At 45.7% G+C, this 71,541-nt stretch overlaps 3 protein-coding genes and 1 long non-coding RNA gene across 5 annotated transcripts; 1 reads left to right on the forward strand and 3 right to left on the reverse strand.

The window, feature by feature from the left end:
• Nucleotides 1-12,723: 12,723 nt before the first annotated feature.
• LOC123160100 (uncharacterized) lies at nt 12,724-15,802 on the reverse strand. The gene is made up of 3 exons (XM_044577920.1): nt 14,985-15,802; nt 14,397-14,500; nt 12,724-12,968 (listed from the first exon to the last, which is right to left on the reverse strand). The coding sequence occupies exons 1-3, from the start codon at nt 15,537-15,539 to the stop codon at nt 12,887-12,889; spliced, it is 741 nt and encodes a 246-aa protein (XP_044433855.1). The 5' UTR covers nt 15,540-15,802; the 3' UTR covers nt 12,724-12,886.
• A 5,200-nt stretch (nt 15,803-21,002) lies between these two features.
• Nucleotides 21,003-26,684, forward strand: LOC123161180 (uncharacterized). The gene is made up of 2 exons (XR_006480577.1): nt 21,003-21,158; nt 25,932-26,684. It is a non-coding gene; the product is annotated as an uncharacterized lncRNA (long non-coding RNA).
• Nucleotides 23,112-24,518, reverse strand: LOC123161179 (xyloglucan endotransglucosylase/hydrolase protein 24). Its single transcript, XM_044579028.1, has 3 exons — nt 24,131-24,518; nt 23,849-24,048; nt 23,112-23,650 (listed from the first exon to the last, which is right to left on the reverse strand). The coding sequence occupies exons 1-3, from the start codon at nt 24,410-24,412 to the stop codon at nt 23,278-23,280; spliced, it is 855 nt and encodes a 284-aa protein (XP_044434963.1). The 5' UTR covers nt 24,413-24,518; the 3' UTR covers nt 23,112-23,277.
• A 558-nt stretch (nt 26,685-27,242) lies between the features above and the next one.
• On the reverse strand, nt 27,243-33,642 carry LOC123161178 (disease resistance protein Pik-2). 2 transcript variants are annotated; one of them, XM_044579027.1, is made up of 4 exons: nt 33,313-33,642; nt 32,111-33,214; nt 30,528-31,148; nt 27,243-29,236 (listed from the first exon to the last, which is right to left on the reverse strand). In XM_044579027.1, the coding sequence occupies exons 2-4, from the start codon at nt 33,194-33,196 to the stop codon at nt 27,431-27,433; spliced, it is 3,513 nt and encodes a 1,170-aa protein (XP_044434962.1). In that variant the 5' UTR covers nt 33,197-33,214; nt 33,313-33,642; the 3' UTR covers nt 27,243-27,430. The 2 variants fall into 2 exon arrangements, with proteins under 2 accessions (XP_044434962.1, XP_044434961.1); XM_044579026.1 differs by having other exon boundaries at nt 32,111-33,224.
• Between the last annotated feature and the right edge of the window lie 37,899 nt (nt 33,643-71,541).

Genomic DNA, 71,541 nt, shown 5'->3' on the forward strand with positions numbered 1-71,541 from the left:
TCGCTCTATAAATACCCAAATATTCCAGAAACCCTAGGGGAGATGACAAAATATTGCTCCAGCCACCGCAGAGTCCAGATCCAATCTAGACACCGCCATGGAGGGGTTCACCACTTCCATTGGTGCCTCTCCTATGATGCGTGAGTAGTTATTTGTAGACCTATGGGTCCGTAGTTAGTAGCTAGATGGCTTCCTCTCTCTCTCTCTCTCTTTATTATCAATACAATGGTCTCTTGGAGATCCATATGATGTAAGTTTTTTGGCGGTGTGTTTGTTGGGATCCTAGGAACTTTGAGTTTATGATCAGATCTATGTTTTTATCCATGAAAGTTATTTGAGTCTTTTTTTATCCCTTATATGCATGATTGCTTATAGCCTCGTATTTCTTCTCTGATATTTGGGTTTTGTTTGGCCAACTTGATCTATTTATCTTGCAATGGGAAGAGGTGCTTTGTACTGGGTTCGATCTTAGGGTGCTTGATCCCAGTGACAGAAGGGGAACCGACACGTTTGTATCGTTGCTACTAAGGATAACAAGATGAGATATATATCTCCGCAATAGATAAACAGATCTCGTCTTAATCATGTCATTGTTCTTATTGCATTACTCCGTTTTTCCATGAACTTAATACACTAGATGGATGATGGATGGCGGTCGATGTGTGGAGTAATAGTAGTAGATGCAGGCAGGAGTCGGTCTACTAATCTTGGACGTGATGCCTATATAATGATCATTGCATGGATATCGTCATGATTATTTGCAGTTCTATCAATTGCCCAATAGTAATTGTTTTCCCACCGTTTGCTATTTTTCTCGAGAGAAGCCACTAGTGAAACCTACGGCCACCGGGTCTCTTTCCATCATATTTGCCTTTGCGATCTATTTTCTCTTGCATTTATTTTCAGATCTATTAAACCAAAAATACAAAAATACCTTACTGCAATTTATTTATTCTGCGATCTATTTATCCTATCTACCACTTTTACCTCACATTATTTTCCTATCTTGAGGCGCCGTACCCGAAAGGGATTGACAACCCCTTTAACACGTCGGGTTGCGGGTATTTGTTATTTGTGTGCAAGTGTTGTTTATGTGGTGTGAGGTGGTTCTCCTACTGGTTCAATAACCTTGGTCTCATCACTAAGGGAAATACCTACCGTCGCTATGCTGCATCATCCCTTCCTCTTTGGGGAAATACCGACGTAGTTCTAGCAGACATCAAAAGGAATTTATGTCGCTGTTGCCGGGGAGGATCTTCAACATCAACCAGGTTCCTAATCACAAATCTTCATCTCCTCGCAATTTACATTATTTGCCATTTGCCTCTCGTTTTCCTCTCCCCCACTTCAAAAAAAATTGTCGTTTTATTCGCCCTCTTTTTCGTTCGTCGTTTTCTCGTCAGATCTGTTTTTCGTGTGCCATCTTGTTTATCACTTTTCGTCATTATGATTTTCCTTCTTCTATTGCGTGCACCCCCGAGAATGAGGTTCTCAATTTCAAACAAAGGGGAGGAGAAAATTTAAAAGATGCTTGGTATAGGATTTGCAATGCTCATAATAGATCTATCTGCAAGCAATCTACCGTTGTTCTTCTTCGTTGTTTTTATGTGGGCATCACCACTTGGTATAGATTCTTCCTTGATACGATTACCAGTGGGAATTTCTTGATGTGTCCTTCTCTTGATGCTTTTAATGCTTTGGGAAATTTAGTGGTTTCACCACCACTCGTGATCAACGAAACAATATTGACTCTCGAGCATGTTGAAAACTTGGATAGAAAAATGCAAAGTTATGCTATTAAAGTTGGGTCAAAAGTGGGAGACGTTTTTAAGTTGTTAAAAGAAAAAGGAACTATAATTCATGAAAAAATTGAAGAGAGCCTGTCTAGAATTGATAAACTAGAAGAAATTTTTTCTAATCTAGGTATGGCTTTTGCTTCCTCTAAAACTCCCGTGAAAATTAGCAAGACTACTCAAGTCACTAAAAACAAAGGATCAACTTCTATTAATGATAAAGGAGATCTTAAGATGATTAGTATCCATCCCAACTTTATTGAAGTCATAAGAGACGCTTTTTGCGAAAATAAGTTTCTCAATCTCAGGCCTAGAAGTTTTGCCGCTGATAATTTATATGCAAAATTCTTGAAAAATCGTAAGTGCTCGATCAAATAATTGGACAAAGATGACAAAACTTAGATCCTACGCGTTATGCCTAGCTAGGGGCGTAAAATGATAGTGCTTGTTGGGAGGCAACCCAATGAATATATTTTATTTTTGCTTTTCGCTTTCTGTTCTTGTGTGTTAGCACAATTATGCTACAGTTATGATTGTATTTTTTGTGTTTAATTAGTGTTTGTGCCAAGCAAGACCTTTGGGAAGACTTGGGTGAAAGTTGATTTGATCTTGCTGAAAAACAGAAAGTTTTGCACTCATGAGATTATTTGTAAGTTTTAACAGTAGAGTGCTTTTAAGTTGATTCTTTTTGCATAGGATTAATAGACAAATTCCTCACGTCCACAAATTTATTTCATAATTTTTGGAGTTACAGAAATATTCAAAATATTCAGATTGCTACAGACTGTTCTGTTTTTGACAGATTCTGTTTTCTTTGCATTGTGTGCTTGTTTTGATGATTCTATGGTTTTCTTTGATGAGTTTTTGCCACAGAAAAATTGGAATACAGTAGATATGATGAAAAAACAAAATAGGAATAGATTTGCTACAGTACTTATAGTAGTGGTTTGGTTTCTTATACTAACGGGTCTCACGAAGGTTTTGTTTGAGTTTTGTGTGATTGAAGTTTTCAAGTTTTGGGTTATCTTACGATGGATAAAGGAATAAGGATAAGCAAAAGGCTAAGCTTGGGAATTCCCAAGGCACCCCAAGATAATATTCAAAGAAGTAGCAAGCAACTAAGCTTGGGGATGCCCCAGAGTGGCATCCCCTCTTTCTTCTAACGACCATCGGTATTTTACTTGAAACTATATTTTTATCCGTCACATGATATGAGTTTTGCTTGGAGCTTCTTGAATGGTATGAGTCTTTGATTGTTTTGCTTTGTGTTTTAAGTGTTGAATCCTTGTTGGACACACCCTTTTTGAGAGAGCCAAAAATTATGCTATGCTTGCTCCTATGCTTACTTAAAAAAATTTAGAGCCATGGATTTGCTATAGTACTTCACTTATATCTTTTTGGGCACGGTGTGCTTTGTTAATTTTGAAGAAATGCTCTCATGCTTCACTTAGATTTGTTTGGGAGTTAGTAAAAGTTTGAAGAAATAATCTCTTGCTTCACTTAGATCATTTTGAGAGAAAGAAAAAATTATGCTCATGATCTTCACTTATATTTGTTTGAGCTTATCAAAAGCAACATATGAAAATAGTCCCAAAGTGATAGATATCCAAGGAGGATATAACAATAACTTTCATGAAGATCATTGGACAAAATAAACTTGATTCTTAGTAATGGTTTTGAGATATGAAGATATGATATGTGAGTCATGTTGATGAGTAATTGTGCTTTAGTAAGAATATTGATGTTAAGGTTTGTGATTCCCTATGCAAGCACATAAGTCAGTTAGGCAATGAAATTTATATCCTACTTATGGTGCATTATTCGGTGTTACTTATGCTTAATGCTTGGGTACGAGATTTTTCGCTTTTTAGTTGGTCGCTTCTCAATCTTTTTGCTAGCCCTCATTTTGCACTAAGTATGATCACTACTTGTGCATCCAAAACCCTTTAAACCAGTTTTGCCATATGAGTCCACTATACCTACCTATATGCGGTATTTCCATGTCGTTCTAAGAAAATTTGCATGTGCCATCTCTAATGTTCAAAATAAATTTCTCTTTTGTGTGCTCTACTACTCGCGAGGCGGTAAAGGGTGGCCAATATTTTCCTTGCTAGATGTCTTATTCTCAAGATGAGTGTTTATTCACTTGTCATTGCACAAGAGTACGGTAAAGGTACTAGGGATGCCCAGTCCCGAAATGAATAGTGAATTTACTTTATGTTGTCAAATAATAAATTCCTTGGAAAGTGTTGGTATGGAGGGCACCCATGGATACGGTTAGCCATAGAAAGTGAAAGTTATGGTGGGAAAAGGAATAAACTTTATTTTCTGTTTGGGAACCGCCTATGATGTATCTAGCATGGAAAGTGTTGGGATGCTCCAAGTCGTTTTTGTTGGTAGGAAAAGTATGCCTCTCAAAAATAATTTTTATCTCTCAATTTAAGCTTTGAGCTCTGGCACCTCTACAAATCACTACTTCCCTCCGCGAAGGGCCTATCTTTTACTTATGCAATTTTTATTTTTGAAGTTGAGTCTCCATCTTCTCTTATAAAGCACCAACTAAGGGGCACTATGATCGTATTTGAGCATTGGGTGTAGCTAATATTGGACTGTGTTTCGTGAATGGGTCCATGATTGAGCATGATGGGCTAGGGATAACTTGCTTTAGTGTTGATATTTTGAAAGACATGGTTGCTTGTTGGTATGCTTGAGTATTAGAGTCTTCATGTCAAAACTAGACTATTGCTTTGAATCATATAAAAGTCCATATGTCCATGCTATAAAGAAAAGAAATGTAATGAACATGTTAGGCAGCATTCCACATCAAAAATTCTGTTTTGATCATTTAGCTACTCGAGGACGAGCAGGAATTAAGCTTGGGGATGCTGACACGTCTCCAATGTACCTATAATTTTTAATTGTTCCATGTTGTTATATTATCATTCTTGGATGTTTTACAATCATTTTATAGTCATTTTATATCATTATTTGGTACTAACCTATTGACATAGTGCCCAGTGCCAATTGCTATTTTCTGCATGTTTTTTACATCGTAGGAAATCAATATCAAACGGAGTCCAAACGCAACGAAACTCCTGGAGGATGTTTTTTGGGCAGAAGAAAGCTAGTGGGCCAAGGAAGCACCTAGGGGCTACTCGAGGGGAGCAGCACCCACCAGGGCACGCCAGGAGGCCCAAGCGTGCCCTCGTGGGTTGTGCCCACCTCGGGTGCCCCCTGAACCGCCTCTCTTAGCTCTATAAATACCCAAATATTCTAGAAACCCTAGGGGAGACGACAAAATATTGATCCAGCCGCCGCAGAGTCCAGAACCACTAGATCCAATCTAGACACCGTCATGGAGGGGTTCACCACTTCCATTGGGGCCTCTCCTATGATGCGTGAGTAGTTCTTCGTAGACCTACAGGTTCGTAGTTAGTAGCTAGATGCCCTCTCTCTCTTGATTATCAATACAATGGTCTCTTGAAGATCCATATGATGTAGGTCTTTTGGCGGTGTGTTTGTTGGGATCCGATGAACTTTGAGTTTATGATCAGATCTATGTTTTTATCCATGAAAGTTTATTTGAGTATTTTTTTAATCTCTTATATGCATGATTTCTTATAGCCTTGTATTTCTTCTCCGATATTTGGGTTTTGTTTGTCCAACTTGATCTATTTATCTTGCAGTGGGAAGAGGTGCTTTGTAGTGGATTTGATCTTATGGTGCTTGATCCCAGTGACAGAAGGGGAACCGACACGTATGTATCATTGCTACTAAGGATAAAAATATGAGATCTATATCTCCGCAATAGATAAACGGATCTCGTCTACATCATGTCATTGTTCTTATTGCATTACTCCGTCTTTCCATGAACTTAATACACTAGATGCATACTGGATAGCGGTCGATGTGTGGAGTAATAGTAGTAGATGCAGGCAGGAGTCGGTCTACTAATTTTGGACGTGATGCCTATATAATGATCATTGCCTGGATATCATCATGATTATTTGAAGTTCTATCAATTGTCCAACAGTAATTGTTTTCCCACTGTTTGCTATTTTTCTCGAGAGAAGCCACTAGTGAAACCTACGGCCCCGGGTCTCTTTTCATCATATTTTCCTTTTGCGGTCTATTTTCTCTTGCATTTATTTTCAAATCTATTAAACCAAAAATACAAAAATACCTTGCCGCAATTTATTTGTTCCGCGATCTATTTATCCTATCTACCACTTTTACCTCACGTTAGTTGCCTATCTTGAGGCGTTGTACCCGAAAGGGATTGACAACTCTTTTAACACGTCGGGTTGCGAGTATTTGTTATTGTGCAGATGCTATTTACGTGGTGTGAGGAGGTTCTCCTACTGGTTCGATAACCTTGGTCTCATCACTGAGGGAAATACCTACTGTCGCTATACTGCATCATCCCTTCCTCTTTGGGGAAATACCGACGTAGTTCTAGCAGACATCACTCATCTACTACCTCGACGTCTTGCTATATTAAGAAGGCGAGGGACATCACCGAGCTGAACGCGTGCAGAACACGGAGGTGTCGTGCATTCGGTACTTGATCGGTTGAAGAGCGAAGAAGTTCGACTACATTAACCGCGTTGTGAAACGCTTCCGCTTACGTTCTACGAGGGTACATAGACACACCCTCCCCCTCGTTGCTATGCATCTCCATGGATAGAACATTGCATGTGCATAGAATTTTTGTTATTTTCCATGAAACGATTCCCAACAGCTCTATCCCGGCACGGCGGCACGGACATCGCTGCATCTAGTGCCTGCGACCGCGCCACCTGCCATTTGTATAGATGTCGATGAGGTGATAGCTCGCACGTCTGCGCCCGTTATCATCATTGAGGAGAAGTAGAACACGGAGGCCGTCACCCCTTAGGTCCTAGGAAGGCAACCGCCGGTGACCCGACCGGTTCTCCTTTATCTCAGACCATTCTGAGCACCCGCCTGAGCTCCATGGAAGCATCCTTCCCCTCCGGCTGAAGCACCCTCTTTGCCGCTCCAATGAACAGGGCAGCCGGACATAGGGAAGATACGAGGGAAGAATATGCCTCCGGGGCTCCCGACAGTCCTGTTAGCGCGCTGCTAGACATGGGAAAGACAAAGGGATCTGCCACGGTCGGTCGTAAACTAGTGTAGTGTATCCGTGTCGTCAGAGTGGAGCTCAGTGCGACCGTACATGCACATAAATTTAGTCTTTAGTTGAAAATATGTCCAAATGTAACCTTTTTGTTCGGTTTGTATGAAATCCGTCATGTTTGTATGGAATCTGCCTTGTTTGCATGAATTTTATCCGGTTTATTAAAAAGAGTTTGAAATATATGCGGCTATGGTTGAATGGCGTCCTCTTGCATCCATGTCCGCGGATGAATACGGAAGAAAATTTACGGGTTACCGTTGGAGATGCCTTACTCATCGTGTCAAACTCAGGGCCTTTCCGCCACAACTGATATCGATGTACTGGTTGTCGAGATCAGCTGATTCGGAGATCGCTGGACACATTCATCGAAACTGAAAAGCCATCATTTAATAACACGAGAAAGAGTACAAAAGGGCCACGGCCTCTTTGAGTCGTAGGATTTTGAAAACGTAGGAAAAGTATAGGATTGAAGTGGCATGCACACTTGAATCCTATAGGATTAGCAATGAGGGTTTGAAGGGAAAACAAAGAAATTGTAAAAAAAGATTGGAGTGAATGTTAGATTTTCTATGAAATGTAGTATAAAAGATTCCATGAGAAAAATTCTTATGAGATTCAATCCTATGAATCAAAGGACCAACATAGGAAAAAATTCTAACTATTTAAATCCTCTAAAAATCCTATAAAATTACTTTGAATCAAAGGAGCCCTCACTATTCGTCGGTCCAATTCCTTCCCGGATAGCCGAGGGCATGTTCGGTATCAACACACCATAGGTTAGGTCTCAAGCGTGGTGGGCATGGAGCTCGGGCGTGAGGTGCCGCAAGGGTCTCCGACGAGGCGTGCAGCCAGCAACGGGTCTGAGGCGACGTGCAGCGGGCGCGACAGATCTGGTCCCTGCGGGTGCTCGGCGTGCGTGATGCTCGCCGGTGCCCCTGATGTTTGGTAGTGGCTCGGAACCGTGTTGGTTTCTGGCCTCGGGCACCGCTCATCTGTTCCTTCCCGGCATGGTGCTCAGCATGGAATGGTGGCTCGCTGCGTCCAGCGGTCATGGGTCCGGTCGGCCGCTGATGGTTCTGGTGCCTGCTGATGGAGTTTGGCTGCTGATGGAGATGCAGCGAGGGAAGGTGGGCTGCCGGATTGGCTGTCGACCGGAGGATTACGAGGGCTGGGTGAAAACCCGTCTCTGGCCATGGCCGGAGCCTGTGACGGTGGCGTCTGTGGACGCCGTAACCTTCTTGAAGGCGTCGACAGGATGCTCTCTCTTCCTCTACGAGGGACAACTCCGGGGGGAACCCCAGACCTGGAGGGTCGGTCGTTGGTGGCGTGTTGGCGTTGTTTCCCTCTCGAGGGCATCGATTTTGGAGTTCAATCCGGTCAGAGGGACCAGCTGGTGTGTTGGGAGGTTGGTGGTATGCATTGGTGTAGCGTTGAGGCTTCTGTGGCAACCACGATCGGGCAAGTGAAGTCGGAGACATTGCAGTGGTAGTCGGCTCTTCTTCGGCATGTTCCTAGGATTACCTCGGTTTGGTTGTTGTGGTGAAGTCGGAGCTGCGGCGACGGGCCCCTGTGGCAACGATGACATGCAGCACGTGGTCCGTTCGGTGGTCTTCCACGACGCCAGTCTTGCATAGTTTTCCTTTGGATCTTTGCTTCAGAGTCGAAGCTGTGTAGCCCTCGATGCGCGTGGTTGAGTTCTGGCATGGATCTTCATGTTTTCCTACTCAGCCTCTGCGGTGAGTGTTGGTTCGTCCACGGAGAAGTCAGAGTCGCTTGCTTGAGAATTAGGGATGGCGATGACGCCTGTTTGGGGGAGAAGTGATGACGATGACGCTTGTGTGCTAGCTTGACAAGGCACTCTTTGTAAAGGTGTGCATGAGATATCTTGGTGTGCCGCTCAGCGGTTTGTGACGGTTTTCGTCCGGTTTTTTGTTGATTAACTGGGCAATTCTTTTCTGCTTAATTAATGGATGAAACAAATATTTTGCCTCCGTTTCGAAAAAAAATATTCTCGACATAGATTTTTTGACCGAATAACGCACAAATGATCCGTCGGCCGGCGAACACGACGTTTCTACTGCACGTCGAGGTTCTAGCCTTGTACTTCTAGGAAAGTACGTATAACCCGAGAAGATAGATGCTTCCGGGCCTCTCCGGTATTCCGGCGGCCCGTGCAAGTTCATTGTATAGTCCTGCGGTTCGACGGTGAATTCTTGCCTTCTCGTGAGTGAACACCAAATAATCCCCATCATTAGCGTAGCTAGCTAGCCGCCGGCGATCGATTTGAACCATGCGAGTTGCCCATGTGATGTGTACGCATGGCGATCGGATCGGGTCGTCTCAGGGCGACCGGCGACGTGGTGGTGATGGTACACGGCAGTCGATCAACGGCGGAAGACGGCCGGTAGTGCGAACAGCCATATATAGTACTCCCTCCGTTCCTAGATGTAGGGTGTACAATTTTTGACAGGGATATTAGAGAACGCACATGAAAGGATAATTTCACAAGTTTTGGGCGAGGTTACACCTGACTAATTAACATGAGAAAATAGAGGAGATTGCCTAATAAATGGAAATGTAATTATATCCCTAAAAAAATTATCCAAACGAGTGGTGCAACGCAATACACCTTATATTTCAGGTTTTTTCTCAAAAACCTATACACCTTATATCAAGGAACGGAGGGAATACGTACTTACTCGGTCAATCAATTAACAAGACATCCGCTAGCCCATTACATGTGCAGACGGATCGGCAATGGATCGATCAACGGCGGGAGACGGCCATAGTACGCGCTCTCGGTCAATCGATTAACAAACATCTGCTAAATTGGCCGATCCATCGATCGTGTGCAGACGGACCGAGAGGCGCGCGCCGCCTAGGGTTTGCGTTGTGCACGCGTAAACAATTCTTGGACAGCCTGACCTTGCACTTGCTTGACTGCCAGCAGGTTTTCATTCAGAGTAATGCCATAGGGACACCACAGGGGAAGGGGATTGTTGGACCCACCCGGTGATCGACTTTCCAATCGCGGACCGGCCAGTCGTCGGAACAGGTAATGAGAATCTCTCGTCGGCGCTCCGACCGGCGCATTTATCAGGATGCTGACATGACAGATGGTTCAGCATCTCGGTAGGGACGTAGCAAAACAGATGAGGAACCGACAGGAAGAGGCGTTATCCGGACCGAAACGCAGATAATAATACTCCTACTACCGTATGTGTGGACAGAGTGGCATAACCACGGTTGGCAGCATTGGATTGTGCTCAATGGACACGGTTCGGAATTGGGAGCCATGGGAATGCTGTGTCAACCTCGTCTGTGTGTACATAACTACGGACCTCTTCGATTCGCAGGATTTTGAATACGAGGAATAGAAAAAGTATAGGATTGAAGTGTCATGTCCACTTGAATCCTATAAAATTAGTAAAGAGCTTCACGGGAAAAGCTAAAGAATTGTAAAAAGAGATTAGAATAGACGTTAGAGTTCCCATAAAATGTAGTACAAAAAATTCCATTAGAAAAATTCAATCCTATGAATCAAAGGACAAACGTATGAAAAATTTCAAAGGATTTTAATCCTTCAAAAATCCTATAAAATTTCCTTGAATCAAAGGAGCCCTACATATACTGTGATGTAACCACGATAGATAGAAGGCACCCTCTTGCGAATGTTTGCTAGTCCATCACAACCAACTCTGCCCACGAAACAACTGTTCTTCGGTACAATGACTTCCTTCCAATAAGCTTGTTGTGCTATACAACTCATGTGCTTCTTTTTTTTTGGCCTCCACCCAGGCATACATGACAAAACTGAACAATTCAGATCCAACATCACGCACATTATCACTCTTAGGCCAACTCCACCGCGCAACCCCAAACGGACGTCCGTTTTGTCTGAATTCTGTCCGTTTGGGTAGGGCAATGGGGTCATGTCCGGGCCTTCCCTGAGATGCGGTGGTCATGCGCCCAGCGCGCGGCCGCATCTGTTTGCCCCATCCCGTCCGCCAGGGCCTAAAATGCCCATATTTTCATATGAAAACAAGTTTGCACGTCTAAATATTAATTGTTTGAAAATTAAAATAGTTTTACAACCCAATCGAAATTGTCTCTAATAAAGATAGTTTTACAACCAAATTGAAATTGTCTTGAATGAACATAAAACGAATACATCTATCGGTTGCCAATATGCTCCCACACGTGCTCAACCAAGTCATTTTGAAGAGCCTTATGAGTGTGCCAATCACGCAACTCACGATGGAACTGAACAAACTGATCAAACGTGGCCGGTTCTTGGTGCAGGGGCTCAACATTGTCACCTTGAAAATCAAATCCTTGGTCGAAGATACTGTCATCACGCTCGTCCTTGACGACCATGTTGTGCATAATCACACAAACAGTCATCACCTCCCAAAGCTTCCTTTCATCCCATGACAGTGCAGGGTATCGAACGATGCCCCATCGGGATTGAAGCACACCAAAAGCACGTTCCACATCCTTTCTAGCACTCTCTTGCATTTGGGCAAATCTCTTTCTCTTCTCACCTTGGGGCTTCGAGATTGTCTTCACAAAAGTTGACCACTGAGGATATATACCATCAGCTAGATAGTATCCTTTGTTGTACTGGTGGTCGTTGATCTCAAAGTTAACAGGTGGGGAGCGGCCTTCTGCAAGCCTTAGGAAGACTGGAGAATGTTGCAGCACGTTGATATCATTGTGAGAACCTGTCATGCCGAACAACGAATGCCATATCCAAAGATCCTGCGATGCCACCGCTTCTAATATGACAGTGCACTCGCTGACATGCCCCTTGTACTGGCCCTGCCTAGCAAATGGATAGTTCTTCCACTCCCGGTGCATACAATCTATGCTGCCAAGCATGCCTGGAAAGCCTCTAGCTGCGTTGGTCGTCAACAATCTCTCTGTATCAGCGGCAGTTGGCTACCTCAAGTACTCTGGGCCAAACACCTCGATCACAGCCTGGTAGAACTTGTACATTGACATCAGACATGTTGTCTCGCTCATACGCACGTACTCATCCACCAGATCGCCTAGAATTCCATACGCAAGCATGCGGACGGCCGCGGTGCATTTCTGGTAAGAGGAGAACCCAAGCTTGCCAAGGGCACCCATCTTGCACTCGAAGTATGGGTCATGAGCAACCACTCCCTCTCGGATATGATTGAGCACATGCCTTGCCATTCGAAAATGGTGACGGAATTTATCCGGCTTGAAGAGCAGTTTCACTATAAGAAATATGTCAACTTGTGACCACCACTATTGGTCACTGAAAGGTCATCGTTTTTCATTTGTGACCTTTTTGTGACCAAAAACAGAAGGTCAAAAGCTGGCAGTCGTAAACTGACTATAGCGACTTTTCTTCTGGAATGGTCGTAGATGTTTATGACCAAAATATGTCCACTGTGGTGTTTTGGTCACTAGCAACCTCCCCAGGTCACGTAGGCATCCAGCGTGGCAAGCTGATGTGGCACAAGATTCAGTCCGGTCCAATTCGGTTCTCTACATGGGCCTAGCCCAACAATTCGGCCTTTTTACTATATATTTTCTCTAGCTACATGGGCCTGGCCCAACAATTTGGCCTTTTTATTTTCTAGGCATAGCCTTTTGCGGTCCATTTCATTTTTATTTTCAAGGGTTTTTTGTGGTCCAATTTTTAGATGGGTCCCAATTGTCAGATTTTTCCTAGCAGTGGAGCCACATCGCTTTTTATCAAAGAACTCATCAGCTTTCCATTTCTCACATTTCTCACAGTACACAAATGACAAATATTTCAAATGAAACAGAACTAGGTACAAAGTATATTTCTCACATTTCTTACAGTTTTACAACTTCACTAGATTCTGCTCCAGAATGTGCTGACTACTACAGAATACAATATAACTAGGTACAAAGTACAACCAAAACACAAGGCAGATTATCCAGATAACCACCATGCTTCATCGTCTTCTCTTCCAAACAAGTGGAATGAGACCTCTCTTCTCCTAGGCGTGCTCCTCCTACAACAGCAGCAACAGCAGGTCAAGAACAACAATAGAGTCATATGAGCTGCTTCTGCTCCTGTTAAACAGAATAACAACAAATCGAGTTAATAAACAAGCTTGAAGCACTATGGGAAACAAAAGCATAAAAACAAACTAATGTCTCAGGTATAATCATAGGATAAATCTGTGTTGAAGCACTGTGTTTAGATGTATTTTAATTAATTTCAAATGTGTAATGTAAGTGTTGTGGATCAGTGTATAAGAACATCAGTTTGTAAATAACAGGAACAACTTGGTATTACACACAGAGCACTATACAGATTTTAGCTTTTCTATCCAAGTACAGATAGCAAAACATACTAAATTAATTGAGACACTCATAAATACTTGCCGAGAGACTAAGATGAAACGTGCATATATATACTACTGTAAATTAATTGAGACGCTCATGCCAACATGTTCAGATCGAAATGCACTAACAAGTAGTACCTGCGAAACTAACAAGCTGGTTGGTGCTCAATCACAGGCACATCAAATGTACAGTTGGTACCTGTGAAACAACCACATACATTGCCCCCAAAATGAAACATACTAGTAATTACTAGGCGATGCAGATTGCAAATCAAAAAGGAAATCCAACCCCTCTTTGAAGACAATTATTTATAGTGGTAAGTAAGAATCAGGGTGTTTGGCTCATGTGTAAATATATTGCACAACAAAACAATTCAGTTTTTGATTAATAACCAGTTTTCAGAGCCTTTGGCTGATGTAGGCGATGCTCAAGAAGTAAGTAGTACTTGGGTATTCTGCCTGCCTACTAAACAGTAAAGGAGGAGGAACATAGCTATCAAAGTCCCCACCAGGTGCAAACAAAAGACCAACCCGAATGACAGCTATGGTGGAAACTCCAAACACTCTACCAATAAATGTTACTACTAGTGTCTTTCCAATAATTAAGAGACCTAATATCAAAGAGACTGTTGGGAAGTTTGACAGAAACAGCTTTGGGTCAATAGACATTCCAACCTGGAAAGAAACAAACCAGGGTAAGCATTAAGATTTAAGAAGGTATCAAATATGGTCGGAACTTATAAAAGGAATTAGAAATGTTCTAAAGTAATTCAAGCATTGATGTTCAAGAAACAAAATTCTTCCAACATATGTGCATTGATGTTCGGAGGCATAGCAAGCAGAAACTATTGAGCACTAGATCTACATCAGGAATTGAAATTCTTCCAACTCTGAACAGCAATGCGATGCAGGAGAATAAAATTAACGTATAAATAATTAGTGAAACCCAGAAAATAATCATGAATCTTACTATGCAGAGTGACATTATTCTACATCAGGTACATAAAGTTCAGGTAGTTAAGGCTCACTGCTATCGTGTTAATTTCCTCACAGCAAAATTACCAAAATACATGAAAAACAAAGAAATAGAACCTTGAGCTGGACAGGGTGGAGTTTGCCAGCACAGCAAGAGTATGAAGATCCAGACAGCTTATGGAAGAGTAGACATCCACAGTTTCAACCTCATGGAACAGATCCTGCAGGAAAAATAAAATATAGAGCTTATTTTTGGTAATTCAGACTAACTTGTAATCGAAACCGTTGTCACTGAAAATCAATCCCAACTCTAAGGAGACACCCTATAAAGTACAGTAAACCACTAGTAGGCAGGAATTCCAGTTTAACCCTGCACTACTAGTCTACTACCGCCTGCAAACACAGCCCCAAATATGATCAGTCTCCTTCCCCACTTTCTGTAAGTAGCTAATTCTACAAAAAAAATAGGCACGAATGGGATAATAACAAACTGTCCGTACTAGACTAGCTACCAGTGTGTGGCTTGGTTCGATCCAATCCCCTCTGTTCATGCTAATTTGGTTCTGCAGTGTCACTGTGTACAGGGATTGGGGAGCTTTTGTGGCTGTGTACATGTGCTGCATCAGTACTACACAGGCAATCTGCAATCAACAACGCCGCGGTAGTAGAATGAAGTTGTGGCTATGAAGTAGAGGGATTATTGACCTTCTGGAGCTCGAACTTCTCGTTCTCGAACTCGTCGTCGGGGGAGGCCTGGCTCTGCAGCTTCTCGGCAGTGTGCTCTGCGCCATCTCCGCCTTCCTCTCCCTCCGCGCCCCCTCCTCTGACGGATCCTCCCACCCGTCGCCTAGGCGGCGAACCTGGCCGGCGCGTGGTTGCGGGAGAGACGGTGTGCGTGGTGGGGTCGAGCGCGGCGCCCAGAAGTGCAGCACCGACGGCCTCGAAAGCCGAGCGGAGGTCGAGCACGGCGAAGAGAGCTGGCCGGGAGCGCGCGGCCACCCGCCAGGAGCGGCAGCACGCCATGGCACCGCGCCACAGGTCCTCCAGGCCCAGCCGTGAGAACGCCTTCGCCAGGCACACCGGCGTCAGATCCGCCCACTCCCTCTGCTCCTCCTCCTCCCCCGGCGTCGCCTCGCCGGCCTCGCGTCCGGTCGCCATCTCGCCTCCGCTCGCTTTTCTCTTCGGGTTAGTGGGCTGGTTGGTTCGGTTGGGTGGTGAGGGAAGGGGAGGGGTGAGAGGAGGGGGCGTGGGGGAGGGCATGAACGACGGCGAGCTCCGCCGGAGGGAGGTGGCGGTGGCGGTGATGGATCTAGAAGGGAGGCGGCGATGGATTGGGTTGCGGGGCTCGCGGTGAGGTGAGACGAGGGAGAGATGGTGAGGGAAGGGAGCGACGAGGTCGGCTGCGGTGGGTGAGGAGGACGGCGAGGTCGGCGGTGAGTGAGGATGGCGGCGAGGTCGGCGGTGGATCGGGAGGCGGTGGGGTGAGATTGGATCGGGAGGTGGCGGCGGCGGCGAGCAGATGGGGGGAGAAGGGTGCGATGGGGGAAGGGGTGTGATGTGAGCTAGGGTTTGTGCTGCGGTGGGGTGGATGGACGGATGGATGTGGGATGGTGAGATGGATGGATGGATGGATGAGTGCCATGTCATCGATCCGTGGGAATGGTTCTGATTTGGTTCGGAAAATCAATGATTTAAAAGAGTTTCCAAGTGCAAAAACTAGAGGGATTTTGTGAAGTAGCTATCAAAAATATTTTGCAAAATGGTACCCCACATAAATTTTCACTAGAATTAGACCATATTTTATGGATAAGGACCAATTTGTACGCATTTTTCATCTTTCTAGCTATTTTTAATCATTTTTCGAGTGCCCCAAATGATGTTTTTTTATGAAGAACCTACCAAATAATTATTGCAAAATTGCACCAAAACATTTTTTTAAAATACTAGGTCATATTTAATGCATAATTGACCAAATGGTTGGGTGTAAAAAGTTTTGATCCACCTCTGGTGAAAAAGACAAATTTCCGCCGATTCAGTTAGAAGCGGGTTAAATCTGAACTGCAGCTACCTCATAGTTTGCTCTTTATTTTTTCAAAAAATAATTTCTAGGTACATAAGTATCTATTTAATCAGAGAAATACCAAAAAAAATTTATAAGATTCAACCACTAGCTAGGAACGGACATTCCCGTCGTTTTGACCGCATTTTGAAATGGGCATAAAAAATTAAAAAAAATTAAAAAATTGGAAAACCTTCGCATTGTGTCATTATATATGACCAAGTTTCCAGGAAAAATAATAAACTTGTAATACAGAAATTATTTTAAAAAAATGTTCTCAGAAATGAGCTATCATGCGTGAAGATTCATGACTTTCAAGCCAAATGATCAATCTTATGGCCACATTTATGGCATAGTTTTTTCAAATGATCTCATATTGTCAACAAGGGTGCATATTACAATTCCAAACAATGTTGCCTAAGGGAGTTTTCACTTTCATTGCACACAAGAGCCATTTTTCATTTTCCGAGTGCCCCAAATGAGGTTTTTTTTAAGGACCTACCAAATAATTGTTTCAAATTTGGACCTAATTAATTTTATAAAATACTAGGCCATATTTAATGCACAATTGACCAAATGGTTGGGTGTAAAAAGTTTTGATCCACCTCTGGTGAAAAAGACAAATTCCCGCTGATTTAGTTGGAAGCGGGTTAAATTTGAACTGCAGCTGCCTCATAGTTTGCTATTTATTTTTTCCAAAAATCATTTCTAGATACATAAGTATCTATTTAATCAGAGAAATATCAAAAGTTTTCCAAGATTCAACCACTAGCTCAGAACGGTCAAGCCCGCCGTTTGACCGCATTTTGAAACGGGCGCAAAAAATTCAAAAAAATCAAAAAATTGGAAAACCTTCGCATTGTGTCATTATATATGACCAAGTTTTCAGGAAAAATAATAAACTTGTAATACGGTAATTATTTTAAAAAAGTGTTCTCAGAAATGAGCTATCATGCGTGAAGATTCATGGCTTTCAAGCCAAATGATCAATCTTATGGCCACATTCATGGCATAGTTTTTTCAAATGATCTCATATTGTGCACAAGGCTGCATATTGGAATTCCAAACAATGTTGCCTAAGGGAGTTTTCACTTTCATTGCACACAAGAGCCATTTTCCATTTTCCGAGTGCCCCAAATGAGGTTTTTTTGTTAAGGACCTACCAAATAATTGTTGCAAATTTGGACCTAATCAATTTTATAAAATATTAGGACATATTTAATGCACAATTGACAAAATGGTTGGGTGTCAAAAGTTTTGATCCACCTCTGATGAAAAAGACAAATTCCCGTCGATTCAGCTGGAAGCGGGTCAAATTTGAACTGCAGCTGCCTCATAGTTTGCTCTTTATTTTTTCTAAAAATCATTTATAGGTAAATAAGTATCTATTTAATGAGAAATACATGGTTTGATGGCGAGACATCGAGGTATCGACGGTGGCCGAGGGCCCCAACTCTAAAGCGCGTAAGCTCGCATGCTCGCCACGTGGTCACCGCGTGACCGTGGCATTGCCATGTGTTCTGTGCGGCCTAGGCATGTCTACTGGGTTGGGCACTCCCTAGGTAGGTGCTAGGAAGAAAATCACAACATAAGATCCTCACGAGGAGACCGATCGATGCTCAAACATGAATAAGCAGCCAAGTGTTTGGTTTGCGGTACGGGAAATGCACATGGCTAATGGGCGTGAGTTTTGGCTGAGGATGATTAGTTACTAAGAAGACCGTCTTCACAAATTTTCACCTCAAAAGGAGGAGCCTAGGTGGTACTTGCTTTACAAAGTACCACATTGGACATAAATACGAATGTTGAAGCTGGGCTCAAAATAATGAATGGATTGAGCTGGCATTTGGTGGAGGATGGTTATTTAGGCATAGAAAAGCACTGTAGAAAATGGATACCATTTGGACAATGCCAAAGTGGTACTTCCTTCACAAAGTGCTGCTCTGAACAGAATAGGAAAATGAATATTTTTGAATTATTTTTGAACTAGGCAAGGAATGTTTTTGACATATTTGATGAAGATATGATCCAAAACATTTATGAGAATTTTTTGGGAATTTTTGGAATAACATAAATATAGGTTGCTTCACAACCTAGGGCAAAAACTGCCACATGGACATGACACATAGGCAAAACTGATGAGATGGCACCTAGTCATCACAACCCACCACAATCTACAAGGCTATGACCATCTATATTGGTCATTAACAACTAGAAATAAGGCAGCGGACTAGTACTGTTTGCTTTGTGACCATTTCGTGTAAGGAAATTACGACCTTTCTGACTAAAATGGTCGCAATGGTTTAGGGTTTGGAGCCCCCCGAACAGCTTTTGACCAATTGGTCTGAAATGGTCATAGATCTATGACCAATTCTTCCAGGGTCACTGACAGAAGGTCACTAGTTGACATATTTCTTGTAGTGTTTGTTGGAAAAATAATCGGCATAGAGCAGGGCGTGGCCTCTCTCCTTGTTGCGGTTCAGGTTGGGAGCATGGCCAGGGACTGACCCCCTGTACCGAGGAAGCTGCTGTTGAATGTGGTCGTGAACGACCAGTGCAGCCACCACAAGATCTTCATCATCCGACGGCGAATCATCCGATGAACAAAGGAAGTGGTGGAAGAAGAACTCATCTCCACTATCCATACCTTTGTGGGCAAAATGTCGAACACCTTGCGGTCGTGGTGGCGAAGAGGCCGCGATGATCACCTGGACGCAGCAGGGGTGGTTGTCGGCTGGCTACTGGCCGCTCTGGAGCCGTCAGAAGCTGCCGCGGCCGCCGTGGCACGTTGTCGGCTGTCGTGTCTCCTCTGCCACCGGCAAAGACGGTGACGATCAAACCTCCTCCGATCGATGGTCAAAACTACGGCGAAAGCGCGGGCGTGGTGGTGGCCATGTCTACACGTGGTTTGGTATGGACGGCCAGGGTCTGCGCGGTGCGGAGGCGGCCGGAGAATAGCGGCGGCGCTGGCGGCGGGGCGGGGCGAGAGAGAGAGGGTCGAAGCGTTGGGAGGGAGGGACTGCTAGTGTCCCCGACAGGCGGGCCATGGGGGGACAAGGGCGTGCGTCGCGGCCGTCCGCGCGCGGCCGTTTCACCCCAAACCGAGCGCAACTTTGGGTCGGGGATGGGTCGAAAACGGACGGATTCCAGACATTTGTCCATTTGTGGCCGCGCGTTGGGCCGCGCTATTCGTCCGTTTTACCCCAAACGGACGCACCCGGACAAGATGGGGTCACGCGGTGGAGTTGACCTTAGAGCATCTACAGTCGGGCAGCCCAAACCAGCCTCATACGCTCGGGCGGGCCGCCCGGGCACTGACCGGTCATGAAATTTTGACCCACAGGGGCGCCTCAAATGGCCCTCAAACGATTAGGCTGACCGGCGCCCTTCAAATCCAGATATGGGGCACCTGGGCGCGTCCGCCACGTCGGACTGACGTCGGGGTCCTACATGGGATCGCCCGAAAATCCGGCGGTCCGACAGACGTCTCCTCCGGTAGGGGTGTGAACGTCGCATGGCATCAGTCCGGTTCGACGCCCAAGGACAAATTCGGCTATTTAAAATAGTCGGTGTCCCCCAACCTTATCACATCCACCTCCTCCCTCTTCGCGCCGCCAGCCCGAGCCCATCCACCTCCTCTCTCCCGCTCTAGCTCTCTTCCCACATTGTCTGGCTTCGCCATGGTCCGGAGGAAGATAACCACCTACGCCATGCTCATGCCAGAGCGTCGGTACGAGATCCAATAGGAAATTCGGGCAAAGCGCCGCATGCCGCTCGCATCACTGCCGGGCTACCTCCGGACTCGCCAGAGCCGGAGGAGGAGAAGGAGCAGGTGGAGGAGGAGGAAGAGCGGGCGGCAGATGAGGAGGGAGAGGAGCAGCAACCGGCTCCGATGGAGGACGACGAGGAGGCGGAGCATGAGCTGGCGCTGGCTTCGGGCTTCAACATGGAGTAAGCGGAGGCGGACTTCACCGTCGGCCAAGTGGACGAGATGGCGGAGCAGCATGCCATCCTGGAGTCCATCCAGAATGAGCCCTATGTGGAGGCCAACCGGCGGTTCATCCGGCAGGAACGGGCAGCGACCAACGCCCTCTTCGACGAGGTCGAAGCGAAGATTGATGCGCAGGCCACCAGGAGGAGCCGCAGGAGCTGGAGCTGCGGCTGCCGCTCATGTATCCGGTGCCGAGCACAGAGGGAGTGGACATCTACGACGAGGAGTAGGCTAGTTGATCTACGAGAATGCAGGAATTTTTCTTTGCATGTTTTTGTATGGATTTAGGATTTTTAGTATGAGGTATCCGAATGTAGATGCAGAAATTTGAGGCTTAACCGGTCAGACGTTTGAGGACTCGGATTTATACCAAGTCCAACTGTAGATGTTTTTTTTTTGGTTTGAGAAATGTCCGTCCGTGGATTGTTTTTTTTAGGCGAAAACATAACCACACGCCCAGTTCTACGCACATTTTTTTTTTGAGAAAGAGTTCTACGCACATTATCCACTATCCATGGCCGCCCTCGCATGGATGTGGCCCAAATGAAACACGGCCCAGGCCCATGTTACACGTAGCGCGGGCCGGCTGAAACTTGGCCCACTCAATCGACCGTTCGACCACTGTGGAAACGAATCGCCCCTCTCCGCTAAAAATAATAAAAACGAATCGCCCCTCTCCTTCCTCCGCTGCTCAGAGCCCAGAAGCCTCCTCCGGCGGCGGCAGTGTCGGCGGGGATGAGCACGAGGAACTCCGTCGTGACGGCGCACAAGCCCGCCAGCGCCAGCCACTCCCGCGTCGGCAGCTTCACCAGCTCAGCCTCATCGTCGCGTACGCACCCGCACAACCCTCCCTCCCTCCCTCCCCTCCCCGCACAATCCCCAGCTTATTGTGTAGCCCCGGACGTGTTCCTGGTCTCGGGGGACGTCCTCTACTGTTTTGGTTCGAGTCCGTGGGGGCGCTGGCGGGCGGCTGCCCTAGGGTTTTGCTCCCGGCCAGAGTGCACGCGCGCGCGTGACTGCGCCTGATTCGTTTCGCCCCTGGGGCCCGGGCTGGGCTGCCCCCGCGGCTCCTCTCCGGCGAGTTGTTCGGGAGGATCTGGGGCAGTGTGGTGTGCAGCCCTAGGGCACTGTATTGGTGTTCTGTATAGGTCGTTGGGCCAGGGCAAAATGGCACTGCAGTCTGCACCCCCAGCACGCGTAGCCTGATAACAGGGAAATTGTGCGCGACCCACATGACGGTATCGTCGGAATGCAGCGACATTGATTTACGCACGCTTGGCAACACAGAGCTTTATAGTGTTCACTGAAACTGATCCATCAGCAACAGGCTTGTGATTTGCAGTTAATTAGATGGCACTGTTTTTCTGTGCTGTGTGTACCTGTTAAATCCTTCTGCTAAATGCCGCAGACTGCCAAACCTTTCAGGAAATGCGCCCGCTCTCACGCCGCAGGGCCTTCATTCAGGTTAGTGATGGATGTCACGTCGTCGAGGGCCGGCGACCTGTCTTTTTGTTTGCATGTTAATCCGCTACTGTAACAGTCCATCATGCACTTCACATCTGCTTCTCCTTACCTAGGAACTAGAAAAGTATTCTGAAACTAAAAAGAATCCACATTTGTATTACTCATTTGCCCAAGAATAGAGATTACGTCAGCTGATTTTGCAACCGAGGAGAGCGGCAAAGCCCCAAGCTCTAAACGGGGACGCCGCAGCCGCCCGTGACGTTACCGGCGGAGGAGAGACAGGGGGTAGGGGGCAGGAGGTGGAAGGAGAAGAAATCGGCCGGGAGGAGGAAAAAGAGCCGCAGCCGTTGGATTGAAATTCATGAAATCCAACGGTTGGGAACTTGGGATAGAGAGGTAATCGACTGAAAGCAAAAATAAATAAATAGAATCAGGCGTCTGACCTGTAGGTGCTCCCAAAAGGAATCTTGATTTACGTTAGTGTATGTATACATCTCTTTGCCATGCTTCCCCACACACATTGTCTCAGGAACAATACATATATGTAGCTAAAATTTAAAGTGGCAACTCCAACAAATTGTTTGTATGTTAGTAACCTAGTATTACGCCGTGAGGGCAACACTAATCTTGATTTACGTTTTTGGGAATTAACGTTCTCTAACTGATACCCAATAATACCCCTTTAAATCTTGCACCACGCTGCCCGCTCTCGTAGTTCGTTGCCGCCTCCCTCCTCCATAGCCACCCCATGCCTCAAGCCGCCTCTTGGCATGGACACCGTCGCCCTGAACCTGGCGGCGGCAACCAAGCTCAACCATGAGCTCGTCTGTACCCCACACCCACACAGGCCGATTTGTCTCCTGAGAGTCAGTTTGAAAATTTTCATAAAGGTAGCCACAGATAGGCTCAACGCGGCGGCTGACCACGAGCTCGTCTGTACCCCACACCCACACAGGCCGATTTGTCTCCTGAGAGTCAGTTTGAAAATTTTCATAAAGGTAGCCACAGATAGCCTCAACGCGGCGGCTGACCACGTGGTCCACCTGTCTCAAACTACATTCATGCAAGGAAGAAACATCGAGCAGTTATCCTACATGAGACCGTCCATGAGATGCGCCGGAAAAACATGAGTGGGTGATCTTTTAAGATGGACTGTGCTCTTTGCAGGTGTGTAATCCACTGTGTGTGCGTTGCTGTTGGATGTCTGCATCCTAGTAATGCAGAGGCCAGGTGTGTGCTCGTTGTGCCTATACCTTTGATATGACCTTATGAGTCAATAGAAAGCACCCTTTATCGGGAAAAAAAACACACTAAAAAAGGGCTGAAGTTGTTTTTACCATTGTTGAGCTTGCCAGTTATCTATGAAGGTACAGCAGCAATCATGGTACCTACGCAAGTAAACTGAATACAATGTTCATGTTCCGAAAAAATGGACTAAATAATCCAATGCACCTTTTCTTTTGTATCTGCTAGTTGAATCACTTCTACTGTGACTCACAATCCTTGGGGGACCCAATCCTCCTCTTTGAGTCATCGCAGTAATCATAGACCTTGGAGTTGGCAGCCACCTCCTTCAGTTGCTGTTGCTGCGTCTGGTCCAGTTCCGTGCCGAACGAACCAGGGGAGCTCTGGCCACAGGCCTTGGAGCTTGGAGAACAGGCGGTGGCCTTGTAGTTCCGGAAGTATGCTGTGAACGGCGCTAGTGACCAGTCAGTCTTGACCCGCCCACCCTGTGTCGCCCAGTCATCTGCATTCCAGATGGTGCTGTACACCCTCATTGGTTGATAGTTTGGATAGGGGGCACCAAACATCATCTGGTTCTTGATCTGCCGGAGCAGCTTGTTATCGACAAGGATTCTGCAACCCAGCAACATCCATATGAGCTAGGCTTAGTGCATGCAAATACCTTTTCGATCTAAAAATTATTTAACATGTCCGACTAAACTGAGCATTCATGCTTCATTTGGAACCAGATGCTATTTAGATAGGAGGGGTTAGCTTAGCTAAGCAGGTATTAGGTTGAACAAGAATCGAGTAGATAGGAGTGGGGCTCACCGGATGTATTGTTGGGTCCAAATGATGCTATAGGTGTGGAAGTCCTGGGAGGGATCAAACCAAAGCCGGTACCCCTTCTCTCTGCTGCCTACGCCTCTGGCATACACATTGGTGTGCAGGGTGTAGGGGTTGCCGGTGCTGTTCCCCAAGAATTCAAGGTCGATCTCATCGTGGTATTGCCATGGTCCCTCCGACATCATCTGTTCCCAGATTGCAATGCAAGATGGTTAGTCTTAGTATTGACAAGTTGACACAAACGACGTTAATCAGTCCATCACTTACATAAAATGTTGTCACTGTGCCGGCTGAGTTCCCGGGCATGAGCTTGATTTCCATGTCAATCCTCCCAAAGAGGTACTTGAGTTTCGAGCTGAATCCGGAGGTTGTGCTGCGGTCGAGACTCATCGCGACAGTCTGTCGGCCGGCGCCATCACGGACAACGTTGCACTTGCCCCACAGGAGATTGACCTCGTCGGTGATGTCGGCAGTGACCTGAGGGGTGGCCAGGGCGACGAGGTAGAATGCCGCTAGGGAGGCTAGGAGGTAAGCCCTAGCCTGGCCCATGGTTTTGGTGGTGTTAAGAGAGGGAGCACTGGGACTGGGCGCAGTGTGATTGTGCTGCTCGTTAATGTTATGGGCGGGCTTATATGTAGAAAGAGGTGCAGGGGAGATTAGGGCTTATGTGGAAAGAGGTGCAGGGGAGATTAGTTGGTCCAAGACTAAACAGGGTGAACTTTAATAGTAATTATTCTCGGAAGATGTAAGAAACTGGAGACAATTGTGAAGCAGGCGGGTATAAAAAATCTTGATGACTGGGCTTCATTTAAAGCTTGAGCAGTGATCGAGTTGAGTGGACTAATGGTTCATTTAAAGCTTGAGCAGTGACTGAGCTGAGTTGACTAATGGTTCTAGGGCTCTATCATGGCAACAACCTGTGAGTGGCGGGGCCTACCGTACCGTGGCTTCTGGCAGACTAGGCTGGTTCTCCAGCAAGTTGAAGAAGTATATGAGACTGATGGATGGCTTTTATTACTTTCATTCTTTGTTGTGGCACAGTTTTACTTTTACATATCAAATCACTAGATCCACTGACTATTTCAATATGTGAACTCAGTCATAAAGCATCTTGCTTTCCCAAGCCCTCTAAATTTGTACGTCTCACATCTAGGTCAGTGATTATCTTCATCTCCTCCAGCACCCGGTCACAATTCAGAATCATTTGTTGCAGTTCCAAGCCCTGCACTAACTTTCAGATATGTGCAGTTTCTTGCATTCAGACTTCTGTTGTCTACTGGTTGTTCTCTCTCTCAAAAAGAAAAGAAATGTATACTGCTTGTTCGGTGGATCCTCTGAAAGATGCCGCATTTGTGAGATTGTGTAACAGTTAGGTTTGTTATAGATGAATCTTTGGAAGGAGTATGAAAAAACTTGTCAACTAGGTTAGTATCTACTAGGTTGGGAGATCTAATGGTTGATCTATTAACTAATGCAACTATGAAAATGTTGATTCCATAGGCATCGAACTGGAAGTCAGAAGGCGAAGTTTGTCAGCTGCACAAAAAACTAAAAATACTGGAAAATAGTTACATGAAAGTTTCTGTATGCAACCATGAAAATGCTGATGTTCCTCCATAGGCATCGAACTGGAAGTCAGAAGGCGAAGTTCGTCAGCTGCGCATAACGAGGTGCTGCACAAAAAAACTAAAAAAATTGGAAAATAGTTACATGAAAGTTTATGTTTTAACTGCTGCGCATGTATGTGCACTTGCCCCTATAAACCCTTGGGAGACTCATTTCTGCACTCTGAGTAGCTGAAATCTGGTTGGCCAGATTTGCTGCATGCTCACAGGAAGTCATACCGGTGCTTGTTCGATCTGGAATCTGAAGTTTTCCATACTGTCAGAATCCCTATATTATAGGAGCATTGCATGTTACAAAGCATTTGCACTTGACTTGTCTTTGAATTATTTTTGCATTACGAAATGAATATAACTACCATAAAGTTAGTTTTGTTATATAGTTCTCTTATCATGTACTGTCTCAGCATGATTTCTCACAAAGTCGGTACATTTTTGCGATCCAGGGTGGTGGTGAAGCAAGAGACGGTCTGGTGGTAAACAACAACCAGTTTGTTGATGAGTGATTATACCAATCCAGCCATCTTTTCATTGAGTTTACTGTCAGAAAATGCATACATCTCTGCAGTTATTTCACAGATAAAGCAATTCATCATGATCTGTACAGTTCATGTCTACACTCTGAGTAGACATGATCTGCAGAGGCATTTGGTTGAGTTGGTGACAGTCTGGCAGATACACATGATCTGCACAGGCATTTGGTTGACCCTGCAAATCTAACCATTTCTTACTGTTGTTGCCATGTTGGTGTTTGTGCTGAAAGGATCATGAAGTGTCCGTGCCTTCGGTACAGGTCTTACATGGGCCGCAATTTATCGAGGTCCGTACATCTATGATGCTCGAATTAATGGGCACCATTTGTCTATGCGCAACCAGATGAGCATACCTAGGGTCCAGAGATCGCATCGATTCTGTGCTGCTGATCGAGATTTGAACCAATGCTAATTTTTAAAGGCTCTGTGTCTGGCTTTGTGAATCCTATGTAGGCAGAGGTATCTGAGGTCATTGTGTTGATGCAATAATCTGGAACCGATAGTTTGTTTGGATGGAGCACTGTGCAATACATACATTTGTGTCAGAGGAAGATGGAAATGTAAATTTTCTTTTTAATGCACCATTTGGAACCAAGGAATTTTTCCTGGAAAGTTCCTTTTTTGTTTTACCCTAGACACTGGTTTATTTGAAATTCTGCATCTCAAGCTTGAGTTTGTTCGATTTGCATATGGGGACCCTATGATGTCTCAGACTCTGGTTCGGATGCTCCAAATGATAAATGTTTTTGGACAATGGTTCTACAGGTGCCAAACCAGCAAGTTCCATTGTGCCCGGTACCAAGACTGTTAGCTGTGTACTGGCTGATGGGTGATGTGGCGGACTCCAGGCTCATTTTATTTTGAGCAGTGGTAACATGGCTCAAAATGTGTTTGCATCTGAAAGATATGTTCGTGGCACGTGCGGCAGTGGCTGGACGGCGGATTCCTTAGACCCTGGATGGGGCATCCCCGTCGGTTCCGGCCTGCCGCGGCGGCGGCGAAGGTCGATGGAGGAGCGTGGCACATTGGTGGCGGACACAAAGCTGGAGACAGCGAAGGCATGGTGTGAGTTGTGGCACATGACAGCAGAGTCTGGGTGCTCGGGCCCTGCCGAGGCCTCCCCAGCAAGATGATGTTATATTGCTGGTAACAGGCTCGTTCCCAACATCAGCATTCACATCGACCATGCCTCACCTTGAAGATGAGCACGTATCCAAGTACCCATATGAGAATTGAACGTAGTACATTTCTCAAGGAACACATGGTTGTAACTTGTAACAGTCAAGATTTCAACAACAGTACTGATGCACAAAAAAACAAAGGTAAACAAGCTGAAGGACTGATTGCAGCGACTGGATCAGAGCTCGTGGTAAGCGAAAACAAGTGAAATAAACAGAGATGGCGTCAACCCTTCAGGATGAACGCGGCAGTTCCTCCAGCTTCACGGTAGGCGCCTTGGGATGGTTGGCAAGCTGGCTCTCCAAGTTGCTCTTGATCGCCTCATCATTGGTACCCTGGAGCAAGACCTCCTTGAGCTCGGACAGAAAATTCAGGCCCGTGAGATGGTACGACGCGCTGGAGCAGTCGATCTTCAGCAGCTCGAGGCTCTTCATCGACCTCGACCCGAAGGTCACGTGTAGCTCGCTGGCGCCGGAGGCGATCTCGAGGATCTTCACCTTCTTGAAGGTGACCAGCTCCTCCCCATACATCTTGGCGTGAAAATGGAGCTTACCATCCTGAAGCTGTCCGACTCGGAGACGCAGGATGCATAGCTCCGATAGGTTGGCTAGGAACTCGATGTCGTCTTCCTTTAAGGCGTCCATCTCCAGATCCAGCTTCATGAGCTTGCTGAGGTTCTCTGATGGTGGCAGCTTGTCTTGAAGCCCGTGGAGTGTGAGGCTCCGGAGGTTCTCCCATGGCAGGGTGATTTCGTCCAGGCAGCCTTGGCTGTCCTTGCCCAGCCGCACCAGCAAGGATTCCAGATGCACAAGGCCTGAGGTTGCAGAGAAGAAGTCCTTGCTGTTATGCCTACTAATGCCAGACACTCCGAGCTTGCGCAGCTGGGTGAGTTTCCTGAGCTCTTCCACGACGGCCTTCCCTCCTGAAGCACCGACGTCGACGACGCCGAGCGTGTGCAGCGCCGTCAGTTTTCCGATCCCTTTGGGCACCTTGATACCAAACAGGCCGCGGCGTCTGTGGAACTTTGGCAACCTGCTGGATGGGGCAGGCAGCGCTGATGCTCGGACGGTGGTGCCGGCGTGGATATACTGAAGCTTCTGTAGCCTTGTGATGCTCGCTGGCAGTTTGAGTATGGAGGTGTGCCTCACATCCAGAGTCTGGAGCTGCCTGAGATCGCCGAGCGAGCTTGGCAGATGGAATATCTCACCGCATCCTCGTAAAGAGAGAAACTTCAGGCGACGCAGCCGCTTCACCATCTTCTCAAGATCTTCATCCTTTACACCCAGTGCGTCCTCCAGATCAAGCACCCGAAGCAGCCTCATACTTTTGGAGACGAAGAATGATTCCCACTTTCCAAACACTGTCAGCGAGCGTAGCCGTGAGAAGTCGATGCTCTCAAACACAATCTTGTCTCTGTCCCAGTCTCGCAATATGATAAGGTGTCTCCCTGTGCGGTGGGTGGTTAGGACGCACTTGGGCCCGAGTTCAAACACAAGGTTCTCTTCCATTCTGCGCGAGACAATGTACTCGCGGATGAAGCCATTGACCTGGCACGAGACCATGCTGGTGTCATTGTATGCAGTGGTGACTAACTGTGGTATCTGCTGAATTATGCTCAGCTCGAGGAGCTTGGAGAAGAAGTTCTCCCCTCTGTCAACAGCAGATTCTTCATCACTGTCTCTACAGTAACCTTCTGCAATCCACCTCCTTACTAGTCGCCTTTGCCGAATGCCGTGGTGCCGAGGAAAAATTGACAGGTAGAAGATGCATGGCTTGAGTGAATCTGGGCAAGTACGGAAGTACGAGTGCATCCAATCAAACAGGCCCTTGAGACACTCATAATCCGGATTGGTCTCTAGATGCTGCATAAATTTTTGATTCAATGAGCGAACAGTATCCATCAATGTTACTGTCTGTGTGGCCAATAAGGCAGCTATAGAAACTATCACTTTGGGAAGACCTCCACACTTCAAAATAAGCTCTTCTAGCTCCATATCTTCGTGGTCCTTTAAAGGGGATGAAGGATTCTTCCTATGTACCTATTGTTCAAACAATTTTAACATTAGTCAACATCAGTTAATTAGCATGGTAAGTGTTAATTAAATTCCGATATTTTGGTTGTAGAATGTAGTGAGCAATCTACAATTTCTGCAAATAGTATGGTACATGCATGCGTAAGTTTAATGACCATTTGCAGAAACAAATGAAACTATCCATCCACACATTTGTAAGTTAACCTATAAATCACGAACAATAAATTCGCCTTGGAGAAACAGCCACCCCTAGTTAAACAATGTCATATTAGAAAATGTGCACATTAATACTTCTCTAACTTTAACAACTAAACACACAAACTATCTGATACACGAAATCAATCAGGAAAAGGTAGTCATAATATGATGATGTCATATTTAATTGAAATAAAAGATAAACTTTAAAATTGTACATGTTAGAGACTACGTCTTCTTCTATTGATATTACCGTTGTTTACTTACTTACTTACCCATCCATAATATTTTACACATTCCAAAGCTTCTTAAATATGATTTGCACATGTTAAAAATACATTAATTGTCGTAGATATACACCATAGTATACCATTTGCACATGAAAAATACATGAATATTGTACATGAAAGGCAAGATCTTTCTTCATACATAAAACGATTCGAGCTCTATTATTTTAACGGTTCACAGAACATCATACTTTATTTATTTATTTTTCTGCAAGTGACATGAGGACACACTATATAGAAGTTGAACATCAACGACTGTTTTGATTTTTCCCACATATATTGAAAATGTGCAGAGCCTCCAGGATGTCGTTTTGGATATACAAAATGCACTCATTTGTAATATTTTAATTTTTCTGCAAGTGACATGAGGACACATTATATCAAAGTTGAACATCAGCTACCGTTTTGAATTATTATTTTCCACGTATATTTAAAATGTTTAGAGCCTCCAGGCTGACATTCTGGATATGCAAATGCACTCATTTAATAACTGTTGGTTCTGTGCATCCAATGTACATAGGCTAACATATATAGTTTTGGGAGGCAGCTTCAGTGCCGTAAAGGCACCTGCCTTTGGGTCCCTGGCATGTTGGCCAGCCACCTGTTGGGCCCACATGTCATAGGCACAAAGGCAGGTGCCTTAAGGCACCGAAGCGCAGTCCTTAGTTTTGATTCTGTGAGTGAAGGAGGACGAAGCAAACTCATGCATGAAGTGTTATGTTTGTGACAGCATACGTCCAAGGAGCTAGCTAAATATTGTAGCTTCCTCAAAGAACAAAGAGAAGCTACATAATATAGCTTGTAAGAAAACACACCTCTTTCCTGAAGAGATCCATGGCCGCTACAGCTTCTAGACCTTTGACATTAAATACTTGCCCTTCGTTATTTGTGCAATATGTGGCAACGCTGGCTTCAGTTGTAATAACAATGATAACACTTGAAGAAGGTCTAGATACCAATGCAGACTGTATTAAGTCCCATTCTTCTTTGGACTGGAGATCATCAATAACCACGAGACACTGGTTTTGGCTCAGTAGCTCCCGGCACTCTTTAATGGGATCCTTTTCTGAATGATGATCCAAAAGTAAGCTCCGAGAAAAATCCCTTAAATTGAATGGATGTGATACATCCACCCAACTGTACTTGTTAAATTGGTTGCTGTGAAGCATTCTGTCATAGTACAAGGTTCTAACAAGAGCTGATTTCCCAATGCCAGCTATCCCCCAAACAGAGATAACTGGAGAATTGCTGAAACGTGCCCTGGCTGTATAGCTGCGAAGCTCATTCATTTCTAACTCACGTCCAACAAGGGGATAATTTTCCATCCAGTCCTCAATCCCTTTAATATTGGAGGAGGGAATTTTTTCCAAGGACAAATTTGAGCTCACTTCACACACCACTGGTTTCTCTTCTTTGGGTCCATAGTCTTGAGAACCCTGGATGTGGGAAGAGATGTTAACACACAAGGACTGAGGCAAGGTACATACAGAACTTAAAATATATTTCCTTGGCTAGCTATCTATTTCTTGCAAAAGAAGCTACATCCACGGTGAATATGACCATACTTTTTGACACATGGGACCTGGGGGGTAGAAAAGGAGTCTTGCTAGAATTAAACGGTGTCTAACTCGGTTAAACATGTGAATTAAGGTTGTGTTAAATTGTGCATTTGAACATAATTGTTTGTGAAACTGGAGTTCTTAGTGGACTTAGTGGACATTGATGTATATTTATAGTAAGGATATCTTTATTGCATTCAGTGGCAGGTCCAGGTTTCAGTGTTCACATTATAAGTTCCTTTCAAAATTTAAAATTTGCACACCATGTGAAACATGACAACTTTACAGAAATTATATCGACCAATTGGGATGTTGTCTGGCTCATCATTGGAGCTACAAAACTGCACCAACTAATAAACACTTCTTGGTTCAAATCTTGAGTACTACTAATAAAGTTGATGATATGAGGCTAAATCACTGTTTGCTTGCATGTGGTGTGGTTAATATTACAGGACAAACCAATACAGTTGTAGGTGTTCCATTCAATACCAGCCAAAAAATTATCCGTTGTTAACCATCATATGAAAAGAATTCATTGTTGATGTGATCAACTCTGCTCTGATGATCAAAGATTAAGCAATTCATTAAGTGCAGTGGAGCTTCTAAAGTTTAATTAGCTAATGTTATAGTACTACTAACTAGACATGGCAGATGACAATTCTATCATAGGTTTCTCTTCACATTTATTTGCATATATCGACGAAGACATGTACAAAAATGATCAAAGGTAGTTACTGGTATTGTGATCATGTCCAGATTAAACTGCCAAGTAAAATGAAAAAAAAAGTTAAAAATATTTCGCAAACGTAACTGATGTTGTTTCATGCCTAATTAATTACCTCCTTGAAGAATGCACAAACCGAGTGCTCAGGTGAGTACTGCTTGAGCTCCAGTGGTTGGTAAGCATGTCCGATACACAGGCTTGCAATCTCAAATTGCTGCGTCGACACGATGATCCAGCTGCCATTCTTCATGTCAGGTAGGAACGTCCTCACAGCATCCCAATCTACCATGTCAGTTAGGTTCTCCAACACAACGAGGTAAGTCTTGGTGTTGACTTCCTGCACAAACTCACGTCTGAGCACACCCACATCTTCCTGCATGGCCTCCATTTTCGTCAGGACATGTACACCAACATCTGCTCCTTCCTTGTCGACGCAAGCGTCTGCGGCGTAGACCTGTGCCATGAACCGCCGCACGAACTCGTGGGGATTGAAAGGATGCATGAGCTTCACCCAGACGCGGCAGGCGAAGCTCCGGCAGATCTCCGGATCATTGTACGCCTTCCTGATGATGGAGGTTGTCCCAAGATCACCGCATGTTCCCCACACCGAGATCACCTGAAGGTCTTTATCCTTGTTGGTGATCAACTGGGCGAGATCACCCAGGAATTGCTGCCTTTTCGCCGAATCCCGTGCCTCGACTAGCATGTCGGCCGCTGCTGCGTCGGCGGCCCGGCCGGAAGCCTGTTGCTGCTGCAGCATGACGAGGTTGGAGACAGGCTCGCCGATGCAGCTGTAGCGCGAGTAGCAGGCGCTCAGCTCCTCGGCCCTGCCCTTGATGACCTCTATCTCCGCCACCGCCTGGTCCAGCGGCAGCGGGCCGACCACGCACGCCGGGAGCAGGCGGCGCCAGAAGACCGGCTTGCCGTCCAGGTGGACGACGAACTCCACGCAGTCCTCCAGGTCGTAGGCCAGCTCGCGGACGTGCCTCACCCAGGTCCTCACCAGGTTGTTCATGGCGGCGGCCCTCCCGCCGTTGGCGACGTTCAGGAAGGACTGCATCATCTCGAACTCGAGGGTGATGGTCACCAGGTCCCGCTGCGCCTTGTGCCGGAGCTTGTTGTCCTCGTCGATGGCCGACTGCACCTTGGTCAGCGCCTCCGCCACCACCGTCTTGGACAGCCCGACCGCCAGGTCCGCCATGGCTGGCTGGCTGGCTGGCTGTCTCGATCCGTGAGATGAGCGGGTCATGGCTTAGAATCGGCATTCGCAAATTAAATTAACCAGGCGCCATTTACGGGACTGTGTTCTGTGTGTACCTGGCTTAGAGCTCCCGAGTCCCGAGCAATGGCGATGCGCGCGCCGCCCGAATCCCTCTGTTACGCAGAGAGGGAAATGGTGGATTCGAGATTGGTGGGTCTCCTTCTCTCGCCTGACCCCAGATCTGGCGGCGGCCGGCCGTCACTACGGCGCCGGACGGCGGGCGGCGAAGGAGAGATGCTCCCCGCCGGCGGTAGCTGCGATGGATTTGCGGTGGACGGGATGGCCGAGGAGTGGGAAGACCGGCAGAGAGACCAGTGACTCAGTGAGTCAGTCGCCGCTCTCCCGTGGCAGCTACATATGGACACGGAGAAGGGGAAGAAGACCGAAGAGGAAGACCGAAGGGTGGACTTTATCATTGACCAGCCATTGACTAGCCATATGGTTAACTCTTTATTTCCTTATCATTTCTTATCACCGTGCAGTAAAAAAGTGCTTTAGGTATTTTTTCCCCCAATGTTTCTTAATGTGGAAGGTGGTTCGTATATTACTACTCCCTCCATCCGGAATTACTTGTCATCAAAATGAATGAAAATTGATGTATCTATAACTAAAACATATCTAGATACATTCATTTCAATGACAAGTATTTCTGAACGGAAAGAGTAATTGGCAAAGGAAAAATTAACATAGCGTGAATAAGAATTTTGTCCAAACATGAAGAGGAGCCTTGGTGACCACTAGGTCACGGGAGTCTTGGAAACAGTTTCATGTAGAAATGCAGGGAAATACTGCGTATGATAGACCCAAAGTGGTCGGACCTTTTCCCGGACTACTGTAAGTGGGAGCTACATGCACCGGGCTACTCATTTAAATTTGAATCAGAAGTCAAATGTGAACCTAATTTAGTAACTATTGTACTCCCTCCTTCACTTTTGTAATATGTTTCTGATATTTCTATATGGACTACATGAGGACTGAAATGAGTGGACAAACATATTAAAATGCGGATATACACATTTGAATCAAAGAAATTTAGGACATCATATAATTTGGAGCAGAGGGGATATGCATATTCTTTGCTTTTAAGATCAAAATATGTTAAGCACAATTACCTTTACTTTTATTTTATTTTCACATTATCCGCTAAACTTATTATTCGTATAATTTCACATGTTTTCTCGTTTGCACAAAAATACAATGAATTTTTTAGTGTGTGTGGCGTGATGACCCACGAAAGAGAGACTAGTGACTCAGTGACAGTGAGTCAGTCTCCCGTGGCCGCTACATACGCGGAGAAGGTAGGCGAAGAAGACAAAAGAGGAAGACCAAAGGTGGACTGACCTCATCATTGACTAGCCATATGATTAACTCTTTTAAGCCTCCTTTGTTTTATAGGATAGGAAAATTATAAGAATAGAAAAATCATGCAAAATAAAATTGACATGTATCTCAAATTTTATGAATAAGAAAGAAGATACCCTTTGGTTCACGTCATATGATTTTTTCCGTTGAATCTAGGCTAATGTTTATTTTTCTAGGGAATATGGAGGATACAAAGAATTTCTACGTAGGAATAAGATTCTATTCCTACCAATAAATAAAGGGATAAAAAAATTCCTACAAAAATCTTATCCTATGAGATTTCTACAAAATTCCTCCAGACCAAAGGAGGCCTTATTTTCTGAATTATATCATTCTTAGCATCATGTAGTGGAACAGTACTTGATGTGCTTTTCAAGGTTTCTTTAACATAGCTAAGTTTTTGTTTGGGGAGATTTTTTGTGCAGTTTCAGTACTACTAGGTGTGAGGAGGAGGAGGTTAGTCTTGATGGGGAGGTGATACCTCAGAAGGACACCTTTCGATATTTGGGGTCAATGTTGCAGGAGGATGGGATATTGATGAAGATGTTAACCATCGAATCAAAGCCGGATGGATGAAGTGGCGCCAAGCTTGCATTCTTGTTGACAAGAGAGTGCCACAAAAACTAAAAGGCAAGCTCTACAGGACGGTTGTTCGACCCGCAATGTTGTATGGCGCTGAGCGTTGGCTGACTAAAAGGCGACATGTTCAACAATTAGGTGTGGCGGAGATGCGTATGTTGAGATGGATGTGTGGCCACACGAGGAAGGATAGAGTCCGGAATGATGATATATGAGATAGAGTTGGGGTAGCACCAATTGAAGAGAAGCTTGTCCAACATCGTCTGAGATGGTTTGGGCATATTCAGCGTAGGCCCCCAGAAGCTCCAGTGCATAACGGACGGCTAAAGCGTCCAGAGAATGTCAAGAGAGGTCGGGGTAGACCGAATTTGATATGGGAGGAGTCCGTTAAGAGAGACCTGAAGGATTGGAGTATCACCAAAGAACTAGCTATGGACAGGGGTGCGTGGATGCTTGCTATCCATGTGCCAGAGCCATGAGTTGGTCGCGAGATCTTATGGGTTTCACCTCTAGCCCACCCCAACTTGTTTGGGACTAAAGGCTTTGTTGTTGTTGTTGGTGGTGTTGTTGTTTTTGTTGTTGTTGTACAATGTTATTTCTAGAAAGAAAATGGAAATTTTCTGATGGACAAATGTCGTCTAGAAGTCGCAGGTTCTGCATTTATACTCGACTATGATAGCGGGGTGGGTTACACACTAGTTTTGCAAGGTCATCATTGCTTGTTTGGAACCTAGATTGCTCGTGTTTTAGTTTTAGGGGTGGGGCGTTTGTACCGTGCGCCCCTATTTTATTTCCAGACGATCTTGTTTCCTTGCAACACACATGATTTTTATTTGTATTCTTTTTATGTGAAAGCTATATTGTTTCACAATAAAATATATATTCTCTCATTGATAGACATTGTCCAAGAAGTTCACTGAAGTGTACAATGACAGAGGTGATAATGCTCATTAGTGCCAACAGGTGACGTAGCTTTCATAGGGGCCAGGGTGGACATCATATAATTTGGAATAGAGGGAATATGTATATTCTTTGTTTTTAAGATCAAAATATGTTAAGCGCAATTACATTTACTTTTATTTTATTTTCACATTATCCTAAACTTATTATCTGTATAATTTCACATGTTTTCTCGTTTGCACAAAAATACAACGAATTTCTTAGTGTGTGTGGCGTGATGACCCGCGAAAGAGAGACGAGTGACCCAGCGACAGTGAGTCAGTCGCTGCTCTCCCGTGGCCGCTACATACATGGAGAAGGTAGGCGAAGAAGACAAAAGAGGAAGACCAAGGGTGGACTGACCTTATCATTGACTAGCCATATGATTAACTCTTTTAAGCCTTCTTTGGTTTATAGGGTTGGAAAATTATAAGAATAGAAAAATCATGGAAAATAAGATGACTTGTATCTCAAATTTTATGAATAGGAAAGAAGATACCCTTTGGTTCACGTCATATGATTTTTTTCATTGAGTCTAGGCTAATGTTTATTTTCCTAGGGAATATGGAGGATACAAAGAATTTCTACGTAGGAATAAGATTCTATTCCTACCAATAAAGGGCTCCAAAAGAAATTTTCCTATAGAAATCTTATCCTATGAGATTCCTACAAAATTCCTCCAAACCAAAGGAGGCCTTATTTTCTGAATCATATCATTCTTAGCATCATGTAGTGGAACAGTACTTGATGTGCTTTTCAAGGTTTCTTTAACATAGCTAAGTTTTTGTTTGGGGAGCATTTTTGTGAAGGAAAATGTTATTTCTAGAAGAAAAATATCTGATGGACAGATGTTGTCTAGAAGTCGCAGGTTCTGCACTTATGCTCGACTATGATGGCGGGGTGGGTTACACACTAGTTTTGCAAGTTCATCATTGCTTGTTTGGAACCTACATTGCTAGTTTTAGGGGGGGGGGGGGGGCGTTTGTACTGTGCACCCCTATTTTGTTTCCAGACGATCTTGTTTCCTTGCAACACACATGATTTTTATTTGTATTCTTTTTCTGTGAAAGCTATACTATTTTACAATAAAAAAATATCATCTCATTGATAGACTGTAGGGTCGAAAGTATGTCTAGAGGGGGGGGGTGATTAGACTACTTAACCAAATAAAAACTTAACCTTTTCCCAATTTTAGTTCTTGGCAAATTTTAACAAGTTAGCACAAGTCAAGCAATATTAACACAGTTCAAGCAAGCATGCAAAGAGTATATAAGCAACGGAAAGTAAAGCATGCAACTTGCAAGAATGTAAAGGAAATGGTTTGGAGAATGCAAACGCAATTGGAGACACGGATGTTTTTGGCGTGGTTCCGATAGGTGGTGCTATCGTACATCCACGTTGATGGAGACTTCAACCCACGAAGGGTAACGGCTGCGCGAGTCCACGGAGGGCTCCAACCACGAAGGGTCCACGAAGAAGCAACCTTGTCTATCCCACCATGGCCATCGCCCACGAAAGAGTTGCCTCACTAGGGTAGATCTTCACGAAGTAGGCGATCTCCTTGCCCTTACAAACTCCTTGGTTCAACTCCACAATCTTGTCGGAGGCTCCCAAGTGACACCTAACCAATCTAGAAGACACCACTCTCCAAAAGGTAATAGATGGTGTGTTGATGATGAACTCCTTGCTCTTGTGCTTCAAATGATAGTCTCCCCAACACTCAACTCGCTCTCATAGGATTGGATTTGGTGGAAAGTTGATTTGAGTGGACAGCAATTTGGGGAAGGCTAGAGATCTAAGATTCATATGGTAGGAATGGAATATCTTGGTCTCAACACATGAGTAGGTGGCTCTCTCTCAAAAAATGGGTAGTGGAAGTGTAGGCATGTTCTGATGGCTTCCCTCATGAATGAGGAGAGGGTGGAGGGGTATATATAGCCTCCACACAAAATCTAACCGTTACACACAATATACCAAACTCGGTGGGACCGAATCAGAAAACTCGGTCGGACCGATTCAGTACATAATGTGACCGTTAGGCAATTTTGGTGGGACCGACATGTTAACTCGGTGGGACCAATATCATTAGGGTTAGGGCATAACGTAATCTCGGTTGGATTGATTACACAAACTCGGTTGGACCGACTTTAGTAATAAACTAACCAGAGAGTTGGTCAGGCAAACTCGGTGGGACCGATTCGCTCGTCTCGGTGGGATCAAAGCGTTACGAAAAGGAAACAGAGAGTTTGCATTGCAGACTTGGTGGGACCGATCGCTCATCTCGGTTAGCCGAAAACGTTATGAAGGGAAACAGAGAGTTTGCAACCCCATCTCAGTGAGACCGAGATCCCTATCGGTGAGACCGAAGTGACTAGGGTTTCTGGCAGTGGCTGTGTCAAATGAACTCGGTGGCTCCGAATGGATCAAATCGGTGGGGCCGAGTTTGACTTTTGGTTAGGGACATATGTGGATATGAGAAAGTGGTTGAGGGCTTTGGAGCATATCACTAAGCATTTTGAGCAAGCAAGCCATTAAGCAACACCTCATCCCCTTTTAATAGTATTGTCTTTCCCATAGAATCAATGTGATCTTGGATCACTAAAATAGAAAATGTAGAGTCTTCGACTTTAGAGCTTGAGCCAATATTTTGTCCTTAGCATTTTGAGGGGTCCACAATCCTTATCCATGCCATGCCAATCATTGAACTTTCCAGAAATATTTATCTTGAAGTGGCATTAGTTCAATGAGCTATATGTTGTAAATCATTACCAAAACCACTCAGGGATAGTTGCACTTTCAATCTCCACCTTTTTGGTAATTGATGACAATATATGGACCAAAGCTTCGACAAATGATAATAAGATTGAAATACATCGTCGCTTTGAGAAGTATGTAACAAGCAAGAGCTCCCCCTAAATTTGTGCATTATTTAAAATTTGCTTTGGACTGCAAATGCACAATGTGTTGGGATCATGGGTCACTCTTCCATGTCACATACATCTTGGTGGAGCGCTCAAAATGATAATAATTGAAAACATGCACTCATCACCAAGCAAAGTGAATGATCATAACTGGATATAAGAGATAATATCATTCAAGCACACATGAAGGTAGCATATGATCAAACACATGATCATCCAAGTATCTCACAAAAGGCATAAAGTATCAAGCAAACACACACTGAATTATCAAGCAAATAAAGTGCAGAGAGAGACAAAACAACACACTCTCTCTCTCGAAGACTATGATGTATACATATTTCTCCCCCTTTGGCAACAAGTTACCAAAAAGATTAAAATATGCATAGTGATATGCGTCTCTCAGGCTTGGTCTTCATGAGGTGGTGTAGAGATGACTCCAAGGACGAAAGCTTCTGTTGGAGTAGCTGGAACTGGTGGAGTGGCTGCTGGAGCTGGTGTCACTGAAGCTATGGCTGCTGGTGCAGATGTAGTAGCTCTTGTATCTGGAACATGCACTGCAACAAACCTCTGACTTCTGGGAACTCTTGTGAAAGCATCTGTAGTAGACTTGTCTTTCTTCTCCTTCACTTCCTTCTGAAGTTGCTCAACCACTGAATGAATCTCAGTTACTTTGACATCAAGATCATAGAATTTTTTCTCAATGATCCTCTCCAAGCTCTCCTGATTTTGAGTCAGGGTGGCCAAGCCCTACTGAATCCTCAAGGTGGATTGGATCTGATATCCAAGTTGATCTTTCTTACTCTTTAAGAACACCTGAGATGCCTCTTCAGCACTTGGCATCTTTGCAGCTTTTCTGCCCTTACCTTCTCTCTCTTCTCATGTGCTGTAACGCCCCGAGACCGACGCTCCAGAAGACTTCCAGCTACTCCGAGTTTTGTCGTGTGATTTGTTTTGTTTGTGCATTCATCATGTCATCTCTTGCATTGCATCATGTCATCATGCCATCATATCATTAATTTTTATAACTCAACTAAATAAATTGCATAGATCTTTTGATCTATTTAAATCGAGGGATATTCACATGGTGATTTCTCTTTATAACATACCCTCCCGATATTTAGGGAGATATTATAAATTATTCCATTTATTTGGAATTACCCATAACCCACTTGCAAAATATCCCATGCCGTTGTTATCTCAATTCTTGTTCTCCAACCTTGCCCGTAATTATTTCATCATTTTCCGGAGCTCCACCAAAAATCCGAACATTTTTGAACCTTCCTTTTATCAAGTCCTAGTTCAAACCCATTTGAATTAAATTCAAATGAGTTTGAATTTAAATCTTTCAATCATGGCCTTTCTATTTTTCTTAGACCGAGCATATTTTTGCGAGTCCGGGAAAAATACCCTCCTGCTCAAGCTCCACCTCTAACCTCTTTTTCCTTTCTTTCTCATCTCTGTTTTTTTTCTTTCTTCTTTTCTTTTAGCAGTGAGAGAGAGCCCAGCCTAACCAACAAACCAGGCTGGCCCATTTGCCTGGAGGTCCAGCCCACCTAACCCCTTCCTAACCCTAGCCCGACCGCTCTCTCCCCTCGTTCCCACACAGCGCCGCAGCCCCAGCCCCGATCGAATCCCCATCTCTCGATCTCTCTCCCTCGTCTCCTCGCTCGATCCCATCTCTCCCTCCTGCTCCTTGCGCCCGATCCCCTCCTCCTCGAGCCAGCAGGCCGCCACCCTCCATCGTCGCCCTGCACCGCACCTCAGTCGGCCTCCTTCCTCTCCTCCTCCATGGCGCCTCCCCTCCTCGTAGCGCTGCCGCCTCGTCTCCCCATCGCCATGGCCTGTCGCCCGCGCCCCGCCTCCATCTCTGCGCTGCCCTGCGGCCTCCTCCCCGTCGCTCCTCGACCTCCAGCGCCACAGCCTCCGCCTGCAGGCGCAGAGCCCCGAGGTTGCGTCCCCGCCGGCCATCGCTCATCGACCTCCCCTGCGCCAAGTCCGTCCGCCGTGCCGCCATGCCCCATCGCCCCTCCGGTCACTGCGACCAGGAGCGCCACGCTCGACCTCCCCTGCGCCAAGTCCGTCCGCCGTGCCGCCATGCCCCGTCGCCCCTCCGGTCGCTACGACCAGGAGCGCCGCGCCCGACCTCCTCCTCGCCGCCGGTAGCAGCAGCAGCTGCTGCATCCTCTCGCCGACGCCGGTGCCAAGCCGACCCCCCTGCCTTGTCCTCGTCACCTCCGGCCACCAGGACCCTCCAGCAAGCCGCTGCCGCCGTCTAGGACCACCATGGCCGCACCAAGTTGCGCAGGAGCTCAGCGCCAAGTCCCGTGGCCGTCGCCCCTGCAGCCCCTTTGCAGGAGCAGCCCCTTTGCCCGTCCTCGCATCTCCGACCTCGTCACCATCGACCCGGCAGGAGCTCCGCCTCCCTGCTTCACGTCAAGGCCGAAGACACCGTGGACGTCAAGACCAAGTACCCCTTCGTTTTGGCAATACCGGCAAGTTCAGAAGATCCCAAGTACCACTACGACCCGTGTACCACGACGAACATGTACGGCTACATGACGACCCGACGACCCCGGACATCTACGAAAACGTGTACCACTACCGTCGACCCTCGAAGACCCCGTGGACCCCGAACATCTACGGATCATGAACAACTACTTCATCTACGAAACGTGTACAACTACCGCCGCCGCCGTGTACCACTACTTCCACTACCGTCACATGAACAACTACTTCCACTACGAGATGTACCTCTACCGACGCCGTGTACGAGTACTTCCACGACGTCCCGTGAATGCCTACTTCCTCTACACCGCTCCGAACTCGTTCCGCCCGGAAACGCTCGCTTCAAAGGTATAACCCGAGACGACCGCGATGAGATGCCCTTGCATGTATGAGATGTACGATATGTTTGCACCGTGCCCGTTTGTCCTTGCAAGTTCCTCCTCGTTTGCCATGCCGTCGTCCCGTGGGAACCCGGAATCCGGGAGCACCCCACCATCCTTGCATGACTCGCTCACGCATCCGCGCGCCTCCTTTTGCACCGGTATCTCCATGAGCTACCGGAACCGATATGTTGCCGTGGCATCATTTTCGGATATGTTGCCGTGGCATCATTTTCAGATATGTTGCCATGGCACCATTTTTGTTTCGCCGCCGTGGCACCCTTTTCCTTCCGCCATGGCGACAAATGCCTCGTAACATGTTCATGTCAACGTTTTCATAAAAATTGCGTAAAACCTTGATTATGTCATCCGCATCATGATAACAACAAATAAGATGCTTAAAATTGTTGTTTGCTTTAATTGCTAAATGACATATGCGGATTTTCCGGAATTTTTGTTTGTTTCCGGCCTCATTTAAACTTGCCTAAATAGGTGGTTTGCTCATGCTTCACCCCTTGCCATGTTTAATAACATTTAATATTGTTGGGTACATAACCGAGAGAGAACTAAATAATTGTTGTGGTGTTCCGTCAATATGCAACTCGTTGCATATTGAGCTCCACTTAACTTGTAGTTTTGTTTGTTGCACTTTGCCATGCCATGCCTCATTAAACTGGACATGCATCATACTTGTTTGTTTATCATGCCATGATTATGCTTGTGTGTTTACCATGTTGTTTGCTTCTTTCCAGTTTGCTTCTCTCGTTAGCTTCGGTTTCGTTCCGGAGTTGTGAGGATTTGTTTGACTATGTCCGTTTGTCTTCTTCATGGACTCGTTCTTCTTCCTATCGGGATTTCAGGCAAGATGACCATCACCCTCGATATCACTTCTATCTTTGCTTGCTAGTTGCTCCGTTCTATCGCTATGTTGCGCTGCCTATCACTTGTTTACCATGCCTCCCATATTGCCATGTCAGCCTCTAACCTTTTCACCCTTCCTAGCAAACCGTTGTTTGGCTATGTTACCGCTTTGGCTCAGCCCCTCTTATAGCGTTGTTAGTTGCAGGTGAAGTTGAAGATTGCTCCATGATGGACAGGATTATTTTGGGATATCACAATATCTCTTATTTAATTAATGCATCTATATACTTGGTAAAGGGTGGAAGACTCGGCCTTATGCCTGGTGTTTTGTTCCACTCTTGCCGCCCTAGTTTCCGTCATACCGGTGTTATGTTCCCGGATTTTGCGTTCCTTACGCGGTTGGGTGATTTATGGGACCCCCTTGACAGTTCGCTTTGAATAAAACTCCTCCAGCAAGGCCCAACCTTGGTTTTACCATTTGCCACCTAAGCCTTTTTCCCTTGGGTTCTGCAGACTCAAGGGTCATCTTTATTTTAACCCCCCCGGGCCAGTGCTCCTTCGAGTGTTGGTCCGAACTAAGTAGATTGCGGGGCCACCTCGGGGAAACTTGAGGGCTAGTTTTACTCGTAGGATGTCTCATCCGGTGTGCCCTGAGAACGAGATATGTGCAGCTCCTATCGGGATTTGTCGGCACATCGGGCGGCTTTGCTGGTCTTGTTTTACCATTGTCGAAATGTCTTACGAACCGGGATTCCGAGGCTGATTGGGTCTTCCCGGGAGAAGGTATATCCTTCGTTAACCGTGAGAGCTTATCATGGGCTAAGTTGGGACACCCCTGCAGAGTATAATCTTTCAAAAGCCGTGCCTGCGGTTATAGGCAGATGGGAATTTGTTAATGTCCGGTTGTAGATAACTTGACACTTGACCTCTTTAAAACGCATCAACCGCGTGTGTAGCCGTGATGGTCTCTTCTCGGCGGAGTCCGAGAAGTGAACACAGTTTGTGTTATGTTTGACGTAAGTAGGAGTTCAGGATCACTTCTTGATCATTGCTAGTTCACGACCGTTCCTTTTGCTCTCTTCTCGCTCTTATTTGCGTATGTTAGCCACCAGATATGCTTAGTCGCTGCTGCAACCTCGCCACTTTACCCCTTCCTACATAGTCTTGATCTCGCGGGTTTTGAGATTGCTGAGTCCTCGTGACTCACCAGATACTATCACAACAGTTGCAGGTGCCGATGATACCAGTGCAGGCGATGCAACCGAGCTCAGATGTGAGCTCAACAAAGATATTGGTCGTTGCTATGTTTCGTTTCATGTTTATCAGTAGTGGAGCCCAGTTGGGAAGATCGGGGAACTAGCAGTTGGGTCATCTTCTTTTCTTTTGGCTTCGTCCGTAGTCGGACTATATGTGTGTACTCTGAATGATGTATGATTTATTATATGTTCATTGTGTGAAGTGGTGATTGTAAGCCAACTCTTTATCCCATTCTTGTTCATTACATGGGATTGTGTGAAGATGACCCTTCTTGCGACAAAACCACCATGCGGTTATGCCTCTAAGTCGTGCTTCGACACGTGGGAGATATAGCCGCATCGTGGGTGTTACAAGTTGGTATCAGAGCCATCCCCAACTTAGGAGCCCCCTGCTTGATTGTTTGCTGGCGTTGTTGAGTCTAGAAAAAAAATGTTTTGAGTCTTAGGATTATATATATCGGAGAGTAGGATTCTTTTTACTCCTCAGTCCCTTCGTCGCTCTGGTGAGGTCTCCTGACGTAGATGTTTTGTCTTTCCTCTCCTCAAATTTCACTAAATTTTTTTAGGATCACGCGGGTATCTTGGAATCGTTTCGATGGTTTTGTGACGAGAACATTGTTCTTGGTGCCTCCTATCTTTTATGTGGCTTTGACCCGGGGAGTTGAGCTCCGAGGTGTTGTCGTCATAATCTTATCTTTGCAGTTCTGGAATACCTGAGTTTTGCCGACATTGAAAATCTCTTTTATGCAGTTGTTGGTGAGATAACCTCGACGCCACCCAGTACTGGGGCGGAAGTTCGGGAGTATTGCCATAGCTTGTATAACGGATGCTTTTCGAAGGTTGAGGTACATGATTTCCGAAGGTTTCTTGGTTATGTGTTGACGGATGGATATAGCTTGGATGTAGGTATTGTTAGTTTGGGTGAGATATATATTGCTTCCCCTGTATCCCCAACACCAGATTGCATAACCAGAAAGTTTCAGGAGTTTTATAGGTGGGAATTCAAGTAGCTCCTAGAATATCTTTTCGACAGATGCATGATATGAGATTAGGGTTCGACGTCTAGTGGTCCGCCTTTCCACGGTCGTTTTTACAGTGGTCTCGTTGTGTCTTAAAGAACCCTTGGCTATGCTGGTTCGGGGACACTTCGTATGTCATGTGCACTGCCTTGTACATGATGGTGCTGTACACTCGAGCCCGTGTGGGCCCCACCACAAAAACTTCAGATGGAATCTCTATCATATGTTTGTTCCGGCTTATTCTGCAAGCCAAATCCTTTGTTTTGTTTTGAGTCGTGGTATTTGAGTTGCTTCGAAGTCAAATGTTGAATCCATACCTTTCCTAAACAGTGTTCTCATATTTCTATATGAATGCTAATCCTTCTTGATCATCGAGATCGTCATGTTAATTCTTTTCCAACCGGTGCACTTCTCTTCGAGATGATCCCATCATTCTCCCCATCCGCAAGATCATTTCCAAGTTTTCTCAACGGTGTTTGTTTCGTTCATCCCAAGTTGCCTTTGTTTTCCCGCCCTCCCACCCTTTTTCTTCAAGGACTCAGATTTCTTAATCGGGTATCCATTTAAGTGATGTGCAGTCTCTCCATTCTTTTCAATCACGTTCTTATCCGGTGATCCCTTGTGAAGATACTAACGGAGCTTCAAGTTTATCATTCTTCGTTCTCTTTTTCTTCTCCGTTGGATTCAATTCAAGCTTTGTCGATCATATCCTTTCCTTGTTTCAAATGTTTTTCTCATGCCGGTGTACCTCTTAATCATTCACTTCTTCCTATTCATTTGTCCTGGAGTGCTGAAGATATTTCACAAGACTTATGTTTCCATTCTCAATCCGTTCAAGATATTTCGAGGTTGTTATCTCATTCAAGTCATTTAATTCAACCGGCGCAATCCCCCCTTTCAAACAATCGTTCAACGGTGTTTCTCTTGAGTGGGCCCTAACCCACAGGTCTTTTTCCCAGGATCTTACCTGACTCTTCTAATTTTCCTGGAGCTATTCCCAAATTCTTTTGCAAGTTTGACGTAAGAATGAATTTTCATCAGTCATATGCCTTTGTCCAAGATCTTCCAAATTCTTTCATCGTTGATTCAACCTTTCTATTCTTTATTATGGAGTGTCTCAACAATTCATGGTGGTGTTTCTCGTTGTCATTCTCGAATTGTGAAGACTGAAGAAGGATTTCTCTTAAATCTTGCTCCATTCTCTTCAAGATTCATGGTTCTAGCTTGATGCCATCCTCTCATAATTGTTTTCGATTGTGAGAATTCTTTTCACCCATCCGACGCATTTCAGGAGTTTCTTTCCTTAATCGAGCATCTGAAGGCCATCATTTATGAATATTATTCATTCTCAGCTTTCAGCTCTCGTTCTCAAATTCTTCCGGTGAATCATTCAAATATCCTCTAATCAGTTCATGATCTCTTCGTTCTCTTGTATCAAAATTCTCTCAAGCATCTTCATTCATTTTTCCAATTCTTCGCGGTGAATTGTGCCTTTGCTACTTTCATTTTCAATTCTTACGGTGGTTCGTTCAAGATTTCACTTCCTTCGTTATCATATCAATTCATTCGTTGTTTCAATCCTACCGGTGGTTCATTGAAGACCTTCTGAAGTTGGCTCTATATCTCTCTTCAATCCTTTCTACGAGAATAAGTAGTATGCCAAATCCATTGCTTGTCATCAATTTAATTTGATGAAGGATAAGCATACAATAAATCTTATTCTTATTTCCTCTAGGTGATTCAATTCTTTTCTTCTGGAGATTGTTCCTGATGAAGTAATTCTTGGTTCTAGTGTTTCATCTTTTCTTTTCCAGAGTTCCAAGTTTTCTCGGTTATATCGTCGCAAAGCTCCATCTAAATCATTGCAAGGATTCACCTGGTGTTTTCAACTTCTCTTTCTTTCTATCATCCTTTCATTACCGGAGTTCTTCATGGAGGCTCTACATGATGGTTCGTCAAGGATTCTTTTCATTGTTCAATTGTTCTTCAAGATTTCTCTCGAAGTTAAGATTCACCAAGCTTTACTCAAAAATAAACATGGTGCTCAACACATGTTTTTTTGTGAGGAGTTCAAGCATTCTTTATCTTGCATTTCAAAGTGCTATTCTTTCTACCTTATCTTCTGAGATGGTGTTATATCATTCTTGACAATTTCCATTCTTGTTTTGCGATTCACTTGTTGTCAAGAATGACGTATTTTAAATCCATCAATCTCTTCATTGGAGTTATCTTGGTATAGATTTCACCTAAAGACTTCCCTAAGGAATGTTGTATTGTGGTGCTTATAAATGACCCAAGTTCTTCACTTATCCTCCCGGTGGAATAAGTTTCTTGTCTCCTTGTTCATATCAATCCAATCTATTGTTTACATTAGTGGCAGAATTTCACCTCATCATTTTTAAATGTTTGCCATAAGCCCACAACAAGCTTGTGCTTTTCATTGTTGATTTTCCAACAACTACGTTCAACTCTTCTTTGCAAGGGTGCTTTCCAAGCTCATTTGTGGCAGAAGTTGGCATTTTCTTCTCCATTCTGTTATTCCAATGATCTATCTTCTATTCTTTCTTCCGGAGGCATTGTGATGTTGCTCTCTTTACTCATCTTCTCGAATTGAGGATCATGTTTCTTTTCTTGCTCATCAATTTAACAGGAGTGTTGTGTTCTCATTCAAGTTCTTTTCATCTTATCAAGTTTTGCCTCTCTTTTCTACCGGATTGCTGTCTGAAATCCTTCTTACCCCTTGTGCCATTCTTTAAATAGTTCCGGAGGCAGTATGTTGTTGATTTCATCAGGTATCATCCCATCTTCTCAAGTTCATGTTATATTCCTTCCATGTTCAACCGGAGTGCTGTCCAAATTTGATCTTCCTTGTTCCTTGTTTATCTCGTTTCAACTAGAGCAGTTTCAATTCCTTCTTGTCCATTGTACTCGTCATTCATCGCTTTGCATCCTTCAAGGTTCACATGGTGTTCCTTGTTTCTATTTTTCTACCCCAGTTCTCTCAATTGTGTTCAACTCTGTTGTGTTCTTTCTTTCAACTTTTCAACTTCTCAAGGTTCTTTGGTTTCACTCATTGGTCGAAGAAGCAACTTAGTTTCACCTCTTCTCTTCCTATTCCGTTTCTCTCCGGTGCCATCCTAGATCTCGGGACAAGATCCTCTTGTAGTGGTGGAGTGTTGTAACGCCCCGAGACCGACGCTCCAGAAGACTTCCAGCTACTCTGAGTTTTGTCGTGTGATTTGTTCTGTTTGTGCATTCATCATGTCATCTCTTGCATTGCATCATGTCATCATGCCATCATATCATTAATTTTTATAACTCAACTAAATAAATTGCATAGATCTTTTGATCTATTTAAATCGAGGGATATTCACATGGCGATTTCTCTTTATAACATACCCTCCCGATATTTAGGGAGATATTATAAATTATTCCATTTATTTGGAATTACCCATAACCCACTTGCAAAATATCCCATGTCGTTGTTATCTCAATTCTTGTTCTCCAACCTTGCCCGTAATTATTTCATCATTTTCCGGAGCTCCACCAAAAATCCGAACATTTTTGGACCTTCCTTTTATCAAGTCCTAGTTCAAACCCATTTGAATTAAATTCAAATGAGTTTGAATTTAAATCTTTCAATCATGGCCTTTCTATTTTTCTTGGACCGAGCATATTTTTGCGAGTCCGGGAAAAATACCCTCCTGCTCAAGCTCCACCTCTAACCTCTTTTTCTTTTCTTTCTCATCTCTATTTTTTTTCTTTCTTCTTTTCTTTTAGCAGTGAGAGAGAGCCCAGCCTAACCAACAAACCAGGCCGGCCCATTTGCCTGGAGGTCCAGCCCACCTAACCCCTTCCTAACCCTAGCCCGACCGCTCTCTCCCCTCGTTCCCACACAGCGCCGCAGCCCCAGCCCCGATCGAATCCCCATCTCTCGATCTCTCTCCCTCGTCTCCTCGCTCGATCCCACCTCTCCCTCCTGCTCCCTGCGCCCGATCCCCTCCTCCTCGAGCCAGCAGGCCGCCGCCCTCCATCGCCGCCCTGCACCGCACCTCAGCCAGCCTCCTTCCTCTCCTCCTCCAAGGCGCCTCCCCTCCTCGTAGCGCTGCCGCCTCGTCTCCCCATCGCCATGGCCTGTCGCCCGCGCCCCGCCTCCATCTCTGCGCTACCCTGCGGCCTCCTCCCCGTCGCTCCTCGACCTCCAGCGCCACAGCCTCCGCCTGCAGGCGCAGAGCCCCGAGGTCGCGTCCCCGCCGCCCGTCGCTCATCGACCTCCCCTGCGCCAAGTCCGTTCGCCGTGCCGCCATGCCCCGTCGCCCCTCCGGTCGCTGCGACCAGGAGCGCCGCGCTTGACCTCCTCTGCGCCAAGTCCGTCCGCCGTGCTGCCATGCCCCGTCGCCCCTCCGGTCGCTGCGACCAGGAGCGCCACGCCCGACCTCCTCCTCGGTGCCGGCAGCAGCAGCAGCTGCTGCATCCTCTCGCCGACGCCGGTGCCAAGCCGACCCCCCTGCCTCGTCCTCGTCACCTCCGGCCACCAGGACCCTCCAGCAAGCCACTGCCGCCGTCTAGGACCACCATGGCCGCACCAAGTTGCGCAGGAGCTCAGCGCCAAGTCCCGTGGCCGTCGCCCCTGCAGCCCCTTTGCAGGAGCAGCCCCTTTGCCCGTCCTCGCATCTCCGACCTCGTCACCATCGACCCGACAGGAGCTCGCCTCCCTGCTTCACGTCAAGGCCGAAGACACCGTGGACGTCAAGACCAAGTACCCCTTCGTTTCGGCAATACCGGCAAGTTCAGAAGATCCCAAGTACCACTACGACCCATGTACCACGACGAACATGTACGGCTACATGACGACCCGACGACCCCGGATATCTACGAAAACGTGTACCACTATCGTCGACCCTCGAAGACCCCGTGGACCCCGAACATCTACGGATCATGAACAACTACTTCATCTACGAAACGTGTACAACTATCGCCGCCGCCGTGTACCACTACTTCCACTACCGTCACATGAACAACTACTTCCACTACGAGATGTACCTCTACCGACGCCGTGTACGACTACTTCCACGACGTCCCGTGAATGCCTACTTCCTCTACACCGCTCCGAACTCGTTCCGCCCGGAAACGCTCGCTTCAAAGGTATAACCCGAGACGACCGTGATGAGATGCCCTTGCATGTATGAGATGTACGATATGTTTGCACCGTGCCCGTTTGTCCTTGCAAGTTCCTCCTCGTTTGCCATGCCGTCGTCCCGTGGGAACCCGGAATCCGGGAGCACCCCACCATCCTTGCATGACTCGCTCACGCATCCGCGCGCCTCCTTTTGCACCGGTATCTCCATGAGCTACCGGAACTGATATGTTGTCGTGGCATCATTTTCGGATATGTTGCCGTGGCATCATTTTCAGATATGTTGCCGTGGCACCATTTTTGTTTCGCCGCCGTGGCACCCTTTTCCTTCCGCCATGGCGACAAATGCCTCGTAACATGTTCATGTCAATGTTTTCATAAAAATTGCGTAAAACCTTGATTATGTTATCCGCATCATGATAACAACAAATAAAAATGCTTAAAATTGTTGTTTGCTTTAATTGCTAAATGACATATGGGGATTTTCCGGAATTTTTGTTTGTTTCCGGCCTCATTTAAACTTGCCTAAATAGGTGGTTTGCTCATGCTTCACCCCTTGCCATGTTTAATAACATTTAATATTGTTGGGTACATAACCGAGAGAGAACTAAATAATTGTTGTGGTGTTCCGTCAATATGCAACTCGTTGCATATTGAGCTCCACTTAACTTGTAGTTTTGTTTGTTGCACTTTGCCATGCCATGCCTCATTAAACTGGACATGCATCATACTTGTTTGTTTATCATGCCATGATTATGCTTGTGTGTTTACCATGTTGTTTGCTTCTTTCCAGTTTGCTTCTCTCGTTAGCTTCGGTTTCGTTCCGGAGTTGTGAGGATTTGTTTGACTATGTCCGTTTGTCTTCTTCATGGACTCGTTCTTCTTCCTATCGGGATTTCAGGCAAGATGACCATCACCCTCGATATCACTTCTATCTTTGCTTGCTAGTTGCTCCGTTCTATCGCTATGTTGCGCTGCCTATCACTTGTTTACCATGCCTCCCATATTGCCATGTCAGCCTCTAACCTTTTCACCCTTCCTAGCAAACCGTTGTTTGGCTATGTTACCGCTTTGGCTCAGCCCCTCTTATAGCGTTGTTAGTTGCAGGTGAAGTTGAAGATTGCTCCATGATGGACAGGATTATTTTGGGATATCACAATATCTCTTATTTAATTAATGCATCTATATACTTGGTAAAGGGTGGAAGACTCGGCCTTATGCCTGGTGTTTTGTTCCACTCTTGCCGCCCTAGTTTCCGTCATACCGGTGTTATGTTCCCGGATTTTGCGTTCCTTACGCGGTTGGGTGATTTATGGGACCCCCTTGACAGTTCGCTTTGAATAAAACTCCTCTAGCAAGGCCCAACCTTGGTTTTACCATTTGCCACCTAAGCCTTTTTCCCTTGGGTTCTGCAGACTCAAGGGTCATCTTTATTTTAACCCCCCCGGGCCAGTGCTCCTTCGAGTGTTGGTCCGAACTAAGTAGATTGCGGGGCCACCTCGGGGAAACTTGAGGGCTAGTTTTACTCGTAGGATGTCTCATCCGGTGTGCCCTGAGAACGAGATATGTGCAGCTCCTATCGGGATTTGTCGGCACATCGGGCGGCTTTGCTGGTCTTGTTTTACCATTGTCGAAATGTCTTGCGAACCGGGATTCCGAGGCTGATCGGGTCTTCTCGGGAGAAGGTATATCCTTCGTTGACCGTGAGAGCTTATCATGGCCTAAGTTGGGACACCCTTGCAGGGTATAATCTTTCGAAAGCCGTGCCTGCAGTTATAGGCAGATGGGAATTTGTTAATCTCCGGTTGTAGATAACTTGACACTTGACCTCTTTAAAACGCATCAACCGCGTGTGTAGCCGTGATGGTCTCTTCTCGGCGGAGTCCGGGAAGTGAACACGGTTTGTGTTATGTTTGATGTATGTAGGAGTTCAGGATCACTTCTTGATCATTGCTAGTTCATGACCATTCCTTTTGCTCTCTTCTCGCTCTTATTTGCGTATATTAGCCACCAGATATGCTTAGTCGCTGCTGCAACCTCGCCACTTTACCCCTTCCTACCCATAAGCTTAAATAGTCTTGATCTCGCGGGTTTTGAGATTGCTGAGTCCTCGTGACTCACAAGATACTATCACAACAGTTGCAGGTGCCGATGATACCAGTGCAAGCGATGCAACCAAGCTCAGATGGGAGCTCAACGAAGATATTGGTCGTTGCTATGTTTCGTTTCATGTTGATCAATAGTGGAGCCCAGTTGGGACGATCGGGGATCTAGCAGTTGGGTTATCTTCTTTTCTTTTGGCTTCGTCCATAGTCGGACTATGTGTGTACTCTAATGATGTATGATTTATTTAAGTACTTGTGTGAAGTGGCGATTGTAAGCCAACTCTTTATCCCATTCTTGTTCATTACATGGGATTGTGTGAAGATGACCCTTCTTGCGACAAAACCACCATGCGGTTATGCCTCTAAGTCGTGCTTCGACACGTGGGAGATATAGCCGCATCATGGGTGCTACATGTGCTTGCACTGAGGAAGGGTCTTTCTCATCCATAACAACAATGTTATCCTCAAAATCTGGCCTGAGGGGTAGATGCTCTTTGTCCAACAGATATGTGCCTGTGCCCATCTTGGAGTTGATGAGCACCTGAATTTGTGGAGCATACCCACAAGACCTCTTCTGGTCTGCAGCTGTCCTCTTGATTGTCTCAACAATCAAACTCATCACTTTGAACTTTTGAGGGACATCAAATATATGCAGTAAGTTAATGGAGTGTCCTCTTATCATTCTGTGAGCTCCATATTTTGGCAAGAGAGTGTGCCTCAGAATGGTATTGATAATAGGCAGCCCTAACAGCAAGTGCTTCCCTGAGCCAAACTTGTGAGTCTCCAGGTCTGCATCAGGAATCTCGTTGTACATGCTTGCCATTGAGTTATGGTCTTTCTTCTTCTTGGCATACACATCCAAGTCATCTTCATGAGCTTCTGGGGCATTGATTAGTTTAGCCCATTCATCAACTGTAGATTGGTACCTAGTACCCTCTAACATCCATACAATTCTACCATCTGGATAGAAATGAGCAGTGGAGTTGAATTGCATGATCAGCTCATCATTCCACTTAGTGAGCTTTTGACCAATAAACTTGTCCACCTCACAAGCCTTGAAGCTGTCATAAACACCTGGGAAGTGATCTTCATTTTCTCTAATGTAGGTCCAGTCAACCCATCTCATGTCACACACTATGGGCTTCTTGTCAAGCAAAACAGTTTCATAGAAATCCTGCTGTTCTTTAGTGTGAAACCTGTAATCCACAACAGTTCTCCTCCTGATAGCATATGGTCGATTCTTTCTCCAATGTCTTAAACCTGCATCCTTCCTGAGTTTCATGTCCTCTGCAACAGGATGTGCATCATTGTGGTCTGGAATCTTTGGCTTGAGCTTCCTTAGCACTTGGGCTTCAGCTTCTTCTTCTTCCACTTCAGGCACTGGGGCCTTGTTCTTCTCCTTAGCAGGTATATTCCTTGTACTCCTCTTGGGTGCAGTCTTTGTGGCTATATCAGCAGCTTTGGAAGTAGATTTGGGCTTAGCATCAGCCCCTGACTTAATAGCATCTCCCATGAGCTTTTGAGCCTTAGGAGCTGGAGCAGCATCCTCTTTCTCTTCATTATCATAATCTCTCATCATGGAGGGTTTTCCAATGATCCTGGCAGTTGTCTTCTTGACCCTCTCTTTCCTCTTTTTCCCTTCTGCGGCAGCCTCTTTAGGTTCATGTCCCAAAGTATCTTGAGTGGAGGCTCTGGACTTAGACATAGGAACTCTTTTTGCTGGTGCCTTTCTGTTCATGTCTGGTTTAGTTGATGCAATAGTGCCAAACTCTTTCTTCACCACCTTCTTCTTAGAAGTGGCCTCATCCTTAGCTGCAACATAGTCTTCATCCTCTGAATCTAAATTTCTCTTCTTCCTTGCTCTAGTAGCTGCCTTGGGCAAGTTACTAGGTGTGCTCCTGCTGCCCTCATCATAGCTGCTGGTGGGACTAGTGCCCTCACTCAACTGTCCTTGTTGTTCAGACCTGTTCTGGCTGTCACTCTAGTCAGACATCTTGCAGGAAAACTGTCAGTAGACCCTGTGAATATGTTATAGACGAGGTAGAGTAGATGAGCATCACAAAGTACAGAGGTTTTGCAAAACAAATTGAGTCAAAAACTTAGTTTTAGTTCTCTATAGAAGTGATCTCGGAGCTACCGAATTGACAAACTCGGTGATACCGAAGCAACACTTGGAACCTAAACTAGTGAACTCGGTTGAACGGAGTCACAGTTCGATGGCACCGAAATTGCTAGGGTTTCACAGAATCCTGAACTCGGTCAGACCGATTTGCACGTTTCGGTCAGACCGAAAAGCGCATGTGCAATGGCCTAAGCCGAATCGGTGAGACCAATTTCTACATTTTGGTCGGTCTGAGATGAGTTCTGCGGAGAGCTAACCCTAAAATTTCGAATCAATCTAGACCTCAGGATGATTTAGCTGGATAGATTAATCTCATTCGTGGCAAGAAACATGGCATTGTCCTTGTGCTAGGAATCGGAGTAAAAATGACAGCACAAGGGGTCGAACATGTACCCTAGAACGGCGAATGTTCGCTACGGCAGCGACGGTGGAGCAGAATCCATCGACGGCGGCAGATTCCAACAACAGGAGGTTGTTGGCGGCGAGAAGACGATCAGCAGACCCGAGGAGGTAGAGCAGGACACGCGCGGGCTGAGAGGATTTGAAGAAATTTCCAAAATCTCACCCATGGGTATTTATATCCCGACCCTGTCAGTGTGACCGAGTGGAACAACTAGGTGGCACCGAGATTGCAGAATCGCAAGCGGTTGCTGCAACTCGGTATGACCGAAGTGTTCAAATCAGTTGCACCGAGATGAAAACCTAGATCAACTTAGTGAACTCGGTGTGACCGAATTGGATGACTCGGTCAGACCAAAATGCACAAAGAGGTTTTGGAAGTTTAAGTCTATGATAAATCGGGGACTCCGAGTGCTCCTCACACAGAGTGGTTTGAATCCGACTTGATCAAACTTTGTGATGTAGTATGAATAGAGTTTGAGACGAGAAAAGCATAGATCACTACTAGGAAAAGGCCTACTAGTGGCGCACCAATTTTGCCTACTAATGGCGCACTACTGGTGCGCCACTAGTACCACGCCACTAGTATTATATACTAATGGCGCACCACTGGTGCGCCATTAGTATCTGGTATACTAATGGCGCACCATGCCGTGCGCCATTAGTATAGAGCAACATGCACCATTAGTATGCCTCCTAGGGGACCATATTTACCCATGTGCTTTGCCATACTAATGGCGCACTATGGTGTGATGCGCCATTAGTATCCTTTGGCATAGTAATGGCGCACTGTGTGGTGATGCGCCATTAGTATCCTTTGGCATACTAATGGCGCACTGTGGGGTGATGCGCCATTAGTATTAATATTAGGGTTTTTTCTGATTTTTTCACAGGTTACAAAATATATTATTTGACAGAATATAGACAGCACCACACAGCAACAGCAGATTCATCGAATACAATAGAAGGTTAGTCTCCGAATACAATTCATCATATTAGTCTCCGAATACAAAAGACCAAATGAAGATAGAACATTACAAGTCTCGGAGACCGCGAGTAGCGAGTTTGTCTTCACATTACAAGTCGATATCGATCATCTAAACTACCATCACATAGAAGAGAGCTGCGGTCATCACGATGAGCATCATCGCGATGAAGCTGGTCTTCACCCGGTTCCTCCAACGCTCCCTCCTCTCTCCCGCTAGATAGCGGGCGTATCTAGATTCCGCCTCCGCCCTAGTGGTGTACCCTTTGTAACTGTTACCGCTGAAACGGTGAACCTATCTCCGACACTCCTCCCAGTCGTCGTAGACTCCGGGAACCTTACCCTTGTACACGACATACGACGACATCTCTATGCACAAGCCAAACAACAGACAATACATAAGCAATACATAAGTATGCAACAAAAGGATCGGAAGAGAAAAGCAAGACATTTATAGCACGATTTTTGGTCCTACTAATAAATAGCATCGATTACATCTAAGTTGAACGACTGTCCAAACCAAAGAGACATACAAGTTCATTAAAGTTTAATTACAACATGAGCTAATCGATGTTTCAGAACTACAAATAGCATCACTACTTTTAACTCGACTCATGGGACCGGAGCGTGGATGAAGCCGCCGTCTTTCGTGATGGTCATGAAGTCGCAGGCGTTGTCAGCCTGCATTTCAAGCGTTGTGTCTATCTCCCTGTTGGACGGTTGATCTCTGAGGTAGAACTGCCCCGAGGTACGAAGGACATCTTGATGGATGATTTCTGCAAACTCCGACTGGATGCGAAAGAATTCTTGTCGGAGGTCCGCGTCCTGGATTGCCGCCAAGCTTGCGGCCCAATCTTTGACATTATTTGGTAGCAGAAGGTGATTATGGTCCCGTACGATCGCCCTCATGTGATGGAGGGCGTAGTAGGCATCCTTCTGACCGCCAGGCGGCTGCTTGACGCAGGGGAACGTCGTATTGTGGGTGAACACGTGCCTGCCGTACCTACGAACTGGCCTCTTAAAGGTGCCTCCAGATGTGGCGTAGCCGGGGAGAGCATCATCAAGAACTTTCTTTATATTTGTGTAGTCTATCTTGGAGTCACGGTCCGGGTCAAAATACGTGGCTGTGGAATATTTCGGGCTTAAGAGGATGAGTGTGCAATGTGTGTCACTGCACAGAACACGGAATGTTAGAAAAAAAAGAACGATCGAAATCTAAGAAATCATATGTTACGGGGCGGTGAGGGGATGACTTACTCGGGAAAGTAAGGCACGAGGAAGTTATCCTTATCTGGGTTTGCCAAAATGACGCCTTCGAGGTGTGAACTCGTGACTTGTCGGTCCCCAGCGCTGCCCAAGATCTTGGCACGCATGTAGAAGGGGTCGACTATCACGATGTCCGGGGTCTTGTCTCGAATGATCCGCATCTCCATACTCAGCGAAAACAGCCGAACGAAGGTGTAGTGCAGCGGATGAAGGTTAAACATAGCAAAGATGTCATCAAACCGCAGGACGATCGTACCCCCGATGGCGCCATCCACAAAGCCCTTGCCCTCTGGCACCTTGGCCACAAAACCGGGTATGCCACATCATTCTGGGAGAGACGCATCTTCTCCAAAGAAAGAACACTGTCATGCAGACTCCGCATAGCACCGGTTGCAGCATTGAGCATATTTGTCGGTAGCATCGCCCTACCCGCCACATGCACCCTCCTCGAGATATCCTTAGGTGAAGGTGGCCCGTCCTGAGCACGGATCATACTCGGTGTCGGCTGGCTCGCACCGGCGCCCTTGTTAGTCTTTCGTTTCCATCCCTTCTTCTTGATCTACTGTAATGGGGCCGAGTTCTGCTCACAGACCGCCTTCTTGAGCGTGTTGGGGCTGATAATATTTCGCACCTCAGCTATCTGAGGATCGGTGAAGGCGGGAGCTGGAGGCGTCTCCTGAGAACTGAACGCCAGACGACGCCTGTTGCAATTGGGTTTCTCTGCCGTACCAGCTAGATCGTGGTTGTCTTGGTTGGGTTCTTGAGAAGGAGGCCCGCAGAACTCGTCACCGTACCCATGTTTGGCAAAGTACTTATCGACATTGGTAAATGTCCCGTCGTCGTCGTCCGGATCCTGTGCCATATGCATGTACGGATCATGTGCCATAGGGATGTCCGGCTTGTCCGGTAGCGTTGTGGCGTTCTTGCCATGGCTTGGCGCCGGCACGACTGGCGGTCTTGTCTGTCGGGTGGTGTCCCTCGCCCCCAAACGAATCTGGCTCTTCGGCCAAAGCAGGGGCCAGTTTACGCAGGCGCTGAGGGTCATCTCATCTTCTTCGTCGGCCCCAGCGGGTCGAATTGGAGGTAACAGCTCGTCGCAGCCTGGCAGCACCCGAACCAGTTCAACCCTATACACTATGGGTGGCATCGGATTACCGTGGAACACGGGGTTGCCCGGTTGAATGATTCTGCCCTTGGCGACATCGACCAACTCGCCGCCCACGAAGTGCAGGAGAGTGCAAGGAACGTCGGCGGCACCCTGTGAAAACATGTAGGGCGTCAGGGATGCCCAGTCAAAGGCAAGGAGATGAAGTCATCGGCCGAGAGGCTTAGTCACCGTGATGCCGTCGAGCTCGGCTAATGTCGAGGCACCGCCAATGGCGAGCGTGCAACTGACGGAGGGGCCGCTTGCTGGCGAGGTGCCGGCCGACGTACACCTAGGTGCGTTAAGCTCCAATGCCCGTGCCGGTGCCGGAGACACGAATACCGCCTCCGCTGGAGACACCAATGGCACCGCCTGTGCATTGTATGAGTTGCTGGCCGTGAAGTTGGGAATTGGGGGAGGCCCCTGTTGGCCGCCCGCAATCCACGTCGTCAGCCCCTGAATCAACATAGGCACCATGGCGGTGAGCGTCGTTCCCAGTTGTACTTGCACTTGCTCTTGGATAATCTCTGGAATCCGTGCCACTTGTGCCTTGAGTGCTTCAACCTCGCGCTACTGGCTTTCCGAGTTGGTCTTTTTCTCCTTTCGCCCACCAGCGGTATAGTATGATGACCATTTTGTGGACAAGCCTTTGCCGGCCACACGACCAGCTGACGACGACTTACTGAGCTTATCCTTGTTTTTCATTACGTTCAACGCCCTATTTAAAGGGGTGTCAAAAGGGGAGCTCTGAGATGACCCCGCGCTACTGCTTTCAGTGTCCTGCGGAAGGAACGCGAACCATTTAGAAATATTGGGGATTAATTAGAATGCAACCATATGGAGCTAATTACGCGGGGGTGTATTCCTTACCAGAACAAGCTCAAGCGCCATGGTCTTCGGATCCGTGGTAAGCTCCTTTGTTACCGGGTCCTCCTTGTACCGGGCCCTGACATAGTTCCTGGTCTGCTTGTCACGGTATTTCTCAAAGCGGGGAGGTAGGCCTTGCTCGGCACGCTCCGCGTCCTCCTTGTCCCATATAGGCTCCGCCACTCTGTAACCGCCGGGACCGAGTTGGTGGACCCCTAAGTTCAACTCCCGCATTTCTTTCCCCTACTGACTTGATTCGGAGGTTGCGCTGCTCTCGCACTTGATCTTGAACTCCTTGTAGTCATCTTCGCTGATCAAAGGATATTTCGCCTTGATCTTCTCATAACTATCACCTTTTTCAATCATTGCCTTCACTGTGCTTCTCCAAGTAGACAGGGCCGTGCTCATCTTCGTGAGGGCGGCACTGTTCACTTCATTCCCTGAGAGGCGTGTGTTTGCAAAGTCAGCGGGGAACTTGTATCGTTCGTGCAGCTTCGTGAAGAGGAGGGTGCGCAAATTCCCTCGGTCCTTATGCCTTAGGTTCTCGGTGTTGATCGAGACGGTGCTCCGGAGAATGCACCGGAGCTGAACCTAGTACCCCTTGACTAATTCTTTGGGCGCCGTTGGATGCCCGTCGGAGTTCACTTCAGTAAATTCCTCCTTGATGGTGCCGAGCACGCTCGGGTGCTGGTCCTTCCGTTGCCTCTTCGGTTGGCTGCCATCTGTGTGTGCGCCGCCATCATCAGTGGTGGCATCCTCGGCGGCACCATCAGTGGTGTCATCCCCGACGCCACCAGGGGTTGTGTAGTCAGGATTGGTGTCTTCCACGACGTCCTCATAGCGGCGAGGTTCTTCCTCCATCTTCTGGGACAACTCCCAGAATTGCTTGCTGCCCGAACTGTCGGCCTCATCGTTGTGGGCCATGTTTTGCTCTAAATAGGAAAAAAATTTGGTCAAAAAGTTGGTTATTGTCAAGGAACAAGATCATGGTCTCATCATTTAGGGTTTGTCGACACCGAGGCATCCTAATAGCTAAGCTTTTATCATTTAGGGTTTGTCGACACCGAGGCACCCTAAAAGCCTAAGCGTACATCATTTAGGTTCTCATCGATACCGAGGCACCCTAAAAGCCAAGGCTTTATCATTTAGGGTTTGTTGACTCTAAGTTGGGCCTAATCACTTGGCTCTATTGCCAACTATGGTTTAATGCAACAAGAATAAAGGGGCAGTTGATCCTACTTAATTAAGTACTAAGATACCCCGACCCATGCATTAGTAGCAAGTACCCCATATGTCCGATTTTTAGCAAAGTCATGCTAAAATTCACGGAAAATTTCAGCATGACCTTTGCTGAAAAGAGGACATATGGAGTGTTGGGGAACGTAGTAATTTTAAAAATTTCCTACGTACACGCAAGATCATGGTGATGCATAGCAACGAGAGGGGAGAGTGTAATCTACATACCCTTGTAGACCGAAAGTGGAAGCGTTAGAACAACGCGGTTGATGTAGTCGTACGTCTTCACGGCCCGACCGATCAAGCACCGAAACTACGGCACCTCCGAGTTCTAGCACACGTTCAGCTCGATGACGTCCCTCGAACTCCGATCCAGCCGAGTGTCGAGGGAGAGTTCCGTCAGCACGACGGCGTGGTGACGATCTTGATGTTCTACCGTCGCAGGGCTTCGCCTAAGCACCGCTACAATATTATCGAGGAGGACTATGGTGGAGGGGGGCACCGCACACGGCTAATAGATCTCAAGGATCAATTGTTGTTGTGTCTTTGGGGTGCCCCCCTGCCCCCATATATATAGGAGCAAGGGGGAAGGCGGCCGGCCTATGGAGGAGGCGCACCAAGGGGGGAGTCCTACTCCCGCCGGGAGTAGGACTCCTCCTTTCCTTGTTGGAGAAGAAAAGAGGAGGAGAGGGAGAAGGAAAAGGGGGCCGGCCCCCTTGTCCAATTCGGACCAGAGGGGGGGCGCAGGCCTCCTTCCTTTTGGCCTCTCTCCTCTATTCCCGTATGGCCCAATAAGGCCCATATACTCCCCGACGAATTCCCGTAACTCTCCGGTACTCCGAAAAATACCCGAATCACTCGAAACCTTTCCGAACTCCGAATATAGTCGTCTAATATATCGATCTTTACATCTCGACCATTTCGAGTCTCCTCGTCATGTCCCCGATCTCATCCAGGACTCCGAACTCCTTCGGTACATCAAAATTCATAAACTCGTAATATAACTGTCATCGAAACCTTAAGCGTGCAGACCCTACGGGTTCGAGAACAATTTAGACATGACCTAGAACTATTCTCGGTCAATAACCAATAGCGGAACCTGGATGATCATATTGACTCCCACATATTCTACAAAGATCTTTATCGGTCAAACCGCATAACAACATACGTTGTTCCCTTTGTCATCGGTATGTTACTTGCCCGAGATTTGATCGTCGATATCCAATACCTAGTTCAATCTCATTACTGGCAAGTCTCTTTACTCGTTACGTAATGCATCATTACGTAACTAACTCATTAGTTACATTGCTTGCAAGGCTTATAGTGATGTGCATTACCGAGAGGGCCCAGAGATACCTCTCCGAAAATCGGAGTGACAAAACCTAATCTCGAAATACGCCAACCCAACATGTACCTTTGGAGACACCTGTAGTACTCCTTTATAATCACCCAGTTACGTTGTGACGTTTGGTAGTACCCAAAGTGTTCCTCCGGTAAACGGGAGTTGCATAATCTCATAGTTACAGGAACATGTATAAGTCATGAAGAAAGCAATAGCAATATACTAAACGATCAAGTGCTAGGCTAACGGAATGGGTCATGTCAATCACATTATTCTCCTAATGATGTGATCCCATTAATCAAATGACAACACATGTCTATGGTTAGGAAACATAACCATCTTTGATTAATGAGCTAGTCTAGTAGAGGCATACTAGTGACTATATGTTTGTCTATGTATTCACACATGTATCATGTTTCTGGTTAATACAATTCTAGCATGAATAATAAACATTTATCATGATATGAGGAAATAAATAATAACTTTATTATTGCCTCTAGGGCATATTTCCTTCAGTCTCCCACTTGCACTAGAGTCAATAATCTAGATTACACATTAATGATTCTAACACCCATGGAGTCTTGGTGCTGATCATGTTTTGCTCGTGGAAGAGGCTTAGTCAATGGGTCTGCAACATTCAGATCCGTATGTATCTTGCAAATCTCTATGTCTCCCACCTGGACTTGGTCCCGGATGGAATTGAAGCGTCTTTTGATGTGCTTGGTCCTCTTGTGAAATCTGGATTCCTTTGCCAAGGCAATTGCACCAGTATTGTCGCAGAAGATCTTCATTGGTCCCGATGTACTAGGTATGACACCTAGATCGGAAATGAACTCCTTCATCCAGACTCCTTCATTTGCTGCTTCTAAAGCAGCTATGTACTCCACTTCACATGTAGATCCTGCCACGACGCTTTGTTTAGAACTGCACCAACTTACAGCTCCACCGTTTAATAAAAACATGTATCCAGTTTGCGATTTAGAATCGCCCGGATTAGTGTCAAAGCTTGCATCGACGTAACCATTTACGACTAGCTCTTTGTCACCTCCATATGCGAGAAACATATCCTTAGTCCTTTTCAGGTATTTCAGGATGTTCTTGACCGTTGTCCAGTGATCCACTCCTGGATTACTTTGGTACCTTCCTGCCAAGCTTATTGCTAAGCACACGTTAGGTCTGGTACACATCATTGCATACATGATAGAGCCTATGGCTGAAGCATAGGGAACATCTTTCATTTTCTCTCTATCTTTTCCTGTGGTCGGGCATTGAGTTTGACTCAACTTCACACCTTGTAGTACAGGCAAGAACCCTTTATTTGCCTAATCCATTTTGAACCTTTTCAAAACTTTATCAAGGTATGTACTTTGTGAAAGTCCAATTAAGCGTCTTGATCTATCTCTATAAATCTTGATGCCCAATATATAAGAAACTTCACCAAGGTCTTTCATAGAAAAACTTTTATTCAAGTATCCCTTTATGCTATCCAGAAATTCTATATCATTTCCAATTAATAATATGTCATCTACATATAATATCAGAAATGCTACAGAGCTCCCACTCACTTTCTTGTAAATACAGGCTTCTCCAAAAGTCTGTATAAAACCATATGCTTTGATCACACTATCAAAGCGTTTATTCCAACTCCAAGATGCTTGCACCAGTCCATAAATGGATCGCTGGAGCTTGCACACTTTGTTAGCACCTTTTGGATCAACAAAACCTTCTGGCTGCATCATATACAACTCTTCTTCCAGAAATCCATTCAAGAATGCAGTTTTGACATCCATTTGCCAAATTTCATAATCATAAAATGCAGCAATTGCTAACATGATTCGGACAGACTTAAGCATCGCTACGGGTGAGAAAGTCTCATCGTAGTCAACCCCTTGAACTTGTCGAAAACCTTTTGCAATAAGTCGAGCTTTATAGACAGTTATATTACCGTCAGCGTCAATCTTCTTCTTAAAAATCCATTTATTCTCAATGGCTTGCCGATCATCGGGCAAGTCAACCAAAGTCCATACTTTGTTCTCATACATGGATCCCATCTCAGATTTCATGGCCTCTAGCCATTTTGCGGAATCTGGGCTCATCATCGCTTCCTCATAGTTCGTAGGTTCATCATGGTCAAGTAACATGACTTCCAGAATAGGATTACCGTACCACTCTGGTGCGGATCTTACTCTGGTAGACCTACGAGGTTCAGTAGAAATTTGATCTGAAGTTTCATGATCAATATCATTAGCTTCCTCACTGATTGGTGTAGTTGTCACAGGAACCGGTTCTTGTGATGAACTACTTTCCAATAAGGGAGCAGGTACAGTTACCTCATCAAGTTCTACTTTCCTCCCACTCACTTCTTTCGAGAGAAACTCCTTCTCTAGAAAGGATCCGAATTTTGCAACGAAAATCTTGCCTTCAGATCTGTGATAGAAGGTGTACCCAACAGTCTCTTTTGGGTATCCTATGAAGACACATTTCTCTGATTTGGGTTCGAGCTTATCTGGTTGAAGTTTCTTCACATAAGCATCGCAGCCCCAAACTTTAAGAAACGACAACTTTGGTTTCTTGCCAAACCACAGTTCATGAGGCGTCGTCTCAACGGATTTTGATGGTGCCCTATTTAACGTGAATGCGGCCGTCTCTAAAGCATAACCCCAAAACGATAGCGGTAAATCAGTAAGAGACATCATAAATCGCACCATATCTAGTAAAGTACGATTACGACATTCAGACACACCATTTCGTTGTGGTGTTCCAGGTGGCGTGAGTTGCGAAACTATTCCGCATTGTTTCAAATGTAAACCAAACTCGTAACTCAAATATTCTCCTCCACGATCAGATCGTAGAAATTTTATTTTCTTGTTACGATGATTTTCCACTTCACTCTGAAATTCTTTGAACTTTTCAAATGTTTCAGACTTGTGTTTCATTAAGTAGATATACCCATATCTGCTCAAATCATCTGTGAATGTGAGAAAATAACGATACCCGCCGCGAGCCTCAACATTCATTGGACCACAAACATCAGTATGTATGATTTCCAACAAATCAGTTGCTCGCTCCATAGTTCCGGAGAACGGCGTTTTAGTCATCTTGCCCATGAGGCACGGTTCGCAAGTACCAAGTGATTCATAATCAAGTGATTCCAAAAGCCCATCAGTATGGAGTTTCTTCATGCGCTTTACACCGATATGACCTAAACGGCAGTGCCACAAATAAGTTGCACTATCATTATCAACTCTGCATCTATTGGTTTCAACACTATGAATATGTGTATCACTACTATCGAGATTCAATAAAAATAGACCACTCTTCAAGGGTGCATGACCATAAAAGATATTACTCATATAAATAGAACAACCATTATTCTCTGACTTAAATGAATAACCGTCTCGCATCAAACAAGATCCAGATATAATGTTCATGCTCAACGCTGGCACTAAATAACAATTATTTAGGTCTAAAACTAATCCCGATGGTAGATGTAGAGGTAGCGTGCCGACCGCGATCACATCGACTTTGGAACCATTTCCCACGCGCATCGTCACCTCGTCCTTAGCCAATCTTCGCTTAATCTGTAGCCCCTATTTCGAGTTGCAAACATTAGCAACAGAACCAGTATCAAATACCCAGGTACTACTGCGAGCATTAGTAAGGTACACATCAATAACATGTATATCACATATACCTTTGTTCACCTTGCCATCCTTCTTATCCGCCAAATACTTGGGGCAGTTCCGCTTCTAGTGTCCAGTCTGCTTGCAGTAGAAGCACTCAGTTTCAGGCTTAGGTCCAGACTTGGGTTTCTTCTCTTGAGAAGCAACTTGTTTGCTGTTCTTCTTGAAGTTCCCCTTCTTCTTCCCTTTGCCCTTTTTCTTGAAACTGGTGGTCTTGTTAACCATCAACACTTGATGCTCCTTCTTGATTTCTACCTCCGCGGCTTTTAGCATTGCGAAGAGCTCGGGAATAGTCTTGTCCATCCCTTGCATATTATAGTTCATCACGAAGCTCTTGTAGTTTGGTGGCAGTGATTGAAGAATTCTGTCAATGACACTATCATCACGAAGATTAACTCCCAGTTGAATCAAGTGATTATTATACCCAGACATTTTGAGTATGTGTTCACTGACAGAACTATTCTCCTCCATCTTGCAGCTATAGAACTTATTGGAGACTTCATATCTCTCAATCCGGGCATTTGCTTGAAATATTAACTTCAACTCCTGGAACATCTCATATGCTCCATGACGTTCAAAACGTCGTTGAAGACCCGATTCTAAGCCGTAAAGCATGGCACACTGAACTATCGAGTAGTCATCAGCTTTGCTCTGCCAGACATTCTTAACGTCGTCAGTTGCATCAGCAGCAGGCCTGGCACCCAGCGGTGCTTCCAGGACGTAATTCTTCTGTGCAGCAATGAGGATAATCCTCAGGTTACGGACCCAGTCCGTGTAATTGCTGCCATCATCTTTCAACTTTGTTTTCTCAAGGAACGCATTAAAATTCAACGGAACAACAGCACGAGCCATCTATCTACAACAAACATAGACAAGCAAAATACTATCAGGTACTAAGTTCATGATAAATTTAAGTTCAATTAATCATATACTTAAGAACTCCCACTTAGACAGACATCCCTCTAATCCTCTAAGTGATTACGTGATCCATATCAACTACACCATGTCCGATCGTCACGTGAGATGGAGTAGTTTCAACAGTGAACATCAATATGTTGATCATATCTACTATATGATTCACGCTCGACCTTTCGGTCTCCATGTTCTAGGCCATATCTGTTATATGCTAGGCTTGTCAAGTTTAACCTGAGTATTCCGCGTGTGCAACTGTTTTGCACCCGTTGTATTTGAACGTAGAGCCTATCACACCCGATCATCACGTGGTGTCTCAGCACGAAGAACTTCGCAACGGTGCATACTCAGGGAGAACACTTCTTGATAATTTTAGTGAGAGATCATCTTAAAATGCTACCGTCAATCAAAGCAAGATAAGATGCATAAAGGATAAACATCACATGCAATCAATATAAGTGATATGATATGGCCATCATCATCTTGTGCTTGTGATCTCCATCTTCGAAGCACCGTCGTGATCACCATCGTCACCGGCGCGACACCTTGATCTCCATCGTAGCATCGTTGTCATTACGCCATCTATTGCTTCTACGACTATCGCTACCGCTTAGTGATAAAGTAAAGCAATTACAGGGCGTTTGCATTTCATACAATAAAGCGACAACCATATGGCTCCTGCCAGTTGCCGATAACTTCGGTTACAAAACATGATCATCTCATACAATAAAATATAGCATCACGTCTTGACCATATCACATCACAACATGCCCTGCAAAAACAAGTTAGATGTCCTCTACTTTGTTGTTGCAAATTTTACGTGGCTGCTACGGGCTTAGCAAAAATCATTCTTACCTACGCATCAAAACCACAACGATAGTTCGTCAAGTTAATGCTGTTTTAACCTTCGCAAGGACCGGGCGTAGCCACACTCGGTTCAGCTAAAGTGAGAGAGACAGACACCCGCCAATCACCTTTAAGCACGAGTGCTTGTAACGGTGAAACCAGTCTCGCGTAAGCGTACGCGTAATGTCGGTCCGGGCCGCTTCATCTCACAATACCGCTGAGCCAAAGTATGACATGCTGGTAAGCAGTATGACTTGTATCGCCCACAACTCACTTGTGTTCTACTCGTGCATATGACATCTACACATAAAACCTGGCTCTGATACCACTGTTGGGGAATGTAGTAATTTCAAAAATTTCTTACGTACACGCAAGATCATGGTGATGCATAGCAACAAGAGGGGAGAGTGTAATCTACATACCCTTGTAGACCGAAAGCGGAAGGGCCCGACCGATCAAGCACCGAAACTACGACACCTCCGAGTTCTAGCACATGTTCAGCTCGATGACGTCCCTCGAACTCCGATCCAGCCGAGTGTCGAGGGAGAGTTCCGTCAGCATGACGGCGTGGTGACGATCTTGATGCTCTACCATCGCAGGGCTTCACCTAAGCACCGCTACAATATTATCGAGGAGGACTATGGTGGAGGGGGGCACCGCACACGGCTAATAGATCTCAAGGATCAATTGTTGTTGTGTCTTTGGGGTGCCCCCCTGCCCCCATATATATAGGAGCAAGGGGGAAGGCGGCCGGCCTATGGAGGAGGTGCACCAAGGGGGGAGTCCTACTCCCGCCGGGAGTAGGACTCCTCCTTTCCTTGTTGGAGAAGAAAAGAGGAGGAGAGGGAGAAGGAAAAGGGGGCCGACCCCCTTGTCCAACTCGGACCAGAGGGGGGGCGCAGGCCTCCTTCCTTTTGGCCTCTCTCCTCTATTCCCGTATGGCTCAATAAGGCCCATATACTCCCCGGCGAATTCCCGTAACTCTCCGGTACTTCGAAAAATACCCGAATCACTCGGAACCTTTCCGAACTCCGAATATAGTCATCCAATATATCGATCTTTACGTCTCGACCATTTCAGGACTCCTCGTCATGTCCCCGATCTGATCCGGGACTCCGAACTCCTTCGGTACATCAAAACTCATAAACTCATAATATAACTGTCATCGAAACCTTAAGCGTGCGGACCCTACGGGTTCGAGAACAATGTAGACATGACCTAGAACTATTCTCGGTCAATAACCAATAGCGGAACCTGGATGCTCATATTGACTCCCACATATTCTACGAAGATCTTTATCGGTCAAACCGTATAACAACATACGTTGTTCCCTTTGTCATCGGTATGTTACTTGCCCAAGATTCGATCGTCGGTATCCAATACCTAGTTCAATCTCGTTACTGGCAAGTCTCTTTACTCGTTACATAATGCATCATTACGTAACTAACTCATTAGTTACATTGCTTGCAAGGCTTATAGTGATGTGCATTACCGAGAGGGCCCAGAGATACCTCTCCGACAATCGGAGTGACAAAACCTAATCTCGAAATACGCCAACCCAACATGTAGCTTTGGAGACACCTGTACTACTCCTTTATAATCACCCAGTTACGTTATGACGTTTGGTAGCACCCAAAGTGTTCCTCCGGTAAACGGGAGTTGCATAATCTCATAGTTACAGGAACATGTATAAGTCATGAAGAAAGCAATAGCAATATACTAAACGATCAAGTGCTAGGCTAACGGAATGGGTCATGTCAATCACATTATTCTCCTAATGATGTGATCCCATTAATCAAATGACAACACATGTCTATGGTTAGGAAACATAACCATCTTTGATTAATGAGCTAGTCTAGTAGAGGCATACTAGTGACTATATGTTTGTCTATGTATTCACACATGTATCATGTTTCCGGTTAATACAATTCTAGCATGAATAATAAACATTTATCATGATATGAGGAAATAAATAATAACTTTATTATTGCCTCTAGGGCATATTTCCTTCATGGGGTACCCGAATTTGCCGGAACGGAAGTTAATCGACATTCCGGCAAACTCAAGGGCCTCTCGGGGTATGTGACGCCCCGAGACCGACGCTATAGAAGACTTCCAGCTATTCCGAGTTTCGTCGTGTGATTTGTTTTGTTCGTTGCATTCATCCTTGCATCATGTGCATTGCATCATGTCATCATGCAACCCCTTTTTAAAACTCACCTAAATAAATTGCATAGTTCTTTGATCTATTTAAATCGAGGGAATTCAAATGGTGATTTCTCTTTATAACATATATCCTCCCAATATTATTAGGGAGCTATAAAAATTATATTCCATTAATTTGGAATTTACCACAATACACGTGCATGTTAAATCCCTTGGCCTTTCCTTCTTCGAGTTTTGACTCTGTAACCTTGCCTATAATTCTTTTCCCTTTTATTGAGGCTCCTCCTTAAATCTCAACATTTTTGACCACACCAAACCTAGTCCCAATTCAAACCCATTTGAATGATATTCAAATGAGTTTGAATTTAAATCTTGCATTCGTGCCTCTTTTCTATTTTTCTTGGATCAAGCTCATTTTTATGAGTCCGGGAAGAATATCCTCCTGCTCAAGCTCCACCTCTAACCTCTTTTTCTTTTCTTTCTCATCTCTGTTTTTTTTGTTTTTTAGAGTGAGAGAGAGCCTAGCTGGCCCAGTTAGGCCCAACATATCCAGCAGCCCAGCCAACCCCTGCGTATCTAACCCTAGCGCTCGCCTCCTCTCTTCTCGACCCCTCGCTCTCTCCCTCGTTCCCCTCGCTTGCGCCGCCAGGAAGAGCCTCGGCTTGATTCCCTTTCCCCCTTCACTCATCTCCCTCCTCACACACACAGGAGAGGGATCCCAATCCCCATGGCCACGCGCGCCTTGCGCCCTCCTCCATCAGCCTGCCACCACGCACCTCTCGCTCCCTTGCCTCATCGCCCGCCCGCATGCTCGAAGACGCCCGAGGCTGTGCCTCCTCTTCCCTCCTCTGCTCGATCCCGAGTGGATTGTGAGCACCAGCGCCTTTTCGCCGCCGGACACAATAGCAGCAGCAGGTGTTCAACCACCCAAATGCCAACCTCGCCGCTGCCTCCCCGCCTCCGGCGACGGTCGTTGCCCGTCGCGCCATCTTCTGCGTCATTGATGACCCACAAGTATAGGGGATCTATCGTAGTCCTTTCGATAAGTAAGAGTGTCGAACCCAATGAGGAGCAGAAGGAAATGATAAGCAATTTTCAGCAAGGTATTCTCTACAAGTACTGAAATAACTGGTGACAGATAGTTTTGTGATAAGATAAATTGTAACGAGAAACAAGTAACAAAAGTAAATAAAGTGCAGCAAGGTGGCCCAATCCCTTTTGTAGCAAAGGAAAAGCCTGAACAAACTTTTATAATAGGAAAAGCGCTCCCGAGGACACATGGGAATTTCGTCAAGCTAGTTTTCATCACGCTCATATGATTTGCGTTCGGCACTTTGATAATTTGATATGTGGGTGGACCGGTGCTTGGGTACGGCCCTTACTTGGACAAGCATCCCACTTATGATTAACCTCTATTGCAAGCATCTGCAACTACAACAAAAGTATTAAGGTAAACCTAACCATAGCATGAGACATGTGGATCCAAATCAGCCCCTTACGAAGCAATGCATAAACTAGGGTTTAAGCTTCTGTCACTCTAGCAACCCATCATCTACTTATTACTTCCCAATGCCTTCCTCTAGGCCCAAATAATGGTGAAGTGTTATGTAGTCGACGTTCACATAACACCACTAGAGGTTAGACAACATACATCTTATCAAAATATCAAACGAATACCAAATTCACATGACTACTAATAGCAAGACTTCTCCCTTGTCCTCAGGAACAAACGTAACTACTCACAAAGCATATTCATGTTCATAATCAGAGGGGTAATAATGTGCATATAGGATCTGAACATATGATCTTTCACCAAATAAACCAACTAGCATCAACTACAAGGAGTAATCAACACTACTGGAAAACTACTAGCACCAATCCCGGACTTGGAGACAAGAATTGGATACAAGAGATGAACTAGGGTTTGGAGATGAGATGGTGCTGGTGAAGATGTTGATGGAGATTGCCCTCTCCCGATGAGAGGAGCGTTGGTGATGACGATGGTGATGATTTCCCCCTCCCGGAGGGAAGTGTCCCCGGCAGAAAAGCTCCGCCAGAGCCCTAGATTGGTTCCGTCAAGGTTCCGCCTCGTGGCGGCGGAGTCTCGTCCCGGAAGGTTCTCTCTAATTTTTTTCTCATCGAAAGACTTCATATAGGAGAAGATGGGCGTCGGAGAGCCACCAGGGGCCCACGAGGTAGGGGGCGCGCCCAGGGGGGGCGCCCCCCACCCTCGTGAGCAGGGTGTGGGCCCCC

This window comes from Triticum aestivum, chromosome 7B (assembly GCF_018294505.1).
Source record: "Triticum aestivum cultivar Chinese Spring chromosome 7B, IWGSC CS RefSeq v2.1, whole genome shotgun sequence".
In the NCBI taxonomy this organism is placed as follows: domain Eukaryota; kingdom Viridiplantae; phylum Streptophyta; class Magnoliopsida; order Poales; family Poaceae; genus Triticum; species Triticum aestivum.

Coding starts and splice junctions, on each gene's coding strand:
- LOC123161178 (XM_044579027.1), bottom strand. CDS start 33,196: ATGGCGGACCTGGCGGTCGGGCTGTCCAAGACGGTGGTGGCGGAGGCG. Junction 31,149..32,110: donor TTTGTGCATTCTTCAAGGAG/GTAATTAATTAG, acceptor TCCCACATCCAG/GGTTCTCAAGACTATGGACC. Junction 29,237..30,527: donor TGGATCTCTTCAGGAAAGAG/GTGTGTTTTCTT, acceptor TTTGAACAATAG/GTACATAGGAAGAATCCTTC.
- LOC123160100 (XM_044577920.1), bottom strand. CDS start 15,539: ATGCCCTCCCCCACGCCCCCTCCTCTCACCCCTCCCCTTCCCTCACCA. Junction 14,501..14,984: donor AGAAGTTCGAGCTCCAGAAG/GTCAATAATCCC, acceptor TTTTTCCTGCAG/GATCTGTTCCATGAGGTTGA. Junction 12,969..14,396: donor TCCACCCTGTCCAGCTCAAG/GTTCTATTTCTT, acceptor CTGCTGTTGTAG/GAGGAGCACGCCTAGGAGAA.
- LOC123161179 (XM_044579028.1), bottom strand. CDS start 24,412: ATGGGCCAGGCTAGGGCTTACCTCCTAGCCTCCCTAGCGGCATTCTAC. Junction 24,049..24,130: donor GCACAGTGACAACATTTTAT/GTAAGTGATGGA, acceptor ATCTGGGAACAG/ATGATGTCGGAGGGACCATG. Junction 23,651..23,848: donor TGGACCCAACAATACATCCG/GTGAGCCCCACT, acceptor GCTGGGTTGCAG/AATCCTTGTCGATAACAAGC.